The following is a 72089-nucleotide window of genomic DNA, read 5'->3' as shown; positions in this document are numbered from 1 at the left end:
TTCTTATTTTGAGAAAACAAAGGAAAACGGAATGAATGAATATTAAAACCCCAGCTCATCCATTGATTTGACTATTGAGTTACTAGGTTTTGCTGTGGTATACTAGGCAAATGAAGGAAGTTGTTAGGTTGTGTCATGGGTGTAACTGCTTACAAAATCAGTTTGGAATATCTAGTACAACAGGAAGCACATACCCTAGTAACTACAAATTTGGTCCTAACTTAATTTTGATAAAAAAAAAGTGAGTTACTAGGTTTTGCCTTTTGACGGGAGCATTGGTGCGATTAGTGGACTGGTGTGGTCAATGTTCATTGCTTCTCTCTCCATCGCCTAGAAAATGTGGGCGTATTTTGTTTCAACTTATACAAGCTTGGGAGAGAGAGAGAGAGAGAGAGAGAGATGGGTTTAACGTTCACTCGAAACAAACTATGTCATTTCGGGACTAACATATGGTTTAATTTCATTTCAATAATTCACTTGCGCGTAGGGGTCTTTAGCAGTGGGAGGAAGGACCCGGAGAAAACCCACGAGGTTGGACAGGCGACCCTACTCCTTGTCACGTACAACCGGGGATTCGATACCACGCCAGTTATACTCCCAACCAACCGTCTTCATTAGCCCAGTCGGAACATAGCAGTAGGACGTTAAACCCCATTCCACTTCGAAACAAAATGGATACGTGGCTTTAACGAACCACTGTTACACCAACCAGCTCACTCAAACGACACAACCCTCAATGGCCCAGGGTTCACTGGACTCCGATCATAGAGGACGTCACGATAGTATCATAGCCAGCATTAGTCACGGTCCCTCCCCGATCACTGATCTATACGAAACTCACGGGACCAAATTGTAGAGGATGCCACATTTGTTTTGCAAGACGGTAAGTACAGAGAGAGAGTTGAACATATGGCTCAATTTTATTTCAATAATTCGCTTGCGGGTCTTTAGCTGTGGAAAGACCTGGAGAGAACCCAAGAAGTTGGACAGGCGACCCTACTCCCATATTCCTGAAGCAATGGCCCGAGACATCCCCTCTCTGCCCATTGCTGGATTGGCTTTTGATGCTTTTCAGGGAGTGTGTCTATTATTCCCGTTCAATCAAATCTGTCCCAAGTACAGCAACATGACAGCCCTTCATTTAATCTGGGGTCTTGCCTAAAACTTTGGACAGTAATTTAGGATATTAAATACGGTGAAAGTCTTGTTCGTCTCCACACAGTATTGTTTACATTGTATCAGAGTTGATAGCCTCGTTTGCCACGCAATTAGTTTTTCTACAATATTCTGCTATGCACTGGTTAATTGGGCATAATAAAATCGTGAGTCATGACGTAACGTTATGTAAACATATTTGGTCCAATGTGGAGCTATGTTTAAAGTGTAATCATATTGTTACGCAGTTAGCTATTCGTTGTTAATCGGACTATTGACCAGTCATAATTTGGAACATAAATTTGCTTCCATTGAAGCAGCGCTTAGTGGGATTAGTTCTAATCAAACGAAACACTGCGGGAAGAATGTCCTACTCCTTGTCACGTACAACTGGCGAATCGAAACCACAACAGTTGACTCAATGACAGACCTGATAATACATCGCACACGTGTTAACCATTCGCCCCCCCCCCCTGTTTTTGGGTGCTAATATGTTCCCCGTCGTCGTCCCAACTATTCAGTAGTGGTATGTTATTAATCTGTAATGTATAACTTACATATGGCCAAGTTCATGAGCTGCTATGCCCCCGGTACCTGATGAAGTTTTGTCGTTTTCAACGATTGAAACAGATAATAATCTTGAGGTAGTAACTTCACATAGCTCACCGAAAAAGGCTCGACCGGCTGAGCTAGTCTGACCATTCCGAGTTAAATCGTACCTGAAAAATATCAATTTGTTTATAATATATATTGTCGTGATAATGGAAGTCCTAAAAAGTCCTCGAATCCCCGGTTGTACGTGGCAAGGAGTAGGGTCGCCTGTCCAACCTCGTGGGTTTTCTCCGGGTCCTCCGGTTTCCTCCCACTGCTAAAGACCCCTACGCGCACGCGAATTATGTAAATAAAATTAAAACCATATGTTAGTCCCGAAATGACCTAGTTTGTGTCGAGTGGACGTTAAACCCCATTTCTCTCTCTCTCCCCCTAAAAAGTCCGGGCCCCAAGTTCACAAAGCATTCTCAGACTTAAGTGAGCAGGAGAGGGACCTTCGGACCCCCAAACCTCTGGACACGTACCGGGGGACATGTTTTTGTGGAGACATCCCGTATATAAAAAACCCTACAATGTCTCTTGTGATGATTATTTTCTCTTCTTGATATTTGTGCAATATTTAATCCAATTATTATTTATTAGATGTAGGAGGAGAAAAAATGCTCTGCATGAGCAGGCGAGGGGCCCTCGAACCCCCAGGCCTCTGGGCGCGTACCTGGGGACATGTTGTTGGGGATATTCTGTATGTAATAGGCACTACGATGTCACTTGTGGTGATCATTTTCTCTGAGCGAATACGCCCCCCCCCCCCCCGCCCCCACGCTCCCCACTGAAAATGATTACTGCACACTTACCCTGTGAAGAACATGTAGTGATCTGTTAGTTGGAAGGTGAATCCGCCTACAGGAGCTTTAGTCCAATTAGCTGCATCGTTCAGACCTTGTTGGGAATCAACTTCACCATTTGTAGCGATATCCTCCGTATAAGTGCTTTGTGATCGATCCTGTAGCAAAATAATGATAGCAGTTAGAAACCCTAGTTTTCCCATTCAGATTATAAGGCCTCTAATTGAATTAAGGGGCATTGTTTCCATTGTAGAAATATTGTCGTTGCGACATTTTCTTCAAATTTATAGACAAGGAATAGAGAAAAATGATGGCATTATATTGTATTAATTAATATCTTTGGCAAGTTATTAGATTCACATATACGTAGTATGTACTTAAATCAACTTAGTGAAGGAATGACATATTGTTATATAAAAAAGAGTCATAATGTGCTAAACATTCAATTCTAGGTTGATAACATATATCTTGTGGGAAGTTTCTTCGGCATATTTCCATTTTCCATATAAAATAAGGGTGAGTTTCGACGTCATTAGCCTAAATTGATTATTTACACCATATTTGACCAACGTAAAAACCCAAGCTACAAAACTATCATATTTGTGAGCAATCGCTAGACAGCAGCTTGATTCCAGAAGGGAAAAGATGTAGCAATTTCTATCAGCAGACTCGCCCAGTGAGTCTGGCTGGCTAGTGTATTGTAATCTATACTATGCTATGCGGCTATTATATATCAAATGTAAAAACGAACTGTTGCATTGCTATTCCTGGTAAGACAAACGCCTTAAAAAAACAGTAAAAGTAAACACACAACGTGAAGGGGGGGGGGGCAAAAACATCTAGAGACAAATTCTAGACGATCACAAGACTACTAAAATATATGTAGTAAGAAAAGATCCATGGGTCCTGCGTAGGATGTGCGACCGGAATCAATGGCCTGCTCTCCACGTCTGACGAAAGACCCATGGTGCTACACCATTCCCCGCTTGTATGTGACATTGTGGGTTTTCTCCTGGTCCCCTGGTTTCTTCCCGCTGCTAACACTTGTAAAAGACCGCTACGCTCAAGAGAATTATTGAAATACAGTTGATCTTAGATCTCTACTTTTGTTTTATCCAAATAACTGACCATAATAATTAAGTCTATTATTAAAATCCTTACCTTAATAATAATTCATTTTGTTATTGCAATCCTTACCTTAATAATAATTAATTATGTTATTACAACCCTTACCTTAATAATAATTAATTCTGTTATTACAATCCGGATGGTAAAATCAGGATCAACATCAGTTACAGAATCATATCTTAATTGAATCTGAAATCAAAGTAAAGCAAACCACTTCTTTCATTATCACATTCTAATTTAAGAAATTCTGGGATTTTTAGGGGTTTGGGTTTTTTTTTTAACTTTTATGCGTTTATATTAACACGACATTCAGATGTAGCAACATCATTACAGATCTAGCAACATCCTTGAGATCCAGCAACATCATTACGATCTAGCAACATCATTAAGATTTAGCAACATCCTTGAGATCTAGCAACATCATTAAGATCTGACAACATCATTAAAGATCTAACAACATCATTACAGATCTAGCAACATTCTTGAGATCTAGCAACATCATTAAGATCTTGCAACATCATTACAGATCTAGCAACATCCTTGAGATCTAACAACATCATTAAGATCTAGCAACATCATTAATATCTAGCAACATCATAAAGATATCTAGTTACTAGCAACATGCTTGAGATCTAACAACATCATTCAGGCCCGGCGGAGTAGGGGGGCTAGGGGCCGCAAGTACCCCTTTCGCCAGGTTGTTGCACGCAAGTAACTATTCTATTAAAAACAAAAAGGCTTGAATTTAACATAGAAGTCTGTAGAAGTGAGACTTCTAGAACAAAGATTTTCAGAAGAAGAAAACCCTGCTATGCTCTATACTGTTCCCAGGGTTACGAGGGTCGCGATTAGATAACTGAACGGTCGATCTTTATTTCAAGTCCATCTCATGTCTGTTGTATCTATGACATATTAGGTAATTAGAAAAACGACGGGATAGAGTTTTATTTATACTCTTTCCTTGTGCCCCTTATCCATCAAAGAATTCACTGCTATGGCCAGTTGAAACAAGCGGTTGCCATGCAAGATATGCCCACATTTTGTAAGAAATGGACGGGGAAGAGGCAAAATCAAAAGGGCTATCCTATCATTCAAGATCATTTGATCCTTAACATATTTAAGGTTCATCAGAATGGGACAACAATGGTAGCCCCCCCCCCCACCTGGAGTGCCTACAAAATCCGTACATATTTCAGATTTTGCGTGAAAAGCAGGAGCTATAGCTCTAGAATGTAAGGTCTGATGCTACCAAAGTCGAACTGATCCAAGAACTTTTGATCCTTAACACACAGTTGAAGTTCATAGTGAAAGGTACACAAACTTCATTCATATTTAACATTTTGTGTAAAAGGCAGGGGCAGATGCGCAAGCAAATGGAACCCACCCCTGAACTAGTGATACTATTTTTAAGTTTCATCTAAATTGGATAAAATTGTGACCTCTAGATGGTCCACAACCTGGGTATTACATGATTTTATTATACTATTTTCAAAAAGGGGAGTGGCTATTTGACGGGGAAGTTTCGGTCCGATTTTGCGGAAATAATTATTGTGTAACGGTGATATATTTTAACAGTTTTGAAAATAAGATACCCAGGGCCCGTAACCTAAAAACGTTATATTTTCTACAATCAGGGGATCTAAATCCAGAAAGTTACGGTCCAATACGAGCCAATATCGAAGAAACCCAGATCTTTGGGATATAGATATATATTTTAAATTTCATCAAAATTGGATAAAAATTCGAACCGCTGGATGGTCTACAACCTGGGTATTACGATCAGATCCTAATGTTAAAGCTACTGGCAGATTTCGTCAAGGCTACGACATGTAAACAGGGTTAGGGCAAGTGATTGTTGCAGAGAATTGTGAGTTAGGGTAAGGGCTAGATCTTTGGTTAGGGTTTGCGCTAGCCCTGTTTACATCTCGTGACATTGGCGAAATCTGCAGGTGGCCTTAATATTTAGATCTAAACTGAATATTATATGGTTTTAGGGGAGCGGCCATTTTGTCGGGCAGCTCAGTCTCATTTTCAGGAAATGTGAACGCAACCGTAATTATGGTGTAACGGTGATATATTCGAATGCCTTTTAAATCGGATAAAAATTGTAACCTCTAGAGGGACCACAAGCTAAAAACGCGATTCTTCGTACAATCACGGGCTATAATCCAGAAAATTACAATCAGATATGCGCAAATATATAAAGGAACCAAACATATATTTCAAGTTTCATCAAAATTGGATGAAAATTGTGACCTCTAGAGTGTCCATAAACTAAAAATGTCATTTTTCGTACAATCAGAGGTCACAATCCATGACGTTACGGTTCAATACATGCCAATTTCGAAAGAAACCGAGATCTTTAGGAGATAGACCTATATTTCAAGTCTCGTCAATTTCGGATTAAAAAAATTGACCTACTATAATTGAATGTTTTTTTACAACCAAATAAAAACTGTTACTTCTACTGGGTCCACGGTTCGTAAAATCAGGGGCCATAATCCAGGAAGTGAGGTCCTATATACGCCAATATCGAAAGGAACCGAGATCTTTCGGTAATAAACGTAAGTTTCATCATGCATTATGCATATATTTGTCAAGTTCAGCATCACAGGATTAAACCATGGTAAGGGAGTTAAAAATGAAATAAAATTTCACTTTATTACTGAGTAATTTTATTAGCCAGAAATCGCTTAGAAAGCGGCCCCTGGGCCCTCGCCGAAGGACCAAGGATGGTAGCCCCCCCCCCCCAATCAAGAATTGCTTCCGCCGGCCCTGTCATTAATATCTAGCAACTAGCAATATCCTTGAGATCTAACATCATCAATATCTAACAAAATCCTTGAGATCTAACAAGGGTTGAAATTGTACATTAGAACATAAAATGTGTACACGGGACCTTGGTTTTTCGTCCCATCCGAACGACTAGACAGCTAACCTGGTATGATCTTGATGTTTGTGGACAGATGTTAGAATTAGTGTCAGATGTCAACAGGCGGTTACAAAGGAAATAAAGATGGCGTCTTGAATCATTTTTTGAGCCAGTGTGCCTTTATGGTAGGACTGTTGTATATTGGGTAGGGGGTGGGGTGGGGTGGATGGCCGAATGGTTAGCGTGTGCGCACTGCATCATAAGGTATGTCATTGAGTCAGCTGGCGTGGTTTCGATTCCGCGGTTGTACGTGACAAGGATTATTGACGCCTGTCTAACCTCATGGGTTTTCTCCGGGTCCTCCGGTTTCTTCCCACTGCTAAAGACTCCCCTACGCGCAAGCGAATTATTGAAATAAAATTGAACCATATGTTAGTCCCGAAATGAGCTAGTTTGAGTTGAGTGGACCTTAAACCATCTCTCTCTCTCTCTCTCTCCTCCCCCTCCGTCCCTCCCTCCCTCTCTCTCTCTCTCTCTCTCTCTCTGGAATATAGGACCATGACCTTCTAAATAGATAATTACCTCACTGACAGAAGTTTGATTTAAACACTGACTTACCTGCTGTGCTACAAACGTATAGTGAAGTGTCATGGCGTCCACCGTGTCTTCGTCATCGTTATTATTCAATGCCATGTATCTGCAAGATGATTGTAAATTCAATTAAAGTTTTACCACAAAATGAACATTTGGTGAATTCTAATTGGTCAAAATTTGTTTACAATGAGTTTAAATCTCCTCTGATTTTGACGGGGCGATTCACAGCGCATGGCGGAAGTGTTAACACGTAACATTTGTCGTGTTAAAGGGGTAGTTTGGGTGTGTTCAAGGGATGTGTGTATGTGGGAGGGGGGGGGGCGTATGGTGCTAAAGTTTTACCACAAAATGAAGATTTGGTGAAATCTAATTGGTCACAAGTTTGTGTACAGTGGCTTTAAATCTCCTCTAATTTTGACCGGGCGATTCACAGCGCATGACTGATGTGTTAACACGTCTACGTGTGTCGTGTTAAAGGAGTGGTTATGGTGTGTTCAAGGGATGTGTGAATGTGAGGGGGGGGGGGCGTATGGTGCTAAAGTTTTACCACAAAATGAAGATTTGGTGAAATCTAATTGGTCACAAATTTGTGTACAATGAGTTTAAATCTCCTCTAATTTTGATCGGGCGATTCGCAGCGCATGACCGAAGTGTTAACACGTCTACGTGTGTCATGATAAGGGTGTGGCGTGGTAGTAGTGTGTTCAAGAGTTGTGTGTGTGGGGGGGGGGTGTAGTGTTAAAGTAAGTTCTTACTGAAAATAATCCTCAGCATCAGTAATGAATGTGATTTCAATCACGTGATTCGAAGTCTGTCTCTTTTCTCTATGGTTCAATTCCATATTGTCCACACTCCTCTTCCGTACTTCTGAAAACATTATCATTATTCTAATCATTAGGTATTTACGAAATGCTTGGCACCATGGGTTGGGGTCACGGTGACTAAGTGGATAAGACGCTGGCTCGGTAACCTGGAGGTCGTGTGTTCGATCCCTGCATTGGTCGAGAAAGTTCATCCAGATTTTCTGGCGTGGTTCTCCCTTGTCTGTGATGCAAGATGGGTGGTCTGACGGAGGATGAACTTTCTAGGTAATTAGATATTAAGATTCGTATGTATATAGATTCTCTTTCCAGATTCTCTAGACCAACGCAATGCATGCAGGACGGAGGGCCTGACAAGGACAGTTGTTCGGATGGGACGAAAAACCGAGGTCCCGTGTACACATTGGCGTGCAAGTAAAAGATCCCTTGACAGTTGTAATTCGATATTAGAGTAGGCCGTCGTGCCGCTGTCCGGGCAAAATTTCCTCATAGCACACTGAAGGCGGATGCCTGTCTTCATTAGCCCAGTTCGGAGCAGAACAGTAGGACGTTAAACCCCCATTTCATTTCGATTTTCCAATGTGTGCAGCATGTGTGGTCTGACAAGGACAGTGTCTAGTCGCTCGGATGGGATGAAAAACCGAGGTCATGTGTACACAGCAGAGTGCACGTAAAAGAACATTGGCAGTTTTCCATAGCGCCGCTGTCCGAGCGAATTTCCCTAATAGCACAATGTATGGCGTATGTCCGTCTTCATTCGCCTAGTCGGAGCAGAACAGTAGGACGTTAAAGTCCCATTTAATTTTACCTCCGCTTTTCGTCCCACCCGAAAGACTAGACATTGTTCCTTATCAGACACCACTTCCTGCAGAACTGAAAGGGAGAACCGCTTGGAATCCTAAAGAATTCTTACCTTTTTGGATGTAGTCATGACTAAAATCTTTGGATGTGAATTCCACGATTCGATGTGTACTCTCAGAACCAGCATCACGTTTATTTCGACTTTCAGGGGCTATATTTATATTTTGGCGACCATGAATCAGGCTTCCTTCCTGTTGAAAAATGGTGATAACATAATATTTTAAATCTTAGAAATCGAAAGACACCTAGGCACTTCGAGGGTAACATAATGGTACATCTTTATCAATATTTCGTTTGCACATAGGCCTAGGTTAGAACACGGAGGAAATAGAAAGACACCTAGGCACTTCGAAGGTAACATAATGGTACATCTTTCAATATTTCGTTTGCACACAGGGCTAGGAGTAGATTGAAACCCTAGAATCCGGAGGAAACCCACGAACTTAGACAGGCATAAGTCAACCCTAACCTTCTCATCTCACGAACAAATGAAGCACAGCACTTGATCCTTATGAGTAAAGGCCAACACGTTAGATCAATGGGTTATGGACATACCGACCCTAAACCAAAACGGCCAAATAATTTGGTCATTACGCCTAAACCCGGTGTTGCTGTTATGACCAAAATATTTGGCCGTTATGACCAAACTGTCAGGCCGTTATATGAACAAAGCAGGGACGTTTTGACCAAACTGGATTTTTGTCGTTATGGCCAAATCCCAGATCAATCGGCCATCAAAGGTCGAATTTGTTGAAATGGTTTTAATCTAATTTTAGTTCTATTGACTTAACCTGTCGACAGACGAACAAACAATGAACCCCACCCCTCTTCATCTCATGTACAATCACAACATTTGATCCCATAACATCCTTATGCGTGAAAGCTAACACGTTAGACCAGTCGGCCATCAAAGGTCGAATTTGTGGGACGACTTTAAAACTAATTTTAGTTTCAATTTTGACTTAATCTGTCGACAGTTGAACACACAATCGCCATATTTTGAGCACAATGAAATCTACAATTTCCGATATATAGATTATAGATTAATCTGTCGACAGTTGAACACACAATCACCATATTTTGAGTACAATGAAATCTACAATTTTCGATATATAGATTATACAAAGAATTAATTCTTACCAGACTAAATCCACCATCGTCAGCTGTTGAACGTCTAATAAGGAACGATGCCCTCTTCTTTCTGTCAACATATACTGCCTGTGACTGAAAAATATCATTGGACGTTTTTATATAATTCAGGGGCGTGTGCAGAAAAATTGGGGTATGGGGGGGGGGGGGGTGAAGTCGATTTCCTTGCATGGCATGTGAAGCCATTTCTGAAGGAAATTTGCTCATTTAAATGTGCATGTGGGTGCGGGCTGAACCCCTGATAAAGTAGTCGCGCCTGATAAATTGATGGTGGAGAACACGGATTAAAATATTAAACCCCCAGACCGAGACTAATATTTTACATCTTCAAACTATCCGCCCTTGATACTTCTGCTATTTTTTTTACCACCAATCGATTGGGCGAAGGGAAGTAACTCGCATTTTATTGCAACTAAGGTGGTGAACGTAAACAATGACGCTTAGACTGGTATGTAATCTGTTTTTTTGTTTAGTTCGTAGAATCAAGCTATGGTTAACAGCAGAGAATTCAAATTCGTCAAAATGCAGTGAATGGACACAGGGGTTAGCGGAGTAGAACGGGATGATACCACTGGGGATACCGAAAATGTTCATTCCAGTTCAGAGACAGTTTTTGGATGATTATTTTTTGTTGATACTTTGATGGTTCTTTAAGATCACGAAGTGCAATCTGATTAAGAATATATCTTTAGTCTTTAGAGTTCTGATTTTCTACACTAACGTCAGCTGTGTTATGCACTAAATTTCAATGAGTTTAGAAATAGTTCTTTAAGCGATTAATAAAACTGCGTTTTCATTGGATGTTTAAGGTACACAAGTTAAACCACAACACAGTAATAAAAAGTGTTATACGCATAATAAGTTTAAACAAAAGTAAATATGAACCGAGAATAAAAATTAGAAAACCACTTGATTTTATCATCAATTAATATGTTGACAAATAAAAAAAAATGTAAACCTTATAAATATTTATTGCTATTATTGCTAATAATCTAGATCAGTATAACCCCAAGGCCAATATTAAAATCATAATCATAATATTACTTTCTTTGAACTCATGATAATAATTCGCCTTTGGCTTGAGGATAACTGAATGTATGCAAATCCAATCACACAAGAGCAAAAGCAAGGCTCAATTCGGTCCTGGACGGTTTAGGCTCTCCACCCACACCCACTCCTCTGTGAGAGGGAGAGAGAGAGAGAGAGAGCAATGGCGTTTAACGTCCACTCGACATAAGCTAGTCTTTTCGGGACTAACAAACGATTCAATTTTATTTATTGAGCGTTGGGGTCTTTAGCAGTGGGAGGACCCGGAGAAACACCACGAGATTAAATAAGCGACCCAACTTCTTCCCACGTACAAGCGGGGGAATCGAAACCGCACCACTTGACTAAGGGAAGACCTTACGGTTTCACACGCACGCGTTAAACCACTTAACCCACCGCCCCCCACAATCCTTCACAAAGTATAACATAATATGTGTTTACTTGGTTTAATGACATTTATTTATTGAACTGGAATATACGGGTCACAATTCTATGCCATGGAATACAATTACTACTTATTACTGAGCGTCGTTTTGACTAGGCTCCTATAGTCATTATCAAACAATGATAAAATATGAAATTATAACAAGACAATACATACATGTATAATGTACACAATATGACTTAGATAATAATAATATAGACCACATTATTATATTGATTATATATTGTTACAATGGCATTTAGTAATTGAACTGGAATATACAGTTCACAATTCTATGGAATACAATTACTGCTTATTACTGAGCAATGTTTCGACTAGGCTTCTCTAGTCTTGATCAGGCTTAGTAATAACCAGTAATTGCAGGAACGTAACTAAGGTGGGGGGGGGGCTGCAAAAAGTTTTCGCCCCACCCCCCTTTGTGAAAAAATTGTCGACCATAAATACAATAGATATAGATTGTCCGTCAAATTTACAGAACTACACCCCCACACCCTCGTTACTCTGAGCTAGTTACGGCCCTGAGTAATTGTATTCCAGAGATTTGTAACGTTTATAAAAAATGTGTTGAAATGCGAAATGGAAGACTTACGTGTATGAAGTTAGTGACTCTCGTTTTTTGCCCGTCTTTCATAACATAGGCAGTCAAGAACGGGCTGCGAGTCAAACGTAGTTTGGAAGTCGCAAGAGGCGACGCGATTTCAACATCTAAATTCAATGGCATATGAGTGGCCTCCCTTTTTTGTCTGTCAGACATATATTTATAGCTGGCATCAGCAACGGAAACTTTAACGTTAATGGCATCTGAAATAGAAAGTAGGTGATTAGGAACAATATATCAATGTTTTGTAAAATTATTTCAGGCTTAGAACAGAGCAGACGATTCACGAAGAGGCAATAAATGAAATATGGTTTAACGTCCTACTGTTCGGTGCAGGTAGCTTCATAAAGAGAGAGCGGGACAGAGAGACAATTTCAATAAAACGTCGCCCACACATTAAATTGAAATAATTTAACAAGCAAGTCTGTAATTCAAAGCTTCACACTTTCAAAGCTAACGCAGTAAGGTTTTGATTTTCATATTTGGTTGAAGCATTGGGGCCATAAAACGATGAACCATGTCGATTTTAATCGTTTTTCAAATTTAGTGTAAAGCATTAGGACCATAAGAGAATGGATGAACCCTAACGATTGTCCCTTTATTCTTTCATTAGTTAGCAGTTTTCCTTTGTAACAAATGCCAAAGTATTTTTTTTTATCAAAGTTGGTGCTAAGTATTGGGTCAATAGTTGCGTCACAACGTGGAGACACTATCATATAATGTTTCATATTAACTCGAGATCTCGAAAAAAATTTTTACACAGGATGTCAATATCTCGAGAACATTAAAGGAGCTAAGTCGCTAATATTTGGGACCTAGAAATTGACACAAATGGGTCGCAACGCATATAATAATGTAATATGAATGTATATAAATTGATTTACATTCAATCGTTTCTGTTTTTACTGTAATTTCTAATCAGATAGGTTCGGCGACATACGCCAGTATTCTCAATCGAATTTCAATCTCCAGCTTCTGGTTTTCCAGTCTACGCCGATAGTATTTATTGGGCATGCTCTCCAGATAAGAATATAGCGTCACCGTTTGACATGACTTGTGGAATATGCCTAGCCTCGTTTTTCAAGTCCCTTATTACAAATAGCGCTGAAACGCATTATGGTACACGATTCGTGTACCAATTGTAAAATGTTTATTTTGTCTTAAATATTGGATATCAGAAAGCCATCTTTTCACGGTAAGATCACAACATCAATGTTGATTTAAACCGACAAATAAATCGTGTTTTCAATGTCGAAGATTTTGTATGATATTGAGTTAGAGACTTAGCGACTTTAACTCAAATTCTCGAGAACATTTACCCAGGATGTCAATATCCTAGAAAATTACCAAGTGATCACGGGATTTCGAGAAAGTATCACAGGATCGCAGGATCTCGAGACTTTCTACAAAATTTTGCATGACCCCTATACGCTTCCGTAGCATATTAACTACATCAGAAATGAAATGAAATGGGGTTTAACGTCCTACTGTAACTACATCAGATTTCATGATTATGATGATAATTGTTTTAATAAATTATTTTGTTAAAGATATATTATACAAGAGCTAAATCTGTATTTAGGTCTATCTTTGGACCTGAAATGTTATATTATAAACTAGTATTAATTAGATATTAATTAACTTATCCAGGCCATAATCAACTCTCGATGACATCGGGTGTTCTAGGTGTACATCAGATTCAAATACGATTTGCGGTTAATGAATTAATTTTAAAATGGATAATCGAGATAATCGTAACAGTGGTAGGAATGATAATCGTGACTACACTGTTCTGCAATTTTTAATTTTGAACTAAAGCTTATATTAATTTTTAAATTCAAAGTTGTTTTAATTTTGAAACAAAAAATGTATTTATATTGAAACAAAAAAATGTATTTATTTTGAAACAAAAAATGTATTTATTTTGAAACAAAAAATGAATTTATTTTGAAACAAAAAATGAATTTATTTTGAAACAAAAAATGTATTTATTTTGAAACAAAAAATGTATTTATTTTGAAACAAAAAATGTATTTATTTTGAAACAAAAAATGTATTTATTTTGAGACAAAAATTGTATCAATATTGAAACTAAAAATTGTCAAGTAGAAATTTGTATTTATTTTGAAATAGAAAATGTATTCATTTTGAAATAGAAAATGTATTCATTTTAAAATAGAAAATAGAAAATGTATTCATTTTGAAAATAAAAAATGTATTCATTTTGAAAATAAAAAATGTATTCATTTTGAAAATAAAAAATGTATTCATTTTGAAAATAAAAAATGTATTCATTTTGAAAATAAAAAATGTATTCGTTTTGAAAGAAAAAAAAGCAATTATTTTATTTATTTTCTCGGTTTTGGTGATAATTCTTATAATTAATTATTACTTTAAATACATTCATTTTGAAATAAGAAGTGTATTCATTTTGAAATTAAAAAATGTATTCATTTTATTTATTTTCTCGGTTAGTTAATTATTTCTTTAATAAACACCTATCTTACCTCCCGGTTTATGTAAAGTGCCTTCTAGAGATGCCGTATAACACCAACTAATACAGCAACCTAGTATAGGTAAAACAAAATACTTCATCTTTGCAGTTATATATTGTTGTAGGATTTCTATAAGATAACACCCCTATAAAACACCCGTAGAACTTCGATCCTCAAAACACTGTTTGTGTCTCACAACGTCGATATGAATTATTTTAATTTTTTCGTCTTAACGGTTACACTTCTAATTCTGATTTGATTTAAAATGCTTAAGTTATGATTTTTATATTATTCGGGTATCACCTTATTGTCGTCGAATTATTAAAGGATTGTCAATGTGATCATGAACCGCCTAAAGGACAGGCTAACATTGATCAAAACATTAGATTATCGCGTAGTTTCTTATACAAGATATTATAAACAACTTAAATTGTACCCTGTTAAATTATTATCACTGATTTTAAACAGTAAACGTCACTCTTTTAATTATTATAAGTTACATTTAACACAACGCCCCGTTCAGTACATAACGTACCTGTGTTAATCATTATCATTTACATGTAACAGTACAAAACGCCCCGTTCAGTACATAACGTACCTGTGTTAATCATTATCATTTACATTTAACAGTACACAACGTCCATCCAGTACATAACGTGTCTGTGTTAATCATTATCATTTACATTTAACAGTACACAACGTCCCTCCAGTACATAACGTGTCTGTGTTAATCATTATCATTTACATTTGACATTACACAACGTCCCTCCAGTACATAACGTGTCTGTGTTAATCATTATCATTTACATTTGACATTACACAACGTCCCTCCAGTACATAACGTGTCTGTGTTAATAATTATCATTTACATGTAACAGTACATAACGTACCTGTGTTAGTTATTATCAGCTACATTTAACAGTAGACAACGCCCCCCCCCTCCCCAGTACATAACGTACCTGTGTTAATTATTATTAGAGACATTTAACATTACACAACGCCCGCCCCAGTACATAACGTACCTGTGTGAATTATTATCAACAGTACACAACGCCCCCCCCCACCCTGCCTGTTAATTATCATCAGCTATATGTAATGGCACACAACGCCCCCCCCCCCCGCTAATTACTTTCAGTTACATATAATAGTATCGTACGCTCTTCCCTCGGTGATAATTAATAAAAGTATGGTACAAAGCCACCCTCTGTTAATTACTATCAATGATAATTAACAGAACCGTACACCCTTCCATCAGTGATGGTTAAAAGTATGGTACAATGCCGCCCTCTTGTTAATTACTATTAGCCATAATTATCAGTACCGTACACATCTTCCCTATGTTAATTTTTATCATCTATAATTAACAGTACGGTATACACATTCCCACTGTTAAACATACATTATGCAAGAGCTAAATCTGCCTATTGCATGTCTTTCTTTAGGCCTGAAATGTTATATAAATTATTAATTAGACATTAATTAACTTATGCAGACCATAATCAACTCTCCGTGTCATCGCTTGCCTGTGATATTTATTCGATCGGAATTCGATTTGCTGCTCATTGATGATTAAATCCAAAAAATGGATAGGCTAATCGAGACTATGTTTTTATCGTACCGACTTTAGTAATGATGATCGAGGCTAGACCTAAAATTCAATCGCTAAATTCTCGGTTCAGGGTGGATCAATTTGACTGAAATTTGCAGCAAATTCCTTTTACATTATGTAGTTTTAAACTATTATAGTGAGAACTGCCAGCTCTTTATCTAATCTCCCATAATGTATCTTTAATCATTATCAGTGATAATTAACACAATCATAACAGTACCATACACACTTCCCTCTGTTGATTATCATGAGTAAAGGGGGGAAAAAATCTTCCCTCCACAACTTTTTGGTAGACTATTTTGTAGCTCTTTCTGTAGATTATCGGACAAATATCAACCCGCTAAATATCATATTAGCACAAACCATCAAGGCTTAGAACAGACCAGACGATTCACAAAGAGGCAATAAATGAAATGGGGTTTAAAGGTCCTACAGTTCAGAGCAAACGATTAGAGAGAGAGACAGAGAGAGAGAGAGAGAGAGAGAGAGGGGGGAGAGAGAGAGGGGGGGGGTACCGTCCACTCGACACAAACTAGGTCATTTCGGTTCTTTAGCAGTGAGAGAATACCGGAGGACCTGGAGAAAACCCACGAGGTTTGTCAGGCGCCCCTACCCCGTCAAGTACAACCGGGGAATCAAAACCACCCAGTGACATACCTTATGATACAGCGCGCACACGCTAACTAATCGGCCATCTCAGTTAAATGTTATTCTAAAGGACAGTTTCCATGTCACAGGGGGGCGGGTGGATGTTGGAATGGTTAGTGTGCGCGCGCTGTATCATAAAGTTTGTCATTGAGTCGAATGGCGTGGTTTCGAATCCCCGGTTGTACGTGACAAGGAGTAGGGTCGCCTGTCCAACCTCGTGGGTTTTCTCCGGGTCCTCCGGTTTCCTCCCACTGCTAAAGACCCCTACCCGCAAGGGAATTATGTAAATAAAATTTTAAAAAAACATATGTTAGTCCCGAAATGACCTAGTTTTTGTCGAGTGGACGTTAAACCCCATTTCTCTCTCTCTCACTCTCTCCATGTCACAGAAGCCTGTGTTAAACAAAACACAGGCATGACTACAAATGCTATGGAGACTTTTATATATCATCAAATTAACACTCGCTTTTTTAATGTGCAAATTTGTTACCTTTTTTCCAAATAACAAATGCCTGTAAAAAAAACAATAGTTTCGTAAACATATTTTGTTCTAGATCTGTCACGAACTAGTTTATATATTTACGTAAGGTTATTGAAAACATGCGCAACCCGTACATATCCCGGGGCCGAAAAATACCGGATTTGGGTCTCCGTAATTTGAATCATTCCGTTCCTGGAATAAATATGGGTTAAACGTCCCACTGTTCTGCCCCGTCTGGTCTAACGAAGACAGTGTCCGTTCATGTGCTGAAAATCGTTGGGAGCATGAATCAAAAGAAGTCATGGGAGATATCTACTCACTCTTTTGGTGCCAAAAACCGTGATTGCGTATCCAGATCATAAGGGTATATAAACATATTTCCGTAAATGAAATGAAATGTGGTTTTATGGCACGTCAGCACCAACCGAGCTATAGTGCGCCAAGCATATGGTGGTTATATCACAGAAAAAATACATAAATAAAAATAATATCACAGTAGTAACTAAAATTAAAAGTAAAATAAATCTTTTATGCACATAAATATTTAACATATTTCCGTAAAGATTAAGTACGAATACCGCTGCCTGGGCAAGGTTCCATAGCATTAGGCGCGCCACAGCTAAACGCTTAATGCCCCCGTCAGTCCGGGGTGGCGTCCTTACTGCGCTGCTGCGACCGTACGGCGACCAGAAAATCCACAAGGTCGCCGGCAAACGTGAACACAACACAATAAAATGTCCGAAAAAAATTACAAACTTGAAACAAGTCGCATTCTCATAGCTTTCTAGTTCAGATCGCAGAACCTTGGCATTTGTTTATGAACGTGACTCGGCGATCATTGGCGACCATGGAGACCACAGCACGATAGCTGGCGTTTCTACCACGCTTATGGCGATCTTGACACGCTCTAAAACCAATTTTCATCGCCGTAGCAGCGCAGTAAGGACGCCACCCCCGGTCTGACGGGGGTATTAGCTACTTGAATGCACACTAAACACGTTTATTAACATGCAATCCGTAATTGTTATTCCATAATGTTTAGTATGTTACTGTTCAATTACTTAATGCCGCTTAAAGGGCCACCCCCGATTATATTTTGAAGAATGAAACGACTTAATTCTGTGTTAAAAGCCCTTAAAACCCTCTACCTTAGGGTCGAGTAACTAACTCAATTTACGTGATACGTTTTCAAACAACTTAAACCCGTCAGTCTTCATCTGGAAATGGAGATCGGTACCCTAAGCCTTATTATACGGTTATTATATGTTACTGTTCAATTACAAAATGCCACTTAAAGGGCTAATCTCAGTTATATTTTGGAGAATAAAACTGCTGAATTTTGTGTTAAAGGCCCCTAAAATCCTTTACCTTAGGGCCGAGTAACTAACTCAATTTACGTGATACGTTTTCAAACAACTTAAACCCGTCAGTCTTCATCTGGAAATGGAGATCGGTACCCTAAGCTTTATTATACGGTGTCTGGATAAAACCAGAGTTTTATTTTATAAAAATTACGTGTAGGTGAAAGTTATCTTTCGTTATCAAGTACAGGACATGGGTCATGCACTGCATAGACCTCTAAAAGGAATGGTTATAGATTATCAGGACCCGGAATCTTAAAAGGGTTACGTGTCCGGATAAGGGGTTTTGACGTTCACGTCTAAACTACTGAATATTTTGAGCTAAAATTTTGAGACAAGGTAAATACTCCAGTCCTCTATATTTTTGCGCTTGTACATGGACCGTTAAAATCGGAGTTTCCCCTTTAAAGAACTACGTGAATACCTCAATATGACATTAGCCAAATGGGGAGACAGTCTAGATTGCGATATTGCCTCATCGGAAGCAGACGTTAAGCTCGAAGGAAGACAAAAACGAACGAACGACAGACAAGAGACGGGCTGCAGAAGCCGAAACTATCGAAGATAGGCTTGTTAATGCATGTCATATGTGCTCGAAAGAAATGTTACGGGGCAATTAGGGCCTCAACACCGTGAATTCTTACCAGGGTTCCTTTGACTTCAGGGGAGTCATGGTGGGACTAAGTGGGTAAGACGATAGCTCGCTAGCCTGGAGTTCGCGTGTTCGATCCCTACATTGTCCGAGAAAGTTCATCTGGATTTTCTGGCGTGTTTTCCCTTTGTCAGTGGTGCAGGGCGGAGGGCCGGACAAGGACAGCTGTCTAGTCGCTCGAATTGGACGAAAAACCGAGGCAGTTGGAATTCGATATAAGAGTAGGCCACAGTGTCGCTGCTCGAGCAAAATTTCCCTCATAGCACACTGTATGGCGTATGTCTTCATTATCCCAATAAGACGTTAAACCCCATTTCATTTCATTTCATTTCTATTAAATTCATAAAATTTCACGATTTTTACTTGATTGTAATCTTATAACCCAGGGCAACTAGCCAGTATTTTGTATTCACCTGATACTAATCTAAAATATATTTATTATGCGAAGTACGTTAATCTAAATGACGTCAGTTGTGACATAGACCTTCCCCATTGTTTACTTTCTAATCCCTGCGCCTTGAACTAAATTATGACTATGATCTACTAAGACATGAAGGAATGGGGTTAAACGTTCTACAGTTCTCCTCCGGTTGGGCTAATGAAGAAGGGCATACGCCATACAGAGTGCTATGAGGGAAATTGTGCCCGACAGCGGGGCTATGGCCTACTCTTGTATCGAATTCCAATTGTCAATGGATATTTTACGTGCACGGCAATGTGTACACGGACCGCGGGTTATCGTCCCACCCGAACTATACAGCTCTGCTTGTAAGACTCACCGGCCTGCACTACTGACAAGGAGAAACCACGCCGGAAAATCCCAATCAACTTTCTAGACCAACAGGCTAGCGAGCCACAGTGGCTCCTAATATCTGACCCAAGAACCAACTGTTGTTCTAATGTACCTACAGAGTTGATAAACGCGGAGATATTAAATAAAGCCAGAGAGGGGGGGGGGATTTAACGTCCACTCGACACAAGCTAGATCATTTTAACACATGGTTCAATTTTAATTTTCAACAATTCCACTTGTCAAGGGATCTTTTACGTGCACGCCAATGTGTACACGGGACCTCGGTTTATCGTCTCATCCGAACGACTAGACATCTGTCCTTGTCGGCCCCTGTATGGCGTATGCCCGTCTTCATTAGCCCAGCCGGAGCAGAACGGTAGAACATTAAACCCCATTTCATTTCATTTCATTTCGTTAGTTTTTCAAACGTTATTTCGATGAATGTTAGGTCTTTTATCTTGTATCTTTACAGATGTAATGTAACGAGCCCAGCGTAGTATCAGGTCAACCGTGACACTGGTATTGAAGTGTTGTATTATCATTCAGTTTATATCTACCATGTTTGGGTTGCTACTGTACATAGTACATATACTAAATAACTAAATATAATAGTGTACTAACGTATACTAAATAGTGACTAAGCAAGAATTTGACCAGTTCACTGCGCTTCATGCATTCATCTTTACACCCAAAAAGCTTGGGTTTACTCGATTTGTCTTCTTTATATTGAGTTCAGATTTTATACTAAAGTACTATTTGAAATATTATATATGTATATATTATACACTGAAATATGCAATTCCAGTGTTAACTCGCATTGTCTAAAAAAATCGAGATATTGAGATGTTATAGAAGTTTGAATGTATATATATATATATTTTTTTATTTGAAACATCCTCCATATTTTAAGACTGTAATCTGTATACTTAACTAAAAATTGAGACACGGGGTTTTTCAATACAGTAAAAATGATATACTTTGTACCTATTGTATCGATATAAATTTATGAGAGAGTGGGATAGAGAGAGAAAGGGGGAGAGAGATTAGAGTTGGGAGGGGAGCTTTTCTTAATTAATATGTTAGTTTACATATTCATTCCAATAATTCGCTTGTGCTAGTGGGTGTAAATCGGAGGAACTGGTTAGGCAATCGACCCTAACCCTTGTCACGAGCAAGATTGAAATCGAAGCGTACCAACCCTTGTCGTATTGTGTAGATTGAACTTGTAAATATTTACTTTAATAATGTCAATACAAAATAGGTCAACGGTATTGCTACAACACATAGACTGATATAGACATTCGGGTATATCAATAGAAGATATTTTCATACAGTTACGATTCATGAGCCCATAGAAGTTAGCGGGAACATCTTATAAGCCAAAGGGTGAACCATGGCCAGCAACAATCAGTAAGTCTTTTGAACTCATTATCAATATTCATTATTCTACAATTTAAAATTAAATTAACGACACGGATCACTATTATTTCATATTAAATTGAGGGTTCAAAGGTCAAACATTAGAATGCAACGGTCTATAAGTTTGGAGAAGTCACAGTGGCTAAGTGAGTAAGACGCTGGCTCGCTAGCCTGGAGTTCTCGGGTTCCTTCCAGGTGTTGGCCTAAGGACAGTTGTCTAGTCGTTCGGATGTGACGAAAAACCGATGTCCTGTGTACACTAAGCGTGCACGTAAAAGATCCCTTGGTAGTTGGAATTCGTTATTTAAGATTAGGCCGGAGCGACGGTGTCCAGGCAAAATTCCCTCCGTAGCACAAAGTATGGCGTATGGCTGTCTTCCTTAGGCCAGTCAGGACAGAACAGTAGGACGTTAAACTCCATTTCGTTGTGGTTTTATTTTCACTGATAGTCCATGTGTTCATTTTCATACGGACCAGACAGTTCAAGAAATTATAAATAAATATGATGATATATATTGGATGGAGCTTCCTCAGATTTGTCCAAATGGTATAATATAACGTGACTCCTTTCCTGAATCACTTGGATATATTTCAATGACATTTGATAGGCATGTTACTTATGGATGCATTATCTTTGAGCTCAATCTGCCTATTTTTTTATGGGATACAATCACTAGTCTTATTCTAAAAGCACGACGTTTCGACAAGTATCCTTATCGTTATTGTTATAAGAACCGCGTTCTGTTAACGTGTTCCCGATCGCTAAATGCCACTCAAAGATTACCAATCTGCCTAGTTTGGTTTCAAATGATATGTAAATTATTATTTAGAGACTTATTCACATGACAAGCCTATAATCAACTCCCTGAACCATCGAATGGCCGAGATTCACATGGATCACAACACCCGCGAGATTTAAAACTTTAACGATAAAATGGATAAGCGAGACTTAGACTCGAATGTCAAGTTCAGTTGCTATGATAAGAAACAATCTGCGTTAGATCTTGCCAAATCTTCCAACACTCATAACTTCGGTTACAATACAATTGTCAATATATTTATTTTTCATAATCTATTTTTTAACTATTATTATAATAGGAACGGACAGTTCTGTATCTAAATCTTTAAATGTGCTATTTAGATTTGTTCAAATATAGTGTTTAAGACCCTTATTGTCGGACATTGGGTACCTAATTACACAATTTCGACTTCTACAAGCTTGGGGGGGGGGGGGCGTGAATGGTTAGAGCGTGCCCGCTGTATCATAAGGTCTGTCACTGAGTCAACTGGCGTGGTTTCGATTCCCCAGTTGTTCATGATAAGGAGTAAGGTCGCCTGTCCAACCTCGTGGCTTTTCTTCGGGTCCTCCGGTTTCCTATCACTGCTAAAAATCCCTATGCGCAAGCGAATTATTGAAATAAAATTGAACCATTTAATCCCGAAATAACCTAGTTTGTGTCGAGTGGACCTTAAACCCACCCCCTCCCTCTCTCTCTCTCTCTTTCTCTCTCTCTCTGAAGGGTAGAGACCCCCCTTTCTCTCTCTCTCTCTCTCTCTCTCTCTCTCAGCTCACAGTTTACCACATTCTCTTTATTCATAATGTATTGTATTTTCAGACAACCGTCAATAGTTATAGAACAAATAGGGCGTGGACCTTATGCCCCTAGTCTTACACCATTCGCTATTAAACTGGAGACCTATATGAGAATGGCCAAACTTCAATACACGGTAGGCATATTCCTACTAACATAGTAACTTGTCTGTCCCTAGATAACCTATCTATCCGTGGGGGATTACGTGACGAGAAAGAGAGAGATGGGGAGATGGGGAGAGAGGGAGAGAGAGACTTTCCTCATAGCACGCTAGTATTTACCGCCAGTCCAGTTGCTGCAGAAATGTTGGTGTCAGCCATTATCACATATATGATAGAACTGGTTAAACACATTCCAAATATATTTCTAACACACCGATTATTGCTACGATATATACGTAACGAAGAATTGAAGAAAAGAAAGTGACTCGATAAATGGAAAACAAGACTTATGCTTCTATACAACTGATTAAAGTAACGAGCGATAACAGATACACTTTTTATGTGAGAATGGCTGACACCAATATTGTCCTTGTAACCCTGAGTCCAAAGGCCAACAACAGCGTCACCTGATCAGTCACGTGGTTTATATACAAAAGTGCAACATTGAAGTCAGCACGGGGCCTAATCGGTAGTCACCACGACCATAGTAACTATACTCAACATAGTCTCTCGTACATTGAACTTCAAATTTTCCGTACATTTTGGGCAAGTTTTTCGCGAATTAACTCATTTTTTTAAATATATAATTCGAGTATTTCGTCAATGATGAGGTAGTATGTAAGAAGCTAAATCTGTATTCTTTGACCTCTAGAAATGGACACAAATGAGTCGCAACGCATACAATAATGTAATATGAATGTATATAAATTGACTTACATCAATCGTTTCTGTTTTACTGTAATTTCTAATCAGTAATTTCTAAGCTTGGGGGGGGGGGGGGCGTGAATGGTTAGAGCGTGCCCGCTGTATCATAAGGTCTGTCATTGAGTCAACTGGCGTGGTTTCGATTCCCCGGTTGTACATGACAAGGAGTAGGGTCGCCTGTCCAACCTCGTGGGTTTTCTTCGGGTCCCCCAGTTTCCTGCCATTGCTAAAGACCCTTACGCCCAGGCGAATTATGAAAGTGAAAAAATGAACAATATGTTGGTTTCGAAATAACCTAGTTTGTGTCGAATGGCCGTTAAACCCAATTATCTATCTGTTTCTCTTTTGCACCGAATAAAGGCATTGGGGAGAGGTGAAAGGGGTACCAGTTTATGGGGATTTGCTTTGCAGTGGTGCAGGACGCAGGAAGCAGGAAGCAGGACCTGTAAGAAAAGGCTGCTTAATTGTTTGGATAGGACAATAGTTTTGTTCTCATATAATTATCATGTTTCCTTTAAGAATTCGCATCGTAGAAAGAGGTCAAAAAAGGGCAAAGTTCCATTCATAGAATTTGACGGACAAGAAGTCAACGATTCTAGTTTAATTATAGAATTCCTGAATGAAAAACTCAACATAGATCTGAACAGTCATCTGACTCCTTCAGAACGAGGCATAGCTAGGGCCTTTCAGAAAATGGCGGAGGAAAATCTTTACTGGTAAGTTGGGTTAGATCTATTTGTTAAGACCATCTCTAGAATTCGTCATGGTTGCTGAAATGTAAATAAGGTTGGGGCACGTGATTGTTGGCGAGAAATTGGGTTTAACGTCCACTCGACACAAACTTGGTCATTTCGGGACTAACATCTGGTTCAATTTTAGTTCAATAATTCGCTTGTGCGCAGGGGTCTTTAGCAGTGGGAGGAAACCAGAGGACCAGGAGAAAACCCAAGAGGTTGGACAGGCGACTCTACTCCTTGCTGCGTACCATCGGGGAATCGAAACCACACCAGATGACTCAATGATTGACCTTATGATATAGCGCACACACGCTAAACATTCGGTCATCCGACCCCCGGGGAAAAAACCCAGAATAAGGAATCGAAATAGAATCTGCGTTTTTTTTATCAGATTGCTTAGCCACAGGATGCTAACATTTTATTATTTAATTTTCCTCCCAGGTGCTTAGTTTTACACAGATGGATATACGACAATAGAGACTGGATAATGAAACTAGTAGGTGTACCAAAGATTATGGCCTGGATACCGGTTAGACTGGTGAAAAAACAAGCCGAGGGACAAGGTATCGGTCGCCATAGTTACGAAGAAATGGTACGAATTGAAGAAGGCGATTTGAGGGCCATGTCGGAATTCTTAGGTGAGAATTTAATTCCAACGCTTACTACTGCTAGATTACCCTTACACCACAACTCATTTACTTGGGAAGTCCACATACCTATTAATTTTTTGTTATACTTGGTATCCTAGAGTAAAATAATCCCAATAAGCATATCACTATTCAAAGTACGACCCAATCTGATTAAAACACAGATCAGAATTTCAGAATTTCGTTTTACTTGCCTTTACCACACTAAAAGTTGTTATATAACCCTCGTTATGGTTGAAACGATGGATTAGCCAATGAAACGGTCTGTTACGGCGACTTCTTGATGTTCTCTGCGCGAAACTATGGGTAAACCCCTAGAAACGTCAACGCTGATTGATTAATCAATGTCTGACGTCATAAGGTCAAAAGCCGATCGTTTGACCCCTGACGTGAACTCCCACTATAACTTGTCAGATCTTCATGTAATGTAGGCCATCGAAAGTATAAAAAAAAAACGAAACGAATGATAGATCTGTATTTTAATCCGATTGAGCACGACTTTACTTTCTGAACCAGGATCCTGTAGTGGTGTCATCGCAGCAAAAATTGTCACGTCGTATCAAACACTGGACAACCGATGCGCAAAGAACATGCATAATATATGGAATGAAATGGACTTTAACGTCCTACTGTTCTGCTCCGACTGGCTTAATGAAGACGGACATACGCCATACAGTGTGCTATCAGGCAAATTTTGCCTGGGCAGTGGTGCTACGGCCTACTCTGTCGAATTCCAACTGGCCAAAGGTTTGTTCTCTTTGTCCGCTACAATGAAACAAATGTTTTTCGGCCAGTCAGTAGGAGGAGAATTTTATTTTTCCACGTAAACGCAAGGATCGGCCTACAAACTCTGCCTATGCCATTGTTCATCGATGCTATATTCTTAATACTAAAAGCATGCGTTTCAGAATTTTCATAAATACTCTTGTCCAGATACATGAAAGAGGTATTATTCAAGATCTCAATCTACCAATTGAAGGCCTTTCTTTAGGTCTTATAGGGGATGGGGGGGGGGGGGGGTCTCTACCTCAATACCATCCACAGTCTTCGACATTGCAAATAATTTAAATCAACATTGATGGTGTTATCTTACTATGAAGGATGGGTTTCTAAAATCCAATATTTAAGACAAAAGGAAAACCATCTATTTTTTAACTGTTATAACGGTCATCCAAATCTTGTATGATGTAGCCTATCATTAATAAAGCCGTCTGATTGTAGCCGCACGAAAAGTTTGATTTATTCGTCTTGTGTGTTTCAGATACCAAGCCATTTTTCTTTGGTGATAAACCATGTGAGACAGACTGTGCTTTATTTGGACAGTTAAGTCAGCTGAGATGGCAGTTACCTAATACGAAGGGCGAATATTTTGTGAATGGTATGTATTATAGTTTGAAGTGTGGTTTCGTAGTCGCCATATTGTAGTTTTTTATAAATTAAAACAATGTCTACTCGGATTTAGGCCATTATTTTTGTATTTTCTTTTTTTTTCATTGGAAGAGAAAATGAATTTTTTGCGCCCTGATTAAGTGTTCCTATTTGTTTTTGTGAATATGCCCAGTGAAGTAACCTTTTCGCCACTCGTTCTTCAAATTACCAATCTGATCAAAACACAGATCCGATTTGGTTTCGTTTTTTTTTTTATAGTTCAAAATTTAGTTTTACTTGTCTTTACTACAGTAGGGTCTGAAAGACTTGTTATATAACCCGTGTCCTGGTTGAAGTGAGGGATTAGCAAATGAAATGGTCTGTTACGTTGAGTTCTTGACGTGCGATGCACGGAACTGTGGGTAAACCTGCACTAGAAATGTCAACGCTGATTGATTAATCAATGTCTGACGTCATCGGTTCATGATCTGTATTTTAATCAGATTGTCAAATTCAATTTTTTTTTTTTTGCGAAACGTCACACGTGGGCCACAGTTAGTGGAAACTCTAAATACCTTTGTCAGTGGTTTATCTCGGCTTTTCAACATTGCATTTCATATCTCCACGTGACAATTCACCTAGCCAAGACGATGTGGATAATGGAATGCTGTATTTCGGATCCCGGACCTCTTAAATTTAGTCAAGGCTGTAGATCAGAATCTTATCCTTTATAACATCTTCCACAGTAGAGATACAAAATCTTCAATTAAATAATAAGATGGCTGACAATTCGTTCTGCATCTGTCGGTGAAGGAGATACAAAACATACATTATGCAAGAGCTAAATCTGCCTATTGCAGGTCTTTCTTTAGGCCTGAAGTGTTATCTAAATTATTAATTAGACATTAATTAACTTATCCAGACCATAATCAACTCTAGATGGCATCGCTAGCCTCCGATGTTCATTGGATTAGGTTCTGATTTGCTGTTCGACTTCCATTTATAATTAAATCAAAAATTGGACAATCGAGACTATGTTTTTTACCCTACGGACTTTAGTAATAATGTTCTAGGCTACCTCCAATATTCAATCGCTAAAATCTCGGTTCAGAGTGGATCAATTTGACTGAAATTTTCAGCAAATTCCCTTTACATTATCTAGTTTTTAACATTTATAGTGAGAACTGCAAGCTCTTTATCTAATCTCCCATAATGTATCTTTAATAAGATGGCTGGCAATTCATTCTACATCTGTTGAAGAAGATACGCAATCTTCAGTTAATTAAAGAAACATTATGTAAGATTTAGATAAAGAGCATTGATACCATATAGGAGAAAATTGGTACACTTTCCAACCACCTTGACCTCCTGGGCTCCCGGTCTATTAATTAAAGATACATTATGTAAGATTTAGATAACGGGCTGACCATTCGTGCTATAATAGTTCGAAAATAAATAATATAAAATGAATAATTTGAAAATTTCATTCAAATTACTCTATTGCGAGCGAAGATATTAGCCCTTGGAGGTTTGACAAGACGTGTGGCTGAACCGTTATAATCTACTTAATGTCGGAGATATCCGACGTCACCGACAGTTGATTATGGTCTGGATAAGTTAATTAATGTCTAATTAATAATTTAGATAACAGTTCAGGCCTAAAGAAAGACCTGCAATAGCTCTTGCATAATGTATGTTTAATTTATAAGATGGCTGACAATTCATTCTGCATCTGCTGGGGAATTATATTACACTATAGGGGTCTGTATGGCTTCTTTTGTATTTTTTTTTTCTTTTCAGAAAAGTACACCAATCTTCGAGATTATTGTGATCGAATGAAAACGACATTTTGGCCTGATTGGGATGATTGCATTACACACGGAGGAAAAGTCAAGAAACCAAAATCATAACTACCAGGAATGGTGCCATTAAAATCATGTTTGGTGGGGTCAATGTATATTGTGTACTATGGTCTTTTTGTAATTTGGGGAATACAAACTAAAGGGGCATTATGTTAGATTAGATAGAGAGCTGATAGTTAGAAATTAGATAATGTAAAAAAAGGGAATATGCTGAAAATTTCAGTCAAATTACACCACACTGAGAAATCTTCATTTCAATAAGACTGTAGCCCCGATTGTCATTTTTATCGATGTTAGGATAATAAACAAAGTTTCGATTATCCATTTTTACGATTAATCGTCAACCGCCGTTGAACCACAGATCGGATTCAAATTTGTTGAAAATCGGATCCATTAGATGGCATTGAGAGTTGATTATGGTCTTTTCTCGTTAATAAATTATGTCTAATTAATAGTTTATATAACATTTCAGGCAGATATAGCTTTTGTATAAAACGTGTTTAATTATTTTGTGTGTTGATTTAACACTAGTAAATAAAATTCGTACGAAATTGGAGTCTCTTGTTATATTCTGGTGTTACTTTCCGACACTTCACGAGCGTTGGGTTGGTGGGAGCGTGGTAGGCAAGTGGTCAAAGAACTAGATTCTCGACTAGAGTGTTCTGAGTCCCGATGTGGGCCCAATGCGTTTAACAATGAAAATGTGCCTCGTCGTTCGGATAGGACGAAAACCAAACCTAAAAAATGATATGTGGTTTAAAGTTCTACTGTTCGGTTTATGAAAATGGATAAACGCCTACAGTGTGCTTTGAAATAAATTTTGCCCGGACAGAGAGAGAGAGGTGGGGTTTAACGTCCACTCGACACAAACTAGGCCATTTCGGGACTAACACGTGGTTTAATTTTATTTCAATAATTCGCATGCGCGTAGGGGTCTTTAGCAGGAAACAGGAGAATCCGCAAAAAAACCACGAGGTTGGACAGGCGACCCTACTCCTTGTCACGTACAACCGGGGAATCGAAACCACGCCAGTTGACTTAGTGACAGACCTGATGATACAGCGCGCATTTTGCCCGGACAACGGCGCTACGGCCCACTCTTCTTATATCGAATTCTAAATGCCATGGGATCTTTTACGTGCTCGCCAATGTGTACATAGGCCCTCGGTTTTTCGTCCCACTCGAACGACTATACGTTGTCCCTTGCCAGAAGGAACCACGCCGGAAAAATCCCGGTGAACTTTCTCGGCAAACGCATCGATCGAACACGGCCCCCAGACTTCACCAAAAATGACGTCATGCCGTATCCACGTCATGAAAGCTTCTTGGTTGTTACCAACAGTTTAACAAAGAGGGTTGCTAAAACGATAGCGGTACATGTATTCTCTGAAAGAACTCAAGGCTATTCATCGTTCTTACGATCCAAATAACTATTTAGTAATTGCTGGTGGAGTCCTGGTCGCTTCAGTCCTAACCTATTGCTTGTATGCAAAATTAACCGGAAAAAGGTAAGTGAAACGCCATTTATTTTCTCATTACCAGGCCTACAGTTTACAGTTAAGGCCTATTCAGAGAAATAATCAATCCTCTTTTAGACGTCGCAAGATTTCGCTAAATTTTCATTTTGAAATGAATAGGGCCTATAAAAAATCCCTGAATTTATAAATATTTAGATGGTACCAGTGGGCTACTATGATGTTCTGTCGCAGAGTAAAGTCCATTTTGAATTCAATGCTTTGTAAATTATGGAAGATTAGATAAAGAGCTGGCAGTTCAACTATAATAGTTCAAAACTAGATAATGTAAAGGGGGTTTGCTGAAAATTTTGACAGTTCTCGCTATATATACAAAATCTAGATAATGTAAAGGGGTTTGCTGAAAATTTCAGTCAAATTGATCCACTCTGAACCAAGAATTTAGCGATTAAATTTTGGGCATAGCCTCGATCATCATTAGGCCTACTAAAGTCGATACGATAAAAAACATAGTCTCGATTATCCATTTCTTGATTTAATCATGAATGAGCATTGGGCAGCAGATTGGATCCTAATCCAGTAAATATCACAGACTAGCCATGACATCTAGAGTTGATTATGGTCTTGATACGTTAATTAATGTCTAAATAATAACTTAGATAACATTTTAGGCCTAAAGAAAGGCCTGCAATAGGCAGATTTAGCTCTTGCATAATGCATGTTATGTTTAAAGTCTTAAGTACCCATATGGGCCATATTATAGGCCTAGTTCCTGCTTTATATAGTAGCCTACCGGTTAGTTCGTGTGTTGTTTATTTTGTTTTTTGTTAAATAATACTCGAATAATGAGTCTAAAATATCTCATCAGTATTCGATGTGACCACGACAAATTTGAATAAATCAAATGCAGAAATTATATTTTTATTTTGCTTTTCATGACAATTCATTCTGCATCCGTTGGTGAATTATTTTATACTATGTAACTATATGGATCTGTATGGTTTGTTATGCTTTCTTTTCAGAAAAGATCATCGATCGTCGAGATAATTATGATCAAATGAAGGCGACATTTTGGCCAGATTCGGATGATTGTATTGCACATGGAAGAAAAATCAAGAAACCAAAATCATAACAGCCAGGAATGGTGCCATTAGAATCCTGTTTGGTGCGGCCAATGTATATTGTGGTCTTTTTGTAATTTTGTGTGTGCAGCTTAATTATTTTGTATGATGATCTAATCCCAGTAAATAAAACTCGGAAGAAATTGGCGTCTCTTGTCAAATTTTAGTGTTGCTTTCCAACACTTCAAAGGGGTTGTGGGGGGGTGGGGGGTGGGGGGGAGCGTTGTATTCAACTGGTCAAGGAACTTGATTCTCGACTGATGTGAGCCCAGAAGAGCCTACGGGGTTTGTAAGTGGTGGCACCCGCAGGGTCTAATAATGAAAGTGTGCTTAGTCGGTCGGATAGGACGAAAACCGGACGTGATAAATGAAATGAAATGGAGTTTAACGTCTTACTGTTCTGCTCTGACTGTGCTTATGGAGACGGACATACGCCATACATCATACAGTGTGCTTTGGGGGAAATTTTGCCCGGACTGCGGCGCTACGACCTACTCTTATATCGAATTCCACGCCGGAAAATCGATCCCTTTGAACTTACTCGGCAAACGTAGGGATCGAACACGAGACCTCCAGGTTAGCGAGTCAACGTCTTACTCACTGAGCCACCGTGGCTCCCAGACGTGATGCAACATGGTTTGTTAATACATTTTACGCTTGGTCAATGTTGTAAAAGGGGATAGGTCCAGCGGACAAAGAGAGAGAGAGAGAGAGGAGAGATGGGGTTTAAACGTCCACTCGATTCGATACAAACTAAGTAATTTCGGGACTAACACATGGTTCAATTTAATTTCAATAATTCGCTTGCGCGTAGGGGATCTTTAGTAGTGGGGGGAAACCGGAAGACCCGGAGAAAACATACGAGGTTGGACAGGCGACCGACCCATCTCTTTGCTCTTTGTCACGTACATCCGGGGAATCGAAACCCACACTGTTAACTGAATGACAGACCTTATGATAGGCCTACAGCGCGCACGTGCTAACCAACACTGATCAGCAGTGAATTTTCGCTAGGCCTCTACTCGTAATTTCTCTGTGAAACAGATTGGTGCTAACCATTCGGCCATCCAAACCCCCAGGTTGAGTGGACTAATATTGACTTCATATAGGCCTAAACAAATTAGAATATGCATGATCGGGTAACTTACTAGGTCTATGCGTAGCCAGCTCTGACATAGTTTCCTTTCAAGCCGACTTCATCAATGCTGTTGTTCAGATTGTTGCAGATCTATCTAGAGCCTATAGCTCGAATGTCAAGTGTTTCGTCCCGTGTAATAAATTTACAGGTTTCATCTAGGTCATAGTCAAACTGGAAATAAATTACCTGTTGCCAAGCACCTAAATGAATTGGAGACGGCATGACGTCATTTTTTTACCGGACTGATACCCGAGTTCGATCTCGGTCTTGCCCCAGGAAGTTCTCCAGGATAACCGGGGAGGTTTCGCCATGTCAGTGGTCAGTGGTGCAGGATGAAAGGTCTGGCAAGGACAGTGTCTGTCGTTCGCATATGAAGAAAACTCGAAGCCCTGTGTACACGTTGGCGTACACGTAATGAAACCCTTGGCTTGATATGGTTGGAGTTCGATAGAGTTGACCGTAGCGCCGCTGTGCGGACAAAATTTGCCCGTCTTCATTAGCCCAGTCGGTGCAGAAATATCGGGCGTTAATCCTGATTTCATTTCTATCACGTTCAGTACAACCGATTGCCGACATCTGAGCATATCGTCAAAGGGATTAGGAAGACGCTGTTTGGGTTATTAACCAATATGGCGTCGATGACTTCGCCAAAATGACGTCATGTCGCATCCACGTCATGAAAGCTTGTTGGTTGTTACCAACAGTTTAACAATCAGGGTTGCTAAAACGATAGCGGTACATGTATTCTCTGGAAGAACTCAAGGCTATTCTTCGTTCTTACGATCCCAAAAAATATTTAGTAATTGCTGGTGGAGTCCTGGTCGCTTCAGCCCTAACCTATTGCTTGTATGCAAAAATAACTGGAAAAAGGTAAGCGAAACATTATATTTTCTCATTACTTCACTGTTTACAGAATACAGTTAAGGCATATTCAGAGAAATAATCAATTCTCTTTTTTTAGACAACGCGAGATTTCGCTAAATTTCGCTAAATTTTCATTTTGAAGTGAACAGGACCTAAAAACATCTCTGAATGTATAAATATTTAGATGGTACCTGCTAGCCTATAGGCCTAGCGGTAGGTCTACTTTGTAGGGCAAATTTCGACCATGCCAGGGGCGGATCCAGGAATTTTTGCAAGGGGGGGGGGGGGTCATTTTCCCGAGACAATGTATCTCCCCCCCCCCCACTCCCGCATGGTCTCTATCGTCATTTTGGCGTATATACATAGATCTACACATTGAGCTTTTTAAACAGAAATTCAACACCTCGTTTGACGTCAATTTTTATTATGAATTAATACAATGACATTGATTGTGATTCAATTTCATGGATGCAAAGCAATTAATTGTGATATCACATAATATAATGTCTATAGGCTATCATTATCTCGTACTTTGAGTGCCCATCCTGTCCCAAATCTGACGATAAAGGATAAAGCACACGGCCGAGAAACATTTCTCATAAAAAGTGTTGATTTACAAAAAAAAAATATGTAGCATGCATGATCATCCGTTATGTTCTATCGCAAGGTAAAGTCTGTTTTGTATTCATCAATGCTTTGTAAATCGTTACCTATAGGCCTATATAGAACCGGTTAGTTTTGTTTGTAAAAAATGAAATGAAATGGGGTTTAACGTCCTACTGTTTTGCTCCGAACTGGGCTAATGAAGACGGGCATACGCCATACAGTGTGCTATGAGGGAAATTTTGCCCGGACAGCGGCACTACGGCCTACTCTTATATCGAATTCCAACTGTCAAGGGATCTTTTACGTGCACGCCAATGTGTACACGGGACCTCGGTTTTTCGTCTCATCCGAATGACTAGACAGCTGTCCTTGTCAGGCCCTCCGTCCTGCATCCCTAGTTTTGTTTGTAGGGGAAAGGTCTAATAGTAATACTTGAATAATCATAATGGGTCTAAAATATCTGAATAATAAAATCAGTTATCAGTATTCGATGTGACCTCTGCAAATCTGAATAAATTAAATACAAGTAATCAAATATACCGTATTTTATGTTGCTTTTCAGAACAAAAAAAGTTAACCCTAAGGATGTTGTGATTGTTCATGGTTGTGGGAGAGGACCCTACTGTCCAAGTCTATCTCCCTTTTGTCTTAAAGTTGAAACTTACTTGCGAATGAATAAAATACCATATCAGGTAATTTCCAGGTAATTCGACAAAAACTAGGTCATTTCGAGATATATTGCTAATATATCTATGGGGGGAAACCGGAGGACCCGGAGAATACCCACAGCTAAGAGGTTGCACAGGCTACCCTACTAGGCTACTTATCACGTACGAGCGGGGATATTTTAGGTTGACCGGACAGCGTAGCAGAGTAGGATGGGCTATTTCAAGTAGCTGACGCCACAAAATCCACAAGTCCACAATTAGTACAATACAATTATTTTTCATTATAACGGAGCAACTTTTCTTTTTAAATCGAATTCTCTATAGTCTTTATCACGCAAATAAGGTTTAATTTGTAATTAAGTTAGTTTGTTCTCATTTGACCCGTTCGTCGAGAAAGTTCATAGGGATTTACCGGCGTGGTTTCTCCTGGTCTGTAGTGCAGGACAGAGGGTCTGGCAAGCGACAACGTATACCGTAGTCGCTCAGATGGCCGAGAAAACTCATCGGGATTTTCCTGCGTGGTTGCCCCTTGTCAGTGGTACAGGACGGAGGGCCTGACAAGAACAGTTGTCTAGTCCTTCAGATGGCGCGAAACAAACGATGGCAGTTGGAATTCGATATAAGAGTTAAACCCCATTTCACTCACTTCATTTCTCATTTCATTATCATGTTTCCTTTTAGAATTCACATGGTCGAAGAAAGTCCAAAAAGGGCAAAGTTCCATTCATAGAATTTAACGGACAGGAAGTCAACGATTCTAGTTTAATTATAGAATTCCTCAATGAAAAACTCAACACAGATCTAAACAGTCATCTGAGTAGTTCCGATCAAGGCATAGCTAGGGCCTTCCAGAAAATGGCGGAAGAAAATCTTTACTGGTTAGTAGGCCTATATTAAATTTTACTGTCATTTGCCTTTGTTACATCGTTGGATATTGTCACTGGAACAATTGTTGTCCTTAGTAACAACATTGGTATTGTAGCTCTCTACCAAGAGAACAAAAACAGGGCTTTTTTTATTACGTTACATTAAAGGTATTGTCAGGGGCGTAAGTGTTGGGGGGGGGGGATATCGGCGACTAAATGAATTAATGAGGTAAACAAATCCCAAATACTTATAGTTACATTATGAGAGATTAGATTAACTAGATAAAGAGTTGGCAGTTCTCACGAGATTTTAGCGATTGAATTTTCGGCCTAGCCTCGATCATCATTACTAAAGTCGGTACGATAAAAAAACATAGTCTCGATTATCCATTTCATGATTAAATCAAGAATGAAAGTAGAGCAGCAAATGGTATCCTAATCCAGTAAACATTAACATCGCAGACTAGCGTTGACATCAAGAGTTGATTATGGTCTGGATAAGTTAATAAATGTCTAATTAACAATTTAGATAACATTTCAGGCCTAAAGAAAGGCCTACAGTAGGCAGATTTAGCTCTTGCATAATGTATGTAATATGTATCTGTATATATACGGGGGGTTGGATGGCTGAATGGTTAGCGTGCGCGCGCTGTATTATAAAGTCTGTCATTGAGTCGACTGGCGTGGTTTCGAATCCCCGGTTGTACGTGGCAAGGAGTAGGGTCGCCTGTCCAACCTCGTGGGTTTTCTTCGGGGCCTCCGGTTTCCTCCCACTGCTAAAGACCCCTACGCGCAAGCGAATTATGTAAATAAAATTAAACCATATTATGTTAGTCCCGAAATGACCTAGTTTGTGTCGAGTGGACGTTAAACCCTATTTCTCTCTCTCTCTCCCCCTAAAGAAAGGCCTACAGTAGGCAGATTTAGCTATTGCATAATGTATGTAATATGGTATTTGTATATATACGTTTCATTGCTTTGATTGGATATCACAATGTGTGCGTGTCAGTGTGTACGTGGAGAGTAGCGCAGATGTGACAAGTCAGTAAAGACAATTAGCTCCGCTTTAGACCAGACAGGAAGCTAATTGGCCGACATTTTAATTCCTAAATCGATATAAGAATAGGCCGTAGAGCCACTGTCCAGGTAGAATTTCCGTCATAGAACACTGTATGGCGTATGCCCATCTAACGTCACAGTAGGACGTTAAACACCATTTCATTTCATTGATACGGATCCGAGTTGACACACCTCAGACGAAACATTTTATATTTACCTCCCAGGTGTGTAATTTTACACAGATGGGTTTACGATAACAGAGAATGGATAAAGAACCAAGAGGGCATGTCCAAGGTTGGGGCCTGGTCATCGGGCAAACTGGTGAAAAAACAAGCAGAGGCGCACGGTATCGGTCGCCATAGTTACGAAGAAATGGTAGGAATTGAAGAAGGTGATTTGAGAGCCATGTCGGAATTCTTAGGTGAGTATAATTAATAAAGAGAGAAACACGTGGAGACAAACTAGGTCATTTCGAGATAACATATCACGATCCGTATTGCGATTCAGGTACTAAGATACAATTCGTACCACGATTCATAATCAGGTCAATATTTACCAAGAAAACAACGGGATAAATGAATAATTTCTAGTCCTGTCGATGTCGAAGAAATAAAACTGTTTTATATCGCGATAATGATGTGGATCAAAATAAGGACAAAACAATTTAAGAGTGTATGTGTACCTATATAGATAATGTGTGACGTGGATAATTAGGAGTGACAGGTAATGGTTTCCACTATCGTGCGATACATTACGATAGGATTGTCCTATTGAGTCCACGATCCGGTACGTGCAGATACGTTCGGATACGTTTCAATACGATCAACACGATTACTGATATGGATAGGATAGTCACGATTACTCAGCGATTAAAACAACGATTCCAATCGTACCGTGAATTGTGATAGTGAGAACCTATCATTATTTACTGAAACGAAAAAAACAAAACAAAAAATAATCGCAATACATTGATGCGGAGTCTCGCGATTCAATACGCGAATCGTGAGAAGCTGGATCGCGATACATCGATTCAACGTAAACATAAGGTAATCGCCATAATGTTGAATCTTTTTTTGATGCGTTGGACCACGCAGTTTGCCACCTTTAATACATTTAAAGATACATTATGGGAGATTGGATAAAGAGCTGGCAGTTCTCACTATAATAGTTAAAAACTTGATAATGTAAACGGAATTTACTGAAAATTTCAGTCAAATTGATCCACTCTGAACCGGGACCTAGCCTCGATCAACATTATAAACTCGCTACAATACTTAACATAGTCTCGATCATCCAGTTTTTGATTTAATCATGAATGAGCGTTGAGCAGCAGATCGGATTCTAACCCAGTAAATATCGCAGACAAGCGATGACATCGAGAGTTGATTGTGGTCTGGATAAGTTAATTAATGTCTACTTAATAATTTTAAATAACATTTCAGACCTAAAGAAAGACCTGCAATAGACAGATTTAGCTCTTGCATAATGTATGTTTAATCAGCTGTAGGACGTTTTAGGGAAAGCCCCCAAATCAAAGCGACAAATTGTCATGTTGTGTTTCAACAAACTGGATAGACTACGACTTCCAGCTTTTGTATTCAGGGGATATTTGATTGGATAATAAAAATAGACACACTACGTTAAAAAACCAAAGTTTCCACCCTCAGTACAGCAATGGCTGGAGAGGGATTTCTCGGGTCATCACTTCAGGAATATGATTGTACCTGTAGCCGTACGCATGTTTGATGTTTTTGGTCTTATGTGTTTCAGGTACAAAGTCATTTTTCTTTGGCCATAAACCATGCGAGACAGATTGTGCTTTATTTGGACAGTTAAGTCAGCTGAGATGGCAGTTACCTAATACCAAGGGCGAATATTTTGTGAATGGTATGTATTATCTTTTGGTGTTTTAAGTGAGGTTTCTTAGTCGCCATGTTGTTATGTTGGTAAAGCTAAAGGTGTTATAGTACAAAGGCCGCGTGCTGTGCATTGAGAGAGAGAGAGAGAGAGAGAGAGAGAGAGATCGGGTTTAACGTCCACTCGACAGGTCCATTTCGGGACTAACACATGGTTCCATTTTATTTCAATCATTCGCTTCCGCGTGGGGCTCTTTAAAAGCAGTGGGAGGAAACCGGAGGACCCGGAGAAAACCCACGAGGTTGGACAGGCGACTCTATACTTCTTGTCACCATAGGCTGTCATTATGTAAATCCTACATACGAAAGTTACGCTGTTTATCTACAATTAGCTCCGCTTGAGAACAGACACGAAGCTAGTTGACCGACATTTTTATTCCTATAATTCGACGATTTGGTCGAAAAATACGTTGCCAATGTTTAGAACCCACTTTTATTTTATGAAACTGAAGTGGTTTAGTGGGAGATGCTAATTTTACAAAAGCCAGCTGGTTGTGCAAATGTGTAGAATATCTCCTTATAATTATAATTATGGAACCACTTTGACAGGGGTGGTTGGATGGCAGAATGGTTAGTAGGTCTGTCACTGAGTTAACTGGCGTGGGGTCTCCTGTCCAACCTCGTGGGTTTTTACCCCCCCCCCCCCCCACTGCTAAAAAACACTACGCGCAAGCGAATTATTGAAATAAAATTGAACCATGCGTTGGTCCCGAAATTACCTAGTTTGTGTCGAGTGGATATTAAACTACATTTCTCTCTCTCACCTTTTTGACAGATTATCCCTGTCGCGCGATCGCCTGATATATGTTTGGTCATGAGCGAGAGAGAGAGTTGAACGTGCACTCGACAAAAACTAGGTAATTTCGGGACTAAAATGATTCAATTTTATTTCAATAATTCGGCTTACGCGTGGGGTTCTTTAACAGTGGGGGGAAACCGGAGGACCCGGAGAAAACCCACGAGGTTGTAACGTATGACCGGGAAATCGAAACCAATCCAGTTGGCTCAATGACAGACCTTATGATACAACGCGCACACGCTAACGATTTCGACCATCCAACGCCGCTATAGTAGGACTGTAGCACTATGGCCCTTGAGACAATTTTGGCTCTTTATAAAATTGTCTCTTCAATTTGGTCTATAAAGTCAAATCATAAGTACTAAATGAACGTGGTTATAGTTGTTCGTAAAAAACAGTGATGTTTTAATTAAATTATAATCATTGTCAAAATAGTCATCAAATTCTAGCTGTTTATTGACCTATGGTCGGTTGACCAAAAATAGGTAATGTTGCCTGTCTTGTTTGTGGGAAATATAGAGTTTTATTCCTTATATGGCGTGGAAATTCACGTCAAGGTTATTGAAGAACTGGGAAAGTAGGGGGTATAAATTAGGGTGTAGAGGAGAGCTAGATTAGAGCTCACCCAGAAATTCTTACCAGTCATTACCATTGAGAACGAGGAACCTGAAAGCCAGTACAACTTAGTAATAAAGTTGGGAAATCAGTATTACTGTAGTGTTATTTACGATCACAACCACAACCAATAAAGAAGTCCGGTAGTACCACAGGACGTTTAACCCCATTTCATTTCATTTTGTTCTTTTTTTCTTTCCAGAAAAGTACACCAATCTTCGAGATTATTGTGATCGCATGAAGGCGACATTTTGGCCTGATTGGAATAATTGCATTACACACGTGGGAAAATCAAAAAACCAAAATCATAACTAATTATGGCGCAATTAAAATCATGTTTGATGGGGTCAATGTATATTGTGTACTAATATGGTCTTTTTGTAATTTTGTGAATACAGTTTTGTCAAAAGAATTATTTTGTGAGTTCATTTAACCCTCAGCAAATAAGTTATATATTTATAGCACGGCTTTCATGAGTTAACAGGTTTAACCAGAGGCCGAAGGCCGAGGGGTTAACGAATGAAGCTTGCTATAAATGACTTGTAACATTGACAACTGCTCAACATGCTTATTGTTATTGCACATAAAACCCACCCACTTCTCTATATGATTTCTACTAAAACTAGTGTAAACCAGCAAAAGTGTGCATTAGTTATTACACGGTTAAGCTCCACCCAATCTACTAGAGGGAAAACAATCTGCTCATTCAACGAAAAGAACAAAGGAAGATTTCCTATCCATGTTACAAAATACGTTGGAAATTGACATCTCTTGTTATATTTCAGGGTTATTTTGGGAGATGATATAAATACAATGAAATCAAATGGGGTTTAATGAACCTCCTACTTTTATGCAAAGGCTGAGCTAATGAAGACGGGCTTACGCCATACGCGTGTGTTATGCCCAAAGACCGGCGCTATATATAGGCCTACTGCCTACTCTTAGGCCTATATCGAATTCCAACTACCAAGGGATCTTTTACGTGCACGCCGATGTGTACACGGGACCTCGGTTTTTCGTCTCATCCGAAAGACTAGACTTTAACTGTCTTTGACAGGTTCTCCGCCCTGCACCACTGACAAGGGGAGACCAAGCCGCAAACCAGATGAACTTTCTTGGCGAACACCGGGAGCGAACTCGCGACCTAGGCTCCTGGCTAGCGAGTCAGCGTCTTACTCACTGAGCCATGGTGGCTCCTAGACCAAAGCAGTCAAATAGCCTTTTAATAAAGGGCTTATTTTTTACCTCAATTTATCATTGATCAACAAACTTAGTCTCTTCGAAAAGTTGGAAAGACGTGATTTAAGTTATTAAATTTTACGATTGACAAAAGCAGCTAAAAAAGCCAAGGTTTTAACAAAAACAATTCTACCCATATTTCTCATCGATCAACCAAATTAGTCTCTTCCAAATGATGCATGATTCAATTCGGTTCAGGTTTACGTGTATTACTATTAGCGCGAGTGTCAAGTCTTCCGCCCACAACCGGTGACAAGTTTACAGGTTTCATCAAGGTCAAGGTCAAATAGAAAACAACCCGCGTGTAACACACAGATAAACAAACACGGTTGCTAAAATGAAGTATTCTTTGGAAGGAGTCAAAGAATTGATTCATTCTCATGATCCAAATAACTATTTAGCAATTGCTGGGGGAGTCCTAGCTGCTTCAGCCCTAACTTATGGCCTGTATAAGAAAATTTTTGGAAAAAGGTAAGTATTTAGCACTTTTATACCCTGGCCTTAAATTTATGTTAAGGGGAAATAACTCAATATTATGCAGACGACACATATAGGATGCAGAGCACCATTAATTTCCCCATTGACTTCAATGTAAATTCTGGCCTCTTTGCCCACCCCCAACTTTTCCCCAAATTTTTGTTGGGCTTTTCACTACAGACAGAGGAACAAATGATCATGTCTTTGCAATAAAATTTGTATGAGGTTGACCACCAAAATTTTGAGACTATAAACATGTAACTAGTTGCCGTGTCGTCCATGTCACCGTAGCCAACCTGATGATAACCCCATTATCCTTCTGCCTCAAAATCATGAATATTTACCAAAACCTGGCAGAAAATATTAATTCAAACCCTCTTCGTCCATTCTAGACCAAAAAATCAACAAAAAAATCGGCATGCAAAAGGGGAGAAAAGAGACAGAGAGAGAATTGCTATAAATAGACGACCTACAATTTGTGGGTACCGAGATAGTGAAATTTAATAGTGGTCTGCCTCCACAAGATTCTGTCAAACACAGGAATTATTATGTTTTTCGTTGACATGAATGAATCATTTTCAAATGAATATATAAAAAATTCATCAGATTTATAGATATTTAGATGGTGTCGACCTGCGTGCTATCACCGTTGAATTTAATAGGCCCTACTTAGATTGAATTCGATATAGTAATTGCCCCAAGCATGTAGACCAATACTGCAGATAGTAGTAGTAGGGTAACAATCACGGACAGATTTTAAGCTTGTAGCCAGCCACTAACAGAAAGTTCCACTGGGGCTCTTATAATTACTTCAACGGTGAAATGGGAGCATATGAATACCGTTGCCTACAGGTATACCGGTAACGACTCAAGAATATTTGAATACCGGTAAGGCGGAAATGATTCGAGAATATTTGAATACCGGTAATGACTGAAGAACATTTGAATACCGGTAATGACACGAGAATATTTGAATACCGGTAATGACTCGAGAATACCGGTAACGACTCGAGAATACCGGTAATGACTCGAGAATGTTTGAATACAGGTAATGACTTGAATATTTGAATACCGGTAATGACTCGAGAATATTTAAATACCGGTAATGACTCGAGAATATTTGAATACTGGTAATGACTCAAGAATATTTAAAAACCGGTAATGACTCAAGAATATTTAAAAACCGGTAATGACTTGAATATGACTCGAGATATGTGGATAATAATTAAAAAATATTTGAATACCAGTACCAGTAATGACTAAAGAATATTTGAATAGCCTATCGGTACTGGTAATGACACGAGAATATTTGAATAATAGTGCAAAAATATATGAATACCTGTACCGTCAATGACTACAGAGTATTGGAACAAGTAAAAACAGTAAATTAGTTTCAGAAACGAATTTTATTTTGTGTTTCAGAAGAAAAAAAGTTATCCCTAAGGATGTTGTGATTGTTCATGGTTGTAGGAGAGGACCCTACTGTCCAAGTCTATCTCCCTTCTGTCTTAAAGTTGAAACTTACTTGAGGATGAACAGAATACCATATCAGGTAATTTCCGAGAGAAATGGGTTTTATTGTTCGTTCGACACAAACTACTAGTAGGTAATTTCAGGTGTAACACATGGTTCAATAATTCGCTTGCGTGTAGGGGGTCTTCAACAGTGGGAGGACAAGGAGAAATCCCACAAGGTTGGACAAACGACCGTACTCCTTGTCACGTATAAGAGAGGAGTTGAAACCACGCTGCTTGACTCAATGACAGTACACAATTATTGGTTTGGATGAGCCGAAAAATCAAAGTCCAGTGTACACATTGGCGTGCACATAAAAGAACCCTTGACAGTTGGAATTCTATATAAGAATTGCCTCATAGCAAACTGTTTTCATTAGCCCAGTTGGAGGAGTAGGGAGAGAGATGAAGAGAAATGGGGTTTAACGTCCACTCAACACAAACTGGGTCATTTCGGAACTAACATATGGTTAAATTTTATTTCAATAATTCGCTTGTGTGTAGGGATCTTTAGACGTGAGAAGAAACCGGAGGACCTGGAGAAAACCCCAAGTTTAACAGGTGACCCATCTCCTTGTCACGTACAACTCAGGAATCAAAACCATGTGAGTTGACTAAATGACAGTCCTTATGATACAATGCGCATGCGCTAACCATTCGGCCATTTCCCCGCCCCCACAGAAAAGTAGGACCTTAAACCCCATTTCATTTCATTATGGTCAGATTGGTTGTTTTAATTTCAGAGTGATAAAGATATTGAGTTGTCATCTAAAGGCAAGATACCATGGATTGAATATAATGAGGATGTTGTCAACGATTCTTCTTTCATCATCGAATATTTTAACAAGAAGTTAGACATCGATGTTGACAGATATTTAACAGACAAAGAAAAAGCTATATCCAGAGCCTTTCAAAAATTAATAGAAGAAAACCTTTTATGGTAAGGTCGGTCCTCTTAAGTATAAAATTTGCTTACTATGAGAAGTGTTACTGGGTGGTTTATCTTGCGCACAACAATGTCAACATCCATCATTATTATAAAACTCATTGAGGGGGTTGGGTGGCCAAATGGTAAACATGTGCACGTTGTATCAGACGATCTGTCATTGAGTCAAGTGGCGTGATTTCGATTCCCAGCTTGTACGTGACAAGGAGTAGGCTTGCCTGTCCAACCTCGTGGGTTTTCTCCCAGTCCTCCAGTTTCCTCCCACTGCTAAAGACCCCTACGCACAATAGAATTATTGAAATAAAATTGAACCATATGTTAGTCCTAAAATGACCTAGATTGTGTTGAGAGGACGTTAAACTACATTTCTCTCTCTCTCACATTATCATATGCGCTGTGACCCATTTGTGTCAATTTCTAGGTTCCAAATATTAGTGATTTAGCGCCTTTTAAGTCAAAATCAATTCAAGCTTACAAGGGAGACATTCTATGAAAAAAATTAATATGCCCTCACCCCCCAGATTCAGGGGACCGTCCATTTTTCAGGCAATATATTTCCGTTTTTCGGGCACAAACATTAGAGAATGAGACACCACCACCCCCTTCCCCACACTCGCTCACACCGAACTGAGATGGCCCCCTATAATGCCTATGACAGATTTTAACTTCATAGATTGGTGTGCACGTAAAAGGTCCCTTGATAGCTGCAATTCGATATTATAATAGGCTGTAGCACCAATATCCGGGCAAAATTTCCCCCATAGCACACTTACATGACGTATGCCGGACTTCATTATCCTAATCATAGCAGAACAGTAGGACGTTACACCCCATTTCATTTCACCTACATGTATTTGTACTTATCCAGGTGTTTTGCGCTGTGTAGATGGGGTTATGGTTATACAGATAACCGTTGGATGGGTTTCGGATGGCAGATATATATAGCTAAACTTATTAGTCGAAAGGTTGTCAAGCAATCCTGGGCAGCTGGTATGGGTAGACACACCCAATCAGAAGTTTTACAGATTTTTGACGATGACATGAAAGCCTTGTCTGATTTTCTAAGTGAGTATTGATCACTATATATTTATATTTTTCAAATCATTTTGTATCAAGTCATTTAGTTTATCTAAACATGCATTATGCAAGAGCTAAATCTGTCTATTGCATGTCTTTATTTAAGCTTCAGATGTTATAGAAATTATTAATTAGACGTTTATTTACACGACAAGCTCAAAATCAACTTTGTAAACACACGGATGACTTGGATACAGTTTGGATTTAAACAGTCGTCCATTCAAAATTAAATCAACAAATGTCACTATCGGAAACTGGCGATGAAAGGCCTGCGAAGCGAGGCTACCATTGCCATTGAGCATGTTACTGGATAATCAAAAATATGTGGCCGGAGTTATCGTCTGTCAATCAAACGATCATCAATTCTCATAGATGGTGCAGACACCATTGATGCCTATTTCTAGTCCAAACTTCCAACAGTGACAATTCCGTTCCGAACAAAGTGATTTACTGAAATTTTCAACAGCAGCACTATCACTACCCTTATATCCAACTGTCAATGGATATTTTATGTGCACGCCAATGTGCACATGGGATCTCATTTTTGGCCTCTCCAAAGGACTATAAATTGTCCCTTGCCAGACACTCGACAAGGACAGCTGTCTAGTCGTTCGGATGGAACGGAAAACCGAGGCCCTGTGTGCACATTGGCATGTACGTAAAAGATCCCTTGACAGTTGGAATTCGATATAAGAGTAGGTCGTAGTCCGGGCAAAATTTCCCTCATAGCACACTGTATGGCGTACGCCTGTCTTCATTACCCCAGTTCGGAGCAGAACAGCAGCACGTTAAACCTCATTTCATTTCATTTCCCTTGCCAGGCCCCTCATCCTGTTAGCAAGCCATGGCTTGCTCAATGATCCATCGTAACTGACTGTGTTGTCTATAACAACTATGAACTAATGATTCAGACTAAACAAGAAACTGAACATAGGGTCAATAGCAGATCGTATGACCCCCTGACACGACCCCCCACCCGGTCAGATCTTCTTGTAGTGGAGGCCATCAAAAGTACAATCTGATAAAAATATAGATCTATATTTCGTTTCATTTTTTTTTATAACTTTGATGGCCAACACTTCATGAAGATCTGACCAGTTATAGTAAAAGGTTGCATCAGAGGTTGTACGAATGACTTTTGACCATATGACGTTAGACATTGATTAATCAATCAGCATTGACGTTTCTAGTGGTTTACCCACAGTCCTGTGCATCACACACCAAGAAATCGCCATAACAGATGGTTTCATTGGCTAATCCCTCACACTATCCAGAATGCAGGTTATATAACAACTCATATCCTAGTGTAGTAAAGAAAAGTAAAACAAAATTTTGAACTTTAATAAAACGAAACGAAATCGGATCTGTGATTTAATCAGATTGTCGAAAGTATAAAAAAAATGTAATGAAATATAGATCCGTATTATAAGAGACTAAAATCTATTTCTAGGTAGTAAAGATTTTATGATGGGAAGTGAACCTACAGAAATAGATTGTACAGCATTTGGTATGTTAGCACAATTTTTTTGGGGCAGTCCACAACAACCGTGTGAAACTTGGATAAAAGGTAAATATAGTTTATATATCTTGAAATATTAAATGGGTATTGGATGGCCGAATGGTTAGCATGTGAGAGCTGTCATTGAGTCAACTGGCTTGGTTTTGAATCCTGTGTTTCGAATCTCTGGTAGTACGTGACAAGGAGTAGGGTCGTCTGTCCAACATCGTGGGTTTTCTCCGGGTCCTCCGGTTTCCTTCCACTGCTAAAGACCCCTACACGCAAGCGAATTACTGAAATAAAATGCAACCATGTGTTAGTCCCGAAATAACCTAGTTTGTGCCAAGTGGACTTAAACCACATCAGTTATGAGTGTTGCAGGGCTGTAACTAGCTCAGAGCAACGGGGCTGGGGGGGGGGGGGCAGGGCAGGAAATGTTCTCAGGAGTGCTGTAAAATTGACGGACAATGTAATTTGGGATCCCACTGATTAGTTTGTAATTCGGGAGCCCACTGATAAGTTTGTAATTTTGGAGCCCACTGATTAGTTTGTAATTTGGGAGCCCACTAATTAGTTTGTAATTTGAAAGCCCACTGATTAGTTTGTAATTCAGAAGCCCACTGATAAGTTTGTAATTCAGGAGCCCACTGATTAGTTTGTAATTCGGAGCCCACTGATTAGATTGTGACAGGTAAATCCGACCTTCACAGGTATCATTCCTAATTTTCTGTTTGCACTCATATTACCTTGATACAAAAATAAAACAATTCACATCAGTTATTTATTTCTTTTTAGAAAAATATCCCAATTTACGGGAGTACTGTCTTCGGATGAAAAATTTATTTTGGGAAGATTGGGATGAATGTATTACACATGGTGGTACAAGGGAGGCTACTCGTTAATGAATATTGGATACAGACCACAATAATGTAGTTATGTTATAGATTGTTCTTCAGGAACTTCAGGAACAAAAATGTAAAGTGGTAGTATGTTAAATTTAGGTCTGTCAATACTATTTCGGCTGCAGCAAGAAAACGTTTGGTTCATATATTCAAAGATTCTTATTGGATTTTCGACTAGTGTGTTCTGAGTCCTGATGTGCACTATCAATGAAAGTGTGCCTAGTCATTCCGGGGGGGCACACGGTGGCTAAGTGAGTAAGACGCTGGCTCGCTAGCTCGAGGTCACAGGTTCGATCCCTGCATTGGCCGAGAAAGCTCATCCAGATTTTCCGACCTGGTTTTCTCTTGTCAGTGATGCAGAACGCAGGGCCTGACAAGGACAGCTGTCTAGTTGTTTGAATGGTACAAAAAACTGAGGTCCTGTGTACACATTGATGTGCATGTAAAAGATCCCTTGACAGTTGGAATATGATATAAGAGTAGGCCATTGTATGGTGTATGCCTGTCTTCATTTCATTTCAGTCATTCAGATCAGATGAAAATCAGACTTGATAAATGAAATGAATTGAAATTGGGTTTAACGTCCTACTGTTGTGCACTGACTACGCTAATGAAAACAAACATCATGTAGTGTGCTATGAGGGACATTTTGCCCAGGCATCAGGGCTACAGTCTATTCGTAAATCGAATTCCAACTGTCAAGGGTTCTTTAGCATGCAGGCTAACGTGCATGAGTACAAACACATTATCCTTTGACAACATAAAAACCTCCCACCTGCATCAGTATGGCCTTAATTGTGCATAATAGATTTTATCCGAGAATTTAGTGACAGTCTCCATGTTAGGATAGTAATTAGATTAAATAGTTTATTCAAACAATGCTCGTAAGATTTATCATGGACCTTAGAATACATGATAAATTATAGGGTCCTTGGATTTAACACGGAATTATACACTTTAGATTAAATAGTTTATTCAAATAAGATTTATCCGAGAATTTATTGACAGTCTCCATTTTATGATAGTAATATTTATACACTTTAGATTAAATAGTATAACCAAATAATGTTCGTAAGGTTTATCCAAGAATTTATTGACAGTCTCCATTTCAGGATAGTAATATACTTTAGTTTAGATAATATAACCAAATAATGTTATTAAGATTTATCCGAGAGTTTGTAGTAGAAATAAATTTATTCTTTTTAATGGGTATTAATTTGTAGTATTTATAGATTAAGTGATACATAAAAGTTGCTCATGAACATGGAATGGATTTTATTTTGACAGAATTTATGTATGATGTTTTTTTTTGTTGTTGAATGGTCAGATAGAAAGATACTAACACAGGTTATCATTATAAAATTTCAAATTCTAACATTTTCATTGCTCAAGGACATCTACACTGTTTCGATTGTTTATTTACCTGTTTGAATAATATTTACCTTTCTACTTTATTAATATAACCCTTATAAATTAGTTTTCGTCATTTTCTTTTCATCTTTTGTATTTTATAAGGACAATTTTGCTGAATTTTAGTTTCAGAAAACATTTTATAGAAATGGACATTTATTATTATTATTATTATTGCCAACCAATCAATAGGTATCCATAACCACTGCTTAGAAAGTGGAATATATATATATATACAGTGCCTTGTTTGGGAATTAGCTTTTTTTAAATGTCATCTTATTGATGTTAAAGGCCCGTTCTCACGGTGCGACTTGTAGTAACTACTTGTAGTATCTACATGTAGATTACAAAATCGTATATAAATGAGTTGATACGACTTGGAATCTCGCGATAATCTCGTCTTGTCTTAGCATAATGGCGTCATCAAGCGACGAAGAGATCCTGGCTATTATTGCCCTACATTTGATAAATAAGAACAAAAAGAAAAAGAGAAAACCTAAATCCGTCTGGGTTAGACAGTGGATACTGCGTAGACCCACTGCCGGCGCGTACAGTTCCCTATTGCGTGAACTTGATGGGTGCGCTTCGCGTCCATGTTTACCAACAACAAAGGGAGAGAACTCGTGTTTGTACTAATACTCGACATCTCTGATTGGTCAATTTCATATGATCTGTTGACTGAAATAGGGAAGTTTCTATTTCGCTCAAATCGCTTTCAACTGGTTGGGAGCTTGTAAAAGTTGGTACGACTAGGGTGTTCTCGCGCTGCATCTCGGGTCGATACTACCAGTAGTTACTACAAGTCGCACCGTGAGAATGGGCCTTAACCAAACTACAAATTTCCTTCACAAAATTGTAATAAAGTCACTGATACACAATTTACTCAAATCATCCATAATTTCAACTCATTTTTTATGCCAGATTATCATTTTTAATTGAAAATCTTGGTGTTTATGTTTAAAAAATACCATATAAATAACGATTTCCAAGCAAGTGATTTCGTGTAATTGAATAGTTATGTCCCTTGGTTACAAATTCCAAACTAGCTTTGAAATCGCATTTTGAGTTGCATTTTGACACATAAATGTTATGGTTTTAAATTAAAATTGACATAACGAATTGTATATTATCAAATATCGATATAAATTATTGTCATATATATGTGCAATCTCTCAAACAGAGTTGTCTTCCCTTGCAGTCCAAACTATGTGACTAATGCTGGATAATGAGACTTGTGGTGGATTTGGATCGATCGTGATACCCAAAAATCACCATGCTTTGTAGATTATTATTCAAACATTTGAATACTGATTTAACAGAAATATAATTGTAAACATATGGATTTAACAGAAATATATTTGTAAACATATGGAAACAGGTTATTCACAAATATTTATACTAATGATGTGACTGTCATTTGTTTGTCTGTCTGTTCGTTCAGTGTTGTCGGCTACTAGGGCTGTTCCAAGGCTGACATTTAGTGTATATTGGTAGCTCGGACCGGGTAGTAACATAGACTAGGTGGCAGTGGCCTACCGCTTCCAGTTTCAGAGTTATGGACACAATTATTTCATGGATTAAAGATTTGATGCGTCATTTTGCGCTAAATGAATCTCATGCAAATTATAATATTGTGAAAGTTGAATCTCTAAATAAGAATAAATCCAAAAATAGTTCAATTCCATTCAGTTTTGACAAAGTTATGATCGATTGAAATTTCACTGATTTATGCTGCTTGAGCATAACAATTAAAGGTGCCGCCATATTATATTGGTACGGAAAAACCTGGCCCCAAGTTCACAAAGCATTCTCAGACTTAAATACATTAATAAAAAAATATGTGCAAAGTTTTGTTTTTCTGGATCAAAGATATTTATCATAAACAGTGATTGAAAGTTGAGTACATTCTTAAGTCTGAGAATACTTTGTGAACTCGGGGCCTTAAATCCAATTAAGGGAGATTACCTAGCATTGATAGTTTGATTTTGTTTTCTTAGTTAAATGTTAAATAATTAATATAAGTACATATTAATCGTGGATAAAGCTAGGAGAAATTGGACATTTTAGTGAAAATTTAATTGATGCATCAAGCCTTCAATAATATCTTATGATATAATTTTTATACATTTTGTTTATTTCTGTGAAAGATAATGTAACATTTAAATGGTATGTGACCTTTTGAATTATGTTTTGAAATCTACGCCTTTATATAATATATAATATATATAATGATATATAGGATCTTTCTATTGTTTTTTGTTATATGAAATTCTTTTAAATAAATATATTTTTTTCTTCTTTTATTTGTTTTCCTATCAATCTGATTATAATACAGATCTATATTTCATTTCATTTTTTTATACTTTCGATGGCCTACACTACATGAAGATCTGACAAGTTGTACTTGAAGGTTGTGTCAGGGGTCGTACGAGTGGCTTTTGACCTTATGATGTCAGACATTGATTAATCAATCAGCATTAACGTTTCTAGTGGTTTACCCACAGTTCCGTGCATGGCACACCAAGAAGTCGCCATAACAGACCGTTTCATTGGCTAATCCTTCACTTCAACTAAGACGCCGGTAATTTGACAACTCATCCAGATCCTAGTGTAGTAAAGACAAGTAAAACGAAGTTTTGAACTATGAAAAACGAAACAAAATGGGATCTTTTTTCCAATATATAGAATTGTAAAAAACATCAGCATATCCTATCATATAGACTGAAACTACTCTTTCAGGGGTTTGGATATCTTACTGTGCATTGGATCCACGGTGGCTCATTGGTAGGATGTTTGCTCGCTAACCTGGAGTTCCCGTCATAGGCGTATGGGGAAATTTTTGAATGGGGGGAGCGGTGGTGGTTGGTGCCCAAAAAATGTAGTTAGGTTCTTAGTATGTTACATAATAATAATAAATTCGCTGTTAAATTGGACACATTCAAGAAGACAATATTTTTTTTATACAACTTTACAAAGTACAATTGTGTGCCCAAATTTTCCCAGCATTTGGTGCCCCCCCCCCCCCCAGCCCCCCCCCCAGCTCGTACGCCTATGGTTCCCGTGTTCGATTCTTGCGTTTGCCGATAAAGTTGTCAGTGGTGTAGGGCGTTTGGTCTGGCAAGGGACAATGTGTAGTCGTTCGGATGGGATGAAAAACTGAGGTCATGTGTACACATTGGCGTGCATGTAAAAGAGTTCGAAATAAGAGTAGGCCATAGTGCCGCTGTCCGGACAAAATTTCCCTCATAGCTCACTGCATCGCATATGCCCCTCTTTATTAGCCCAGTAGTGGTTGGGGGCAGCTGATATTTTTATCGGATATCCTTATTAGATGTGGGGCTCTTAGTCTTTGTAGTTATAAAGAATAAAATCATTGGAATGTCAAAAACAATTTAGAGAGATTTACTAGTCTGAATCCAACACAAATTGTTATCTCCCTTAGACTGCGTTTGTAAAGAATGCATGATTTAGCCGCAACTGAAACTTTTATTTAGTGTAATTAAATCTCTTTACATTACAAGACGTATTTCGGTATCAGCATGGACCTTATAAGGTCCATGGTATCAGTAGCGCCCCCCCCCCCCCACCCAAAAAAAAATAGTCTAATAAATCTGCATGGGTTTCAGTACAGGAAACTTTATCCGGGATTCCCGATGAATTGTCTCGGCAAGCAGGGATCGAAATCTTGAGGTTCAATAGCCAACGTCCTACTTACTGAACCACCGTAACTTCCGTGATAAAATGAAACAGTGGATTGGATTTTATCAATCAATACCTAATGGAGATATCAATAATGCTTAAAACAAAGTCCTGCAGTGACAACATTAATGGAGGTTTAAAGTAAAGCTCCATGCTGGAACGATATGTTAAGAGAACGCATTTGGGGATTTAATTTCAAGAATTTACAAAGCACACGGTGGTACATTGGCTCTGACATTTTGTCATAAATCCAAGAAACATTCACTGATCTTGTCACGACGAAATCAGGCCATATTCTACATCTAAAGCAAAGGCGAGTCAAAGCTCCGGTGGGCTGTTTACCATGTACGCGTTTTCGCGGGCAAAAAAATCAATCCAATGCAAATGTAATTGAACAGTTACATGTAACCGGCGAAGTTGCGCTCGAAAACGCGCGTGTACATAGAAAATGGGCTTTAGTCTGGAATTACCATATATCAGTGTGTCTGCGACAACCAAGTGATGCCCAGAGACAAGACGTATAAAATAAAAATGAAAATATCTCTTCAAAGAAGAGAAATAGAATATAACAGTCCTAATTTGTAACTTTTGGGGGTCAATTTGTTGCATGGGCCGTAAGGCAGCCACTAAGTCTCTAACTCAATATCATCCAAAGTCTTCGACATTGAAAACCCGAATTATTTGTCAATTTAAATCAACATTGATGTTACACAGATATTTTATGGTATTTATTAATCTATGCCTAACGTCTGTTTAATTATAGATTAGGCCTAGAATCGTGTTCAGTTGCCTATATGCGAATGTTGTCGCGTGTCGGTTCGAGTACGCTTTAATACCCAAGGGTTAAATTAACAAAAAAGTTATGATCACGATGCGATTTGTGCCGCCTTTTAAATCTTACATGAAAACGCCGAAATATCGCATAATCCAAATAATACACTAGAATTCAACTAAAATATGAAATCAAAGGAGAGGTATAACGACATAAATTAAGAAAAAAATAACACAAAATAAAAAGCAAAAAGAACAAAATTTCTAAGATGTACTCACGCTATCAGTAAAATTGTTTTATGAAAATAAAAAAATTATATCCACAGCGTTATATATTATATACTCATAACGCGGACGTGATTGAAAACAATTAAAATGACGTCATTGTATACAGTTATTTGATCTCCAAAATTCTAAAAATTGTGTTTCTTTTTTTAGTAAATCTTTAATTTTAAGTAGTACATTAATAATAACCTACTCAATTTTAATTACTTAATTTTATATCCCATATTTTCTTTCAATTTCCAGGGGAAATTAATTTAATTTCGTAGGTATTCTAGCCAAGAATGGGGTGACAAGTTAGATTAAGAGCGAAATTTAAATGCTGGGAAAAGAAAAACTGAAGAAAATAACTCGAGAAAAAGAAAAACCGAGACCGATAGGCCACGGTCTTTCTTTCGAGGGCTTTTTATACGCCCACATTTTCATATGGACGTATTATGCCATCGCCCCTGTCCGTCCGGACACCCTGCAGGTCACAACTTTTATCTGATTTTGATGAAACTTGAAATATTGGTCTATCTCCCAAAGATCTCGATATTGACATGTGTAATACTATAGGGTTTATTTTAGTTCTAGGAAAGGTGTTCTGTTTAATATAGAAATTCTTTACCTACATGATGTGTGATGAAAACTAGGGTAATGAAGCAGCTTGCATTATTCTACTATACTATCTTAGACTAACTCACCGACAGTTATGTCAGTATCCATTGCTGGAAGTAGGGTACTATCTTTCAGGCAACTGGTGCACAGATTAGTCCAATTAAATATAATAGTGTTGACGCTAAACGGTGCCTATACGAAACACTTACCCAAAAATGGTAATTGTCCCGCCCTAATAGATGACGCATTATACTTTATATATAGGAGAGAGCTTGTTTGATTTACCCTCAGATATCATGGAGCGGCCCGAGAGGGGAACATTGCAGCCTCCTCGACTGAGAGGCTGGGATAAAGACAAAATGTAGTATTTAAACCGTTCTGTGTTGTAAAGGATGCTAAACTCAGACCGTATATATTTTAATAACGCCTAAAGTTTCTGTAATAGATGTTGTAGTTTGCTATATTTGTTATACAAAGTTAGTAACAATATAAACGGTGTTCCAGAGTCAGTTAATTGATGATTGAAATAATTGATCCCACAACGTGAAGTCCAAGAAAGTCCTACACGAAAGTGTCACATCTACCTCGTAGTGTCACACATGGCCCCTGATGGTATGAAAAATCACGTTTTTAGCTTGTGGACCCGATTTTGAGGAAACTTGAAATGCATATTTATAACCCAAAGATCTTGGTTGCTTTCGATATTCGCGCATATCGGATTGTAACTTCCTGCATTATGGCCCCTGATTGTACGAAAAGAAAAATCGCGCTTTAGAGGTCACATTTATTATCCGATTTAAACAACCGTTCGAATATATCACCGTTAAACCGTAATGTCGATTGAGTTCGAATTTCGTGCATAACGGCCGAAAACTGCCGGACAAAATGGCCGCCCCTGAAACGCAGATAGTGTAAACATCTGGTATATCAATGTTGTGGACCCTCTAGATGTCACAATTTTGATTCGATTTTGATGAAAGTTGACATACATGTTTATAACCCACAGATCTTGGTTCCTTTCGATATTCGCGCTTATCGTATCGTAACTTCCTGAATTATGGCCGTTGACTGTACGAAATATCGCGCGTTTTTAGCTTGTGGTCCCTCTAGAGGTCACAATTTTTATCCGATTTAAAAATAAAACATGTGAATATATCACCGTTACACACCATTGATGGTTGAGTTAGGATTTCGTGAAAATCGGACTAAAACTGTCGGACAAAATAGCCACCCCTCGTACGCAAACAGTGTAAAAATATGGTTTATCAAGGTTGTAGACCCTATAGAGTCCACACTTTTTATCCAATTTTGACGAAACTTTAAATTTATGTTTATATCACAAAGATCTTGGTTCCTGTTGATAATCGCGCATATCCGAACTGTTTGTTCGCAAAATCGCATTTTTAGCTTGTGGATTCTCTAGAGGTCACAATTTTTTGTTCCGATTTTAAAAACCGTTTAAATATATCACAATTCCACCATAATGAAGGTTGAATTCGAATTTCGGAAAATCGAAATGAAACTGATAAAATAGCCGCTCTCTGTACGAAAATTGTGTGAAAGTATGTAATACGAAGGTTGTGGACCCTCTAGAAGTCACAATTTTTATCCGATTTTGATGAAACCTAAAACATATCTTTATATTCCAAAGATCTCAGTCACTTTCAATATTTGCGCATTTCAGACCGTAACATTCTGGATTATGGTCCCTTATTGTACAAAAAATCGCTTTTGTTTTTAGCTTGTTCTCTATCCATCTCTTGCAAAATGTGGGCGTGTCTCGGTTATCCATTTTTTTGATTAATTCATCTATTTAATAATTTAGATAACATTTCAGGACTAAAGAAAGACCTGCAATAGGATCGGAAGATTTAGCTCTTGCATAATGTATGTTTAATTTTATATGAATGTATATGATATGATTCATATTCAATGTTAAAAACAAATATTGTAATTTCTAATCAATTACGTGAAATACGTGAACAGTCCAAATTCTACACGTTTTTTATGGTTACATATTGTCTTTTTTTTTAATTAGCCATTCTTTATTATGTTTTTCGTTGTTCATTACAAATGGCGCCCAAAATCATAGAAAACACGACCCATTACTGATTATGTTCATTGTGTTAAATATTGGATATTATTTCGTTTTGTTTTTTATAGTTCAAAACTTCGTTTTACTTGTCTTTACTACACTAGGATCTGGAAGAGTTGTTGTTTTGGTTGAAGTGAGGGATTAGCCAATGAACCAGTCTGTTACGGCGATTTCTTTGTGTTTGATGCACGTAACTGTGGGTAAACCTCCGGGATAGCGAGCTAACGTCTTACGGAGCCAACGTGACCTCCTGCAGAGTATATAAATGCCGGGTGTAATATTAAAGGGCCAATCCCGATAATATTTTGGAGAATAAAACTGCTTAAAGGCTCAATACCACTCTTGTTGTAACTGAATAATATGTCCCAATCTTTATTCTGGTCAACAAATTGTACTATTTTACAATATTCCACTTAATTGATGATACAAATTTCATCTTAACACACCTAATTTAAAAAATTAGAAAAATTCAACTAAATGATTTGAAAAGCGTGACGTAAAGCTTTTCATATGTGACTTGGATTTAAAAATATTTTTGAACCCTCTGGACAAGTAAAATAGGATTTAATGGATAATTTACACAACAGGTAGGACACTAACACATCTGGTACTTAGAATAAGGCTATTTTTTTATTTTCTGGAGCTGTCAAGCCAGCAAGAGTGTTATTGTCCCTTTAACTCTGTGTTAAAAACCCTTAAAATCCTCTACCTCAATACATGTGATACCTTTTTAAATAACTTAAACCGGTCAGTCTTCATCTGGAAATAGAAATAGGCGTCACAAGCTGTATTATGCGGTGTCGGGATAAAAGTTTAAAACCAGACCTTTATTTTATAAAAGTAATGTGTAGGTGAAATTTACCTTTCGTTATCAAGTACAGCACGTGGGTCATTCACTGTATAGACCTCTAAAGGAGCGGGAATCGATTATCAGGTCACCCAAAGAAAAACTTGACCCGAAATCTTAAAGGGTTACGTGTCCGGATAAGCAGATTTGACGTTCACATCCAAACGATCTTTGGGGTATCCTCTATGCCCGGAATAACTTTAAGATCTGGAAGTCAGGGGTGGCTTTGAATATATACCATGGAATTTGGGATTATTCTTCTGAAAGTTTTTCGTTAAACCTGTAACGGGTTATTCTTCAAGGGTATAAGGTTTTTCTTACTGGAATTCTGGGATGTTCTCATTTTACGTACATGTAAACATAGCCGGTTTATAAGCAAGATAAAGTCCTTGACTTCGGTTATGCTGGGGAAGGAAGACTTAAGATACGCCCACATTTTGAAAGAGATGGATAGAGAACGAGCTAAAAACAAAAGCGATTTTTCGTACAATCAGGGGCCATAATTCAGGATATGCGCGAATATTGACAGGAACCAAGATCTGTTGGTTATAAATATGTTTATTAAGTTTCATCAAAATGGGGTGAAAATTGTGACCTCTACAGTGTCCACAAGCTAAGAACGTGATTTTTCGTACAATCAGGGGAAATTAATCAATGCCAATAACGAGATCTTTGAGAGACAGACCAATATTTCAATCGGATAATAATTGTCAGTAGAGTATCCACAAACAAATTGTGGACGGACGGACACGGGCGACGGCATTAATACATCCACATGAAAATATGGACGTATAAAAAAAAAAGCTTGAAAGAAAGACCTTGGACTATCAGTCTCAGTTTTTCTTTTTCCCGAGTTATTTTCTTCAGTCTTTCTTTCCCCAGCATCTCAGTCTTGTGCTTTATCCTACACATTAACCATAACTTTTTTAAAATTTCGCTCTTAATCTAACTTGTTACCCCATTCTTGGCTAGAATACCTACGAAATTAAATTAATTTCCCCTGGAAATTGAAAGAAAATATCGGATATAAAATTAAGTAATCAAAATTGAGTAGGTTATTATTAATGTACTACTTAAAATTGAAGATTTACTGAAAAAAAGAAACACAATTTTTAGAATTTTGGAGATCAAATAACTATATTCAATGACGTCATTTTAATTGTTTTCAATCACGTCCGCGTTATGAGTATATAATATATAATGCTGTGGATATAATTTTTTATTTACATAAAACAATTTTACTGATAGCGTGAGTACATCTTAGCATTTTTGTTCTTTTTTGCTTTTTATTTTGTGTTATTTTTTCTTAATTTATGTTGTTATACCTCTCCGTTGAGTTCATATTTTAGTTGAATTCTAGTTGTGTATTATTTAGATTATCCGATATTTCGGCTTTTTCAAGTTAGAACTAAAAGGCGGCGCAAATCGCATCGTGATCATAGCTTTTATGTTAATTTATTCCTTGGATATTAAAGTGTACTCGAACCGATACGCGACAACATTCGCATATACATAGGCAGTTGAGCACGATTCTAGGCCTAATCTATAATTAAACAGGTGTTTGGCATAGATTAATAAATACCATAAAATATCTGTGTAATATAAAAAGAAGGTGTGTTTCTATTATTCTAATGATTATTTTATAACTTGAAAACGCGACTTCTGTGGATATACTGAAAGCGATAAATATCGCCATACAAATAATAACTTGGAATCTTTTGGTTTACGTCATTTATTTGTGACGTATACAATAATATGATGGCCGACGAAGAATTTTAAAGGCCGAATCCCTTGCCCTAGTTGACCAAAACCTAGCTCAGAAATATTAGATAGTCATTGTTATGGGAAGCGTTAAGATCAGACGCGGATTACCCTATAGACAAGCAACAAATTGACCCCAAAAGTTACAAATTTGATTCTATTTCTCTTCTTTGAAGAGATATGAATTTAGAAGTTCTATTGATTAAATTTTTATTTTAATTTTATACGTCTTGTCTCTGGGTATCACTTGGTTGTCGTAGACACACTGATATGGTAATTCCAGACTAAAGCCCGTTTGCGAGCGCGTCTTCGCCGGTTACATGTAACTTCCAATTAGTTAGATCGATTTTTTTTTTCGCCCGCGAAAACGCGTGTACACATGGTAAATGGCCTTTGCTTCCTAGATGTAGAAATACGCCTGATTTTGTAGTGCCAAGATCAGTGAATATTGAATGTTTCTTGGATTTATGACAAAATGTCAGAGCCACTGTGTGCTTTTAAATTCTTGACAATTAAATCCCCAACTCCTAACATAATATCGTTCCAGCATGGACCTTTACATAAAACCTTCATTAATGTTGTCACTAGGCATTGATTGATAAAATCTAATCCATTATTTCATTTTATCACGAAAGTTACGGTGGCTCAGTAAGTAGGACGTTGGCTAGTGAACCTCAAGAGATCCCATGTTCGATCCTGCATTTGCCGAGACAGCTAGTTCATCGGGATAAAGTTTCTCGTACCGGTACTGAAAAAACCCATGCAGATTTATTAGATAGCGATTTTTTTTTCTTCCACTACTGATACTGAAATACGTCTTGTAATGTAAAGAGATTTAATTACACTAAATAAATGCTTCCATTGCGGCTAAATCATGCATGCTTTAGGCCTACAAATGTAGTCTAAGGGAGATAACTAAGAAGAGAGTTCAGTTTGTGTTGGATTCGGACTAGTAATTCTCTCTAAATTGTTTTTAACATTCCGATGATTTTAATCTTTATAACTTCAAAGACTAAGAGCCCCACATCTTATAATAATCTGATAAAAATATCAGCTGCCCCCACCCCTTGGAGCATTGAGTGTAATATTGGTTGAATAACCATATAAATAAAGCTATAAAATGAAAAAATTGTTTGCAGCTGTCTAATTTTCATGCTCCACCCCTACTGGGCTAATAAAGAGTGGCATATGCCCCTAGTGTGGTATGAGGGAATTTTTGTCCGGACAGCGGCGTTATAGCCAACTCTTATTTCGAATTCCAACTGTTGAGGGTTCTTTTACATGCATGCCAATGTGTACACAGGACCTCGGTTTTTCATCCCATCCGAACAACCAACATTGTCCATTGGCAGGGCCACCGTCCTACACCACTGACAAGAGGGAACCACGTTGGATAATCCTGATGAACTTTCTCGGCAAACACAAGAATCGAACATGGGACCTGCAGGTTAGCGAGCCAACATCCTACCACTGAGCCACCGTGGCTCCCATGCACAGTAAGAAATCCAACCTCTACAAACGTGTAGGTGCCACACCCTCTGAAAGAGCAGTTTTAGTCTATATAATAGGATATGCTGATGGTTTTTTACAATTCTGTATATAGGAAAACAATCTGATTAAAACACAGATCCTATTTCGTTTCGTTTTTTATCGTTCAAAATTTCATTTTACTTGTCTTTACTACACTAGGATCTGGATAAGTTGTTATATTACCGGCATTTTGGTTGAAGTGATGGATAAACCAATAAAACGGTCTGTTACAGTGATTTCTTGGCGTGCCATGCACGGAACTGTGGGTAAACCACTAGAAACGTCAACACTGATTGATTAATCAATGTCTGACGCCATAGGGTCATAAGCCACTCGTAAGACCCCTGACACGACCTTCAAGTACAACTTGTCAGAATTTCATGTAATGTAGGCCATCAAAAGTATAAAAAAATTAAACTAAATTTAGATCTGTATTTTAATCAGGTTGATAGGAAAACAAATAAAAGAAGAAAAATATAAATTTATTTATAAAAGGATTTCATATAACAAAAAACAATAGAAAGATCCTATATATCATTGTATATATATATCATATAAAGGCATAGATATCAAAACATAATTCAAAAGATCACATACCATTTTCAAATCTTACATTCAAAGCAATTAGCTTTCAAAGAAATAAACAAAATGTATAAAAATTATATCATAAGATATTATTGAAGGCTTGATGCGTCAATTGCATTTTCACTAAAATGTCCAACTTATCACAGCTTAATCCACAATTAATATGTACTCAGATTAATTATTTAACGAAAACAAAACCAACACTAGGTAATCTCCCTTAACATAATCTACAAAAACTTGATTCATCAACATTAATTATAGCTGACTCTGAAATAATAACTCAAGATAAGGTTAAAAATCTTGGCGTCTTTTTAGACTCAAGTCTAACAATGGAAACACATGTCAACAATCTGTGCAAAATCTGTTACTTTCATCTAAAAAAAAATCTGAAACTAAAATTCAGCAAAAAATTTTCTGAAACTAAAATTCAGCAAAAAATTTTCTGAAACTAAAATTCAGCAAAATATTTTCTGAAACTAAAATTCAGCAAAATTGTCCTTATAAAATACAAAAGATAAAAAAAAAATGACGAAAGCTAATTTATAAGGACAATAAGCTGTTATATTAATAAAGTAGAAAGGTAAATATAATTCCAACAGGTAAATGAACAATCGAAACAGTGTAGATGTTCTTGAGCAATGAAAATGTTAGAATTTGAAATTTTATAATGATAACCCGTGTTAGTATCTTTTTATCTGACCATTCAACAACAAAAAAAACATCATACATAAATTCTGTCAAAATAAAATCCATTCTACGATCATGAGCAAGTTTTATGTTTAACTTAAAGATACATTATGGGAGATTTTTATAAGGAGTTAGCCATTCTTGCTATAATAGTTCAAAAATAGATGATGAAAGAAGAATATATTGAAAATTTCAGTCAAATTACTTTATTCTGGACATAGTTATCACCAGTGTAATTTTTGACTAGAAATGGGATTGAATTCCATCTTCACCGATTCTTAGTATGGCCGATCGTTTGATTGATAGGTGTTAACTCCACCTACATAATCTCTGCTGTCTTTTGTCTGCTGTCATCATATCCGAATTTGTGTTTTACCTTTTTGGATTTTTATAACAATTGGACAAAATGAGTGAGGGTAAATTTTCATTCTTACATGTATTTTGGGCATGCATTAAATCAATTGAATATAGGACATATATAATATTATAATATAATTATGATAAATCTATAGGTATACACCAGTGGCGTCGTGCCTATTGGGGAAATAAAAATATTTTTATTGATATTATTAAGACAGAAGACCTGTCCGTCTGTATTAGTCATCACACGGTGTCCAGGAATTGTATAATTTGTCATTATCTGTATTTAGTTTATTGCACTTTAAATAGTTTAGATGTCATTTGTTAAGGCATCGCTCAACAGCGGCCTCGCTTCGTACACTCTATCATTTAGCCTCGTAACGGTTAATCTCCGCTCACAACGCCATTTAAAATTAAATCAGTCAACGAAATCACGTTTAAATCCAAGCTGAATCCAAGCCATCCGTGGGTCTACAGAGTTGATTTTGTGCTTGTTGTGTAAATAAAGATCTAATTTATAATTTCTATGACATCTGAAGCCTAAATAAAGACTTGCAATAATCAGATTTAGCTCTTGCATAATGTATGTTTATCTATAAATACTACAAATTAATACCCATTAAAAGAACACATTTATTTCTACTACAAACTCTCGGATAAATCTCAAGAACATTATTTGGTTATATTATCTAAACTAAAGCATACTATATAATATAATTACTATCTTAAAATGGAGACTGTCAATAAATTCTATGATAAATCTACTTGATTTACGAATGACTGTAGTGCTGATGCCTGGGCTAAATGTCCCTCATAGCACATTACATGGTCTTTGTCTTCATTAGCCTAGTCGGTGCGCAACTGTAGGATGTTCAACTCAATTTCAATTCATTTCATTTATCAAGTCTGATTTTCATCCTATCTGAATGACTGAAATGAAATGAAGATGGGCATACACCATACTATAGCCTAGGGGCCTAATCTTATATCATATTCCAACTGTCAAGGGATCTTTTACGTGCATGCCAATGTGTACGTGGAGCCTCAGTTTTTCGTCCCATCCTAATGACTAGACAGCTGTCCTTGTCAGGCCCTCCGTCCTGCATCACTGACAAGGGAAAACCAGGTTGGAAAATCTGGACGTACTTTCTCAGCCAATGCAGGGATCGAACACGTGACCTCCAGCTAGCGAGCCAGCGTCTTACTCACTTTGCCACTGTGTGACCCGACCCCGCCCTGAATGACAAGGTACAATTTCATCGATAGTCTACACATCAGGACTCAGAACACACTAGTCGAAAATCCAATAAGAATCTTTATATATATGAACCAAATATTTTATTGTTGCAGCTGAAATAGTATTGACAGTCCCCAATTTCAGACATATTTAATAATCTATCACTTTATATTTTTGTTCCTGAAGAACAATCTATGATTATATTATTGTGGTCTGTATCCATTATCCATTAACGAGTAGCCTCCCTTGTACCACCATGTGTAATACATTCATCCCAATCTTCCCAAAATAAATCTTTCATTCGAATACAGTACTCCTGTAAATTGGGATATTTTTCTAAAAAAGAAAAAAATATGAATTATTTTATTTTTGTATCAAGGCAATATGAGTGCAAACAGAAAATTAGGAATGATACTTGTGAAGGTCAGATTTACCTGTCACAAACTAATCATGATCAGTGGGCTCCTGAATTACAAACTCATCAGTGGGCTTCCAAATTACAAACTAATCAGCCAATAAGCAGTTAAAACAGAAATACTGGTTCAATTAACCCTTGTAGTTTGTGGAAAATGATTTTTCAACGTTTTTACTTTAAAATTTTAAATTATTCCAGAAATGCTTTTACTTTGAATTCAGGCCCTGAGTTCACAAAGCATTTTCAGACTAAAGTTAAAAAATTACCAGCTTTCAATCACAGGAAACAGGGGGGTCCGGAGAAAACCCATAAGGTTGGACAGGTGTGACCCCACTCCTTGTCACGTACAACTGGGGATTTGAAACCACACCGGTTGACTCAATGACAGACTTTATAATACAGCATGCATGTGCTAACCATTCGACCATCCAAACCCCATTTAATATTTCAAGATATATAAACTATATTTACCTTTTATCCACGTTTCACACGGCTGTTGAGGACTGTGCCACAAAAATTGTGCTAACATACCAAATGCTGTACAATCTATTTCTGTAGGTTCACTTCCCATCATAAAATCTTTACTACCTAGAAATATATTTTAGTCTCTTAAAATGCAGATCTATATTTCATTTCATTTTTTTATACTTTCGACAATCTGATTAAAACACAGATCCTATTTCGTTTCGTTTTTTTAAAGTTCAAAATTTGGTTTTACTTTTCTTTACTACCTAGGATCTGGATGAGTTGTTATATAATCTGCTTTCTGGGTGGTGTGAGGGATTAGCCAATGAAACCATCAGTTATGGCGATTTCTTGGCGTGAGATGCACGGAACTGTGGGTAAACCACTAGAAACGTCAATGCTGATTGATTAATCAATGTCTGATATCATGGGGTAAAAAGTCATTCGTATGACCTCTGACCCGACCTTTTACTATAACCAGTCAGATCTTCATGAAGTGTAGGCCATCGAAAATGTTGAAAATTTCAGTGAAATTACTTTATTCTGAACGGAATTGTCACTGTTGGAAGTTTGGACTAGAAATAGGCTTCATATGTGTATGCACGGTCTATGAGAATTGCCGATCGTTTGATTGACAGACGATAACTCCACCCACATATTCTCAATTATCAAGTAACATGCTCAATGGCTGTGGTAGACTCGTTTGGCAGGCCTTTCATCACCAGTTTCCGGAAGTGACATCAGCGACTAACGGTAAACGTTAGCTTGGTCTGCCATTTATTGATTTAATTTTAAACGGACGACTGTTTAAATCCAAACTGTATCCAAGCTATCTGTGGGTCTACAAAGTTGATTTTGAGCTTGTTGTGTAAATAAATGTCTAATTAATAATTTCTATAACATCTGAAGCCTAAATAAAGACTTACAATATAGGCAGATTTAGCTCTTGCATAAGAATAAGAATATGTCGTCACCGTTTGACATGAATATGTCTAACCTCGTTTTTCGAGTCGCTTGTTACAAATTGCGCTGAAACGCATAATGGTACACGATTCGTGTACCAATCGTAAAATGTTTATTTTGTCTTAAATATTGGATATCAGAAGCCCATCTTCTTCCGGTAAGATCACAACACCAATGTTGATGAGAATTGACAAATAATTAGTGTTTTCATTGCCGAAGGTTTTGGATGATATGGAGTTAGAGACTTCGCTACTTTAAGCTAAACTAAATGACTTGATACAAAATGATTTGAAAAATATAAATATATAGTGATCAATACTCACTTAGAAAATCAGACAAGGCTTTCATGTCATCGTCAAAAATCTGTTCAACTTCTGATTGGGTGTGTCTACCAACACCAGCTGCCCAGGCATTCTTGACAGTATTTCGTTTAATAAGTATAGGTATATATATTCGCCATCCGAAACCCATCCAACGGTTATCTGTATAACCATAAACATATCTAGACAGCGCAAAACACCTAAGTACATAAGTAGAAATATTTGAAATGAAATGCGGTTTAACGTCCTACTGTTCTGCAACAGCCTATTCTAATATCGAATTGCAGCTATCAAGGGATCTTTTACGTGCACACCAATGTATGATGTTAAACCCTGTCATAGACATTATAGGCGGCCATCTTTGCTGGGTGTGTGTGCCAATCTGATTAAAATACAGATCTATATTTCGTTTCGTTTTTTATACTTTCGATGGCCTACACTACATGAAGATCTGACCGGTTGTACCAATCGGCATTTATGTTACTAATGGATTACCCACAGTTCCGTGTAAAACATGCCTAAAGCTCGCCATAACAGACCGTTTCATTGGCTAATAGCTCACATCATTCAGAACACGTCAATGATAACAACTCTTCCAGACCCTAGTGTAGTAAAGACAAGTAAAACGAAATTTTGAACTATAAAAACGAAATGAAATAGGATCTGTGTTTTAATCAGATTGGTGTGTGGGGGGGGGGGGGAGGGGGGCTCATTCTATAATGATTGAGCCCGAAAAACGGAAATACATTGCCTGAAAAATGGGGACGGTCCACTGAATCGGGGGGGGGGGGGGGATGAGGGCATATTCATTTTTTTCATAGAATGTCTCCCTTGTAAGCTTTTATTGATTTTGACTTAAAGGAGCTAAATTGCTAATTTTTGAGACCTACAAATTGACACAAATGGGTCGCAGCACATCTTATAATGTGAGAGAGAGAATGAGGTTTAACGTCCACTTAACACAATATAGGTCATTTCACGATTAACATATGGTTCAATTTTCTTTCAATAATTCTATTGTGTGTAGGGGTCTTTAGCAGTGGGAGGAAACCAGAGGACAGGGAGAAAACCCACGAGGCTGGACAGGCATGCCTACTCATTGTCACGCACAAGTGGGGAATTGACCAAATAACAGACCTTCTGATACAACATGCACCCGTTTACCATTCGCCCGCCCCCTCCCCCCCAATGAGTTTTACAGTAATGATGGATGTTGACATTATTGTACATGAGATAAACCACCCAGTAACACTCTCATAGTAAGTAAATTTTATACATAAAAGGACTGTCCTTACCAAAAAAGGTTTTCTTCTATTAATTTTTGAAAGGCTCTGGATATAGCTCGTTCTTTTTCTGTTAAATCTCTGTCAACATCGATGTCTAACTTCTTGTTAAAATATTGGATGATGAAAGAAGAATCGTTGACAACTTCTCCATTATATTCAATCCATGGTATCTTGCCTTTAGATGACAGCTCAATATCTTTATCACTCTAAAATCAAAATAATCAATCTATAATGAAATGGAATGGGATTTAAGGTCCTACTTTTCGGAGGGGGGGACGGATGGCCAAATGGTTAGCTCATGCGCGTTGTATCATAAGGTCCATCATTTAGTCAACTGGCATGGTTTCGATTCCCCAGTTGTACGTGACAAGGAGTTGGGTCACCTGTCCAAACTCGTGGGTTTTATCCAGGTCCTCTTCCCATGGCTAAAGATCCCTATGCACAATCGAATTATTGAAATAAAATTGAACCATGTTAGTCCCAAAATGACCCAGTTTGTGTTGAGTGGATGTTAAACCCCATTTCTCTCTCCCTACTCCTCCGACTGGGCTAATGAAAACAGTGTGCTATTAGGCAAATATGCCCGGACAGTGGCGTTACAGCCTATTCTTATATCGAATTCCAACTGTCAAGGGTTCTTTTACGTGCACATCAATGGGTACATTGGACCTTGATTTTTCGGCTCATCCAAACCAATAAACATGTACACTGTCATTGAGTCAAGTGGCGTGGTTTCAACTCCTCTCTTATACGTGACAAGGAGTACGGTCGCTTGTCCAACCTCGTGGGATTTCTCCTTGTCCTCTAGTTTCCTCCCACTGTTGAAGACCCCCTACACGCAAGCGAATTATTGAACCATGTGTTACACCTGAAATTACCTACTAGTAGTTTGTGTTGAACGAACAATAAAACCCATTCCTCTTGGAAATTACCTGATATAGTATTCTGTTCATCCTCAAGTAAGTTTCAACTTTCAGACAAAATGGAGATACACTTGGACAGTAGGGTCCTCTCCTACAACCATGAACAATCACAACATCCTTAGGGATAACTTTTTTTCTTCTGAAACGCAAAATAAAATTATTTCCTGAAACTAAATTTACTGTTTTTACTTGTTCAAATACTCTGTAGTCATTGTCGTTACAGGTATTCATATATTTTTTGAATTATTATTCAAATATATCAAGTCATATTCAAGTATTCTTGAGTCATTACTGGTATTCAAATATTCTTGAGTCATTACTTGTATTCAAATATTCTCGAGTCATGAATGGTATTCAAGCATTCTCGAGTCATTACAAGTATTCAAACATTCTCGAGTCATTACCGGTACTCAAACATTCTTGAGTCATTACCGGTATTCAAACATTCTCCAGTCATTACCGCCTTACTTGTATTCAAATATTCTTGAGTCATTACTGGTATTCAAGCATTCTCGAGTCATTACACAAGTATTCAAACATTCTCGAGTCATTACCAGTATTCAAATATTCTTGAGTCATTACCGGTATTCAAACATTTTCCAGTCATTACCGCCTTACTGGTATTCAAACATTCTCTAGTCATTACCAGTATTCAAATATTCTCGAGTTATTACCGGTATTCAAATATTCTCGAGTCTTCACTGGTACCGTATTCCAATATTCTTGAGTCATTACCGGTTTTCAAATATTATTGAGTCATTACCGGTATTCAAATATTCTTGAGTCATTACCAGTATTCAAATATTCTTGAGGCATTGCCGGTATTCAAACATTCTCCAGTCATTACCGCCTTACTGGTATTCAAACATTCTCCAGTCATTATATACCGGTATTCAAATATTCTCGAGTTATTACCGCTATTCAAATATTCTTGAGTCATTATTACTGGTACAGTATTCCAATATTCTTGAGTCATTACCGGTATTCAAATATTCTCGTGTCATTACTGGTATTCAAATATTCTCAAGTCATTACCGGTATTCAAATATTCTCAAGTCATTACCGGTATTCAAATATTCTTGAGTCATTACCGGTATTCAAACATTCTCCAGTCATTACCGGTATTCAAATATTCTCAAGTGAATAACTGTAGACAATGGTATTCATATGCTCCGATTCCACCGTTGAAATAATTAGTGCGTGCCCCAGTGGCACTTTTTGTTAGGGGCTGGCCACAAGCTTAAAATCTGTCCCTGATTGTTAGGCCTACCCTACTACTATCTGCAGTCTTGGCCTACATGATTGGGGCATTACTATATCGAATTAAACCTAATAAGTAGGGCCTATTAAATTCAAGGGGGGTTGGATAGCCAAATGACGTGTCGCTGCATCATAAGGTCTGTCATTAAGTCAACTGGCGTGGTTTTAATTCCCCGGTTGTACGTGACAAGGGGTAGGGTCACCTGTCCAACCTCGTGGGTTTGCTTCGGATCCTCCGGTTTCCTCCCAGTCCCACTGCTAAAGACCCCTACGTGCAAGCGAATGAGTGAAATAAAATTGAATCATGTGTTAGTCCAGAAATGATCTTGTTTGTGTCAAATGGCCGTTAAATTACATTTCTCTCTATAGTATAAAATTCAAAAGATAGAATTTGTCTCCGCAATTAAATATAAATGATTCAAATGGAACTTAATTGCTCCTCAAAAGTTTGTTGTTAGTTAGCCCGCAGGTAGACTCCATCTAAATATTTATAAATCCGATGAATTTGTTATATTCATTTGAAAATTATTCTTTCATTGTCAACGAAACCCATAATAATTCCTGCGTTTGACCGAATCGTGTGTCGTCTGCATAATATTGAGTTATTTCCCCTTAACATTAATTTAAGGCCAGGGTATAAAAATGCTTTACCTGTTTCCAGTTATTTTCTTATACAGGCCATACGTTAGTGCTGAAGCTGCTAGGACTCCCCCAGCAATTGCTAAATAGTTAATTGGATCATGAGAATGAATCAATTCTTTGACTTCTTCCAAAGAATACTTCATTTTAGCAACCGTGTTTGTTCACTGTGTGTTACATTACATTACAAGCGGATTATTTCCTATTTGACCTTGATGAAACCTGTAAACTTGTCACCTATGTGGGCGGAAGACTTGACAAACACGTGACGTAAACCCGAACCGAATTGAATCATGCATCATTTGGAAGAGAGAGAGAGAGAGAGAAATGGGGTTTAACGTCCACTCGACACAAACTAGGTCATTTCGGGACTAACATATGGTTTAATTTTATTTACATAATTCGCTTGCGCGTAGGGGTCTTTAGCAGTGGGAGGAAACCCATTTGGAAGAGACTTATTATTGCAAGTCTTAATTTAGGCTCCAGATGTTATAGAAATTATAAATTAGATCTTTATTTAAACAACAAGACCAAAATCAACTCTGTAGACCCACGGATGGCTCGGCTACAGCTCGGATTTAAATAGGATTTCACTAATCGATTAAATCAAATAAGGGGTAACCTGATGAAAATACGCCAGTTAGATCGAGGCTAAATGATAGAGTGTACTTAGCGAAAACTTTACTTGATAATCGAGATATGTAGGTGGAGTTAACGCCTGTCAATCAAACGATCAGCGAAGGTGAAGACACAATTCGCTACCATTTCTAGGCAAATATTACAACGATGATAACTATGTTCAGAATAAAGTAATTTGACTGAATTTTTCAATATATTCTTCTTTCATCATCTACTTTTGAACTGTTATAGCAAGAATGGCCAAATCTCCCATAATGTATCTTTAACTTTTCGAATCTGGACTATAAAGGCCACTTAAAAAAAAATTAGTTGATCATCGTCGTTTTTTTTCAAAAATGTGGGAGGGAGGGTTTTTTTGTTTGTTTTTCTTAAATGAATATATTGAAAACACAATACTTCAGGAATAAAGCTTTTATTATTTTGCATTCAATCTTCATATAAAACTGTAGGCCTAGTTTGCGAGGAATTCAAATCCTTCTTTTTTCTCGTTTTGGAATGGCTTTTTTTCGAACCAGCACATTCCTGACACTGGGGGTGGTAACCCGCTTTCTGAATTAAACTGTCTTCTCCACCACACACAATGAATACAAATGAATTCATATCCTGCCGAGTAATAAGAATATTCAAAATGAAATGAAATGGAGTTTAACGTCCTACTTTTCTGCTCCTAACCTGGGCTAATGAAGACGGGCATACGCCATACAGTGTGCTATGAGGAAAATTTTGCCCGGACAGCGGCACTACGGCCTACTCTTATATCGAATTCCAACTGCCAAGGGATCTTTTACGTGCACGCCTCGGTTTTTCGTCCCATCCGAACGACTAGACAGCTTTTCTTGTCAGCCCCTCCGTCTTGCATCACTGACAAGGGAGAACCACGCCGGAAAATCTGGATGAACTTTCTCGGCCAATGCAGGGATCGAACACCCGACCTCCAGGCCAGCGAGCTAGCGTCTACCCACTTAGCCACGTGATCATATCTGACGTACATGCTAAATCGGCCCTAACAGCTTAGTTGGATAACATTATTGTCCTCGTCGCCATCAACAGCAGGTACTACCACAGCTGTATAGCAACGTTTCCAAAAGAGCCTCAAGTTCATCACGCTGTTTCTTTGGTAACTCCAACCTCGTGGGTTTTCTCCGGGGCCTCCGGTTTCCTCCCACTGCTAAAGACCCCTACGCGCAAGCGAATTATGTAAATAAAATTAAAACATATGTTAGTCCCGAAATGACCTAGTTTGTGTCGAGTGGACGTTAAACCCCATTTCTCTCTCTCTCTCTCTCTCTCTTTGGTAACTTTGTCTGTGAGTGGGGACAACGCCATTTTCCGCAGTCCTGACACTGAATGGGTGTTCCAACATTCTTGGCAGTTTGGGATGTTGGATTGAAGGGACATTTATGTCCTTTCTCTAGCTATAGCAGAACTGGCCGAAGGAAGGTACTGTTCTGTCGTTTCTAACTAGAAAATCCTAAACAAAAAGGTTTTTGAATAGACTTTAGCACCACACTAATACATGATTGCGAATTAAAATGAAGGTTAAACATTTTAATTACGGTACATGATTAGAACATCACTGTTTTATCTTTTGTGGGGTTAGAAAACGAATTCACCAACTGAAATTTCATTTGAGCAGACTTAAAATAACTGCCAGAAAATTTGTGAGTTCAGCTTGATTTTGAAATTTCCATTTTTGTGATACTCTCACTGCAATGCACATTCCTTGTTCATTTTCCCGATTCATTTAATTTGTTAAACATTGAAATCATACCTTTCCATACAATTCATCAAATTGTTCGATCTGCTACCATCTGGTGAAGGGTCAGGTAAGTGGCGAATCTCCATGGAACAGCATGGAAGACATCTGGTGGCAAAAGAGGAACTTTACAAATAGAGCAGCTAAGTTCATTACATTTCAGAATGCTGAACATGTACTGA

At 38.1% G+C, this 72089-nt stretch overlaps 2 protein-coding genes and 2 long non-coding RNA genes across 4 annotated transcripts; 3 read left to right on the top strand and 1 right to left on the bottom strand.

Moving 5' to 3' along the window:
* The first annotated feature begins 21394 nt into the window (after positions 1-21394).
* Positions 21395-29120, top strand: LOC126821147 (failed axon connections homolog). Its single transcript, XM_050549489.1, has 6 exons — positions 21395-21516; positions 23142-23253; positions 24503-24699; positions 25162-25358; positions 26629-26745; positions 28536-29120. The coding sequence occupies exons 1-6, from the start codon at positions 21500-21502 to the stop codon at positions 28643-28645; spliced, it is 750 nt and encodes a 249-aa protein (XP_050405446.1). The 5' UTR covers positions 21395-21499; the 3' UTR covers positions 28646-29120.
* Positions 29121-34442: 5322 nt separating this feature from the next.
* Positions 34443-40088, top strand: LOC126808454 (failed axon connections homolog; the record flags this gene model as incomplete). The annotated part of the gene is made up of 5 exons (XM_050533167.1): positions 34443-34493; positions 35151-35286; positions 36702-36815; positions 38165-38281; positions 39927-40088. Coding segments are annotated over 5 exons (531 nt in total), but the record flags the coding sequence as incomplete, so codon positions are not given.
* A 1172-nt stretch (positions 40089-41260) lies between these two features.
* LOC126821176 (uncharacterized) lies at positions 41261-47466 on the top strand. Its single transcript, XR_007680281.2, has 6 exons — positions 41261-41434; positions 42863-42992; positions 43698-43894; positions 44769-44965; positions 46428-46544; positions 47271-47466. It is a non-coding gene; the product is annotated as an uncharacterized LOC126821176 (long non-coding RNA).
* Positions 47467-60937: 13471 nt separating this feature from the next.
* On the bottom strand, positions 60938-69818 carry LOC130012351 (uncharacterized). Its single transcript, XR_008787782.1, has 6 exons — positions 69525-69818; positions 67623-67752; positions 66700-66896; positions 65408-65604; positions 64128-64244; positions 60938-63577 (listed from the first exon to the last, which is right to left on the bottom strand). It is a non-coding gene; the product is annotated as an uncharacterized LOC130012351 (long non-coding RNA).
* Positions 69819-72089: the final 2271 nt, after the last annotated feature.

Source organism: Patella vulgata, chromosome 1, assembly GCF_932274485.2.
Source record: "Patella vulgata chromosome 1, xgPatVulg1.2, whole genome shotgun sequence".
NCBI lineage: Eukaryota > Metazoa > Mollusca > Gastropoda > Patellidae > Patella > Patella vulgata.
This window is presented reverse-complemented; position numbering and strand designations above follow the sequence as displayed.

Excerpts from the sequence above, each read along its gene's own strand:
- LOC126821147 (XM_050549489.1), top strand. Across the intron at positions 23,254-24,502 it reads TGGCCAAACTTCAATACACG|AATTCGCATCGTAGAAAGAG; the intron begins GTAGGCATATTC and ends GTTTCCTTTAAG. Across the intron at positions 24,700-25,161 it reads GCGGAGGAAAATCTTTACTG|GTGCTTAGTTTTACACAGAT; the intron begins GTAAGTTGGGTT and ends TTTTCCTCCCAG.